The following is a 72,089-nucleotide window of genomic DNA, read 5'->3' on the forward strand; positions in this document are numbered from 1 at the left end:
AAATGGTGGGGAGATGTGTAGCGGGATGAAAGTCCCAGGTCCCAATTGAAGACGTTCCCGCTAGCTTGGCTAACGGGGAGTTCCCCTTTGGCTGACCTGGTAGAGGAACGGTCTTTTGGTGCGAGCCGCGTGGGTTCGACTCCCCACCGTCGTCCCGGCCACGAAGGTCCTGCTGCTTCATAAAGATGACTTACCACCCCCTAATGCAGGGGTGGGCAATCATGTGCCATAAAGGGCCGAGACACTGCAGGTTTTCTGTGCAACCAATCACCTCAGCAGGTGATTTCATTAATGATCATGTGTCTCAGCAGGTGATTTCATTGACAACCAGGTGTTTAGGTTCAGAGCAGAAGCTCATCAACAACCCACCTGCTGAGGTGATTGGTTGCACGGAAAACCTGTAGTGTCTCGGCCCTCGATGCCCACCCCTGCCCTAATGGAATGGCATGACTCAAGAAAGTAATTAGCAACATCCATTGTTCTGTTTTCGCAGCATTCATTCTTGACCCGAAATGCATAAACATACAACAGCAAATGTCAGCTGTCCACAGTTTCACTGTGATTGAAGTTGCACACGCATGCACAGCTGCTGTAAACAGACACTTTCAATTTGACAAACAACAACAGTGGCAGAAGACATTAAAACACTACAAATTTCACTCATGGTACCAACATGAAACTTAAGTCATTCATGGTAACAACAACATAAGACTAAACTAAACTGAATAAACCAATTTAGCTACAAAAACAAATTAATAACCCTGACAACACTAACATAAAACTACATGTAAAACCTCAAAACCCCAAACTCCCATGGTGCATTTTAGCGCAATGTCCATTGTTTATTGTTTAGCTAAAATTGCTCATTTCTCCAAAAATATTTGTCCTATCAGCATTCCATTGTTGCAGCATTCATTCTTGAAATCACATATGCATACCAAATGGCAAATGTCAGCTGTCCCTGGTTTTTGCATGATCAAAGCCATACACAAGTATGCACGCACATAAAATAAAATACATGCACAGAGGTCACTTGGCTATTACAATATAGATTAACCCTGAAAGTGCTATATAAATTATTTTTATTGTTACACTTATGGACACACACATACACATTGACATGCAGCACCTGCACACTGGTGCAATAAACAACTGTATGGTAACACAGCATCTGTTGTAGGATGAAAATGCAGGAGCTCAGAAGAGAATATATTCTCAACAGGTATTGTGCAGTCATTAATCTTCTGTCTCAAGGTCTTTTGGCAGTCTTATTAGTCCCCTTCCGTTGTATTACATCACTGGAAGGGATTTGATGCTAAAAATAGATAATTTTGCTCACAAATCAGTTTTTTTTTTTCATTCAAGATTTGAAGCTAGCTGTTCCTTCAGTCTGCTGTGGCGCCCACTGACTCACTGATCGGGGAACTGATTAAATATATAAATCAATTTTCAGTTGTTACAGCTGAGTCATAGCCAGTCTTAAAGTAACCACCTGCTTTCCACTGCAGTAAGGAGATACATTTCTAAAAAAATAATAATAATACGTGCAACACTTTTAAATTCTTAACATATGTTTTTCTTTAATAATTCCTTTTGGTTGCTGTCTTCAGAGTTTCAGCATCAGAAACATGCATCTGACTATATCTCTAATTGTAAAAAAACACAGACTATATAAATTGGACAGAGCCTGTGTGAAGTCACTCACAGGTTTTGTACAGTGAGGTAAAGAAGTACGAGGTCTGTTAGAAAACTATCCAACCTTTTATTTTTTGCAAAAACCATATGGATTTGAATCACGTGTGATTGCATCAGCCAAGCTTGAACCTTCAAGTGCATGCGTGAGTTTTTTCACGCCTGTCGGTTGCGTCATTCGCCTGTGAGCAGGCTTTGTGTGAGCAGTGGTTCACCCACCTCGTCGGATTTTTATTGCGAATAAAATGTCTGAACGATTTGGAGCTTTGCTGCATCAAATTTTTCCAGAAACTGTGAGAGACCTCCAGGTGGACACCATTCGGAAAATTCAGATGGCTTTCAGGGACGATTTTATGGAGATCACACAGATTAAGGAGTGCTCCAGCCGGTTTAAAGACTGCCCACAGCGGCTGAGAGCGCGGCGCACTCTGAGCAGCAATCGACAGGCTGAAACCCTGCTGAAACAACCAGATCATTTCCAAAGTGAAGGTTTTGTTGATCCGGGACATCGTCTGACTACCACAGCAATGGCAGAAGACGTGGACATCAGCACTTTTTCGGCACATTCCACTGTTACAATTTTTGTCATGGAAAGAGAAGCGGAGGGATGTGCCACAGAGCCGCGAATGGCGCGGACAAAAGCACCTCCGTGTTGGTCTCAGAGGACGGCTTTCAGATGGCTTTCAGACAGCTTTCGGTGGCTTTTCAGTCGTGTGACTATCTGAGAAATTGTGGATGAGCTGGACATGCCAGAACATGTCCTGTGAGGCTTCATCACAGCGTTGCTTTGCGCCATGCGGCTCTGTCCCGACGCGCGAACAACAAGACCAAAAAGCTGTCTAAGGACACCAGGGACAAAATTGTAATCTTGCACAAGGCTGGGATGGGACACAGGACAACAGGCAAGCAACTTGGTGAGAACGCAACAACTGTTGGCATAATTATTAGAAAATGAAAGAAACACAAGATGACTGTCAATCGTGCTCAGTCTGGGGCTCCATGCAAGAGCTCACCTTGTGGGGTAAGGATGATTCTGAGAAAGCCAAGAACGACACAGGAGGACTTGATCAATGAGGGGTGGAAGCCTAATTTTTGGGGGTGCTTTTCTGCAAAGCAGACAGGACAACTGCACAGTACTGAAGGGAGGATGGATGGGGTCATGTATTGTGAAATTTTGGCAAACAACCTCCTTCCCTCAGTAAGAGCATTGAAGATGGGTCGTGGCTGGGTCTTCCAACATGACAATGACCCAAAACACACAGCCATGGCAACTAAAGAGTGACTCCGTAAAAACCAGTTCAAGGTACAAAAGCAGCCTAACAAGTCTCCAGACCTGAACTCAATAGAAAGTCTTTGGAGGAAGCTGAAACTCGAAACCTGAAAGATAAGATCTGTATGGAGTGGACCAAAATTCCTGCTGCAGTGTGCAAACTTGGTGAAGAACTACAGGAAACGTCTGACCTCTGTAACTGCCAACAAAGGTTTTTGTACCAAATATTAAGGTTAGTTTTTCTGTTGTATGAAATACTTGTGTATTTGTGTACCTACAAGTGGTGGCTGGTTCTAAAAACGTTAAAGGGGGGCCCACCTTTGGAAGAAACCAAACAAAAAGCACTTCATATGAGGGCAAGAAAAGAAGAAACTAAAGACAAATCAAAATCACAACACAACCTTCTTTGAATGAATGAATTTTTTAAATGAATTTATTCATTCAGTACACATAATAACAACACAGACAATAACAAAACTCATAAAAAGAACAATGTGCAATGAACCAGTGTGGCTGAAAGGGTGAAGACAGAAGCAAAGCTTGTAAATACCCTCCCCTTACACCATAAAAAATAAAGAATGTATGCATATATAAATATATATACTCAATGACAATACAAAATAGATGTGTACAAACAATACAACTCAGTTGTCAGGATGGGTGACTGCCCGGCACCGAGGGTGGCTCGACCCGCAAAGCAAACTCCCAGACTAGGCTTTCGTGGAAGACAAATCATGGTCTTTATTCCAGGCTTTGGTTCAGTACACATGTGGTCAGTCAGCAAAGCAGAAGTACCAACAGGATTAGGTTGAGACGCAGTCATAAACGAGCAAGGGTCAGAGGCACGAGCAATCACAGACATCTGGGATGAGGCAAGAGCCATGATCAAGGAGTACAGAGCAGGATTCACAACACAGCAAGACAAAAATCGGGACTGTGAACGGGCGATGGAAAGTGTACAGATACAACAATCTGGCAGTGAGCTGTGAGACTGTGAGGGCTTAAATAACAGGTGGTGTAAACGAGGTGTATGTGCAGACTGATTAGGAAACAAGGTACACGTGTGGAGGGAAGATTCTAGAAAGGGGGTGTGGCTAGTGGACAAAGATTAAACACTGTGCAAGATTGGGAGGAAGAGAGTGATGTAAGGAACAAAGATACTAGGGCAGGTGGAGAGAGTGTGAGTGAATCGAAACACAAAGCAGACAGAAACAAGGTGAGAGACAAAGACATGAGGCAGGTGCAATGATGTGAAGTGAGAACATAATCAGATATGAGTGAGGGACTACAGGGAAGTATGAACTGAGAAAAAACAGAGACAGAGGACAGAATAAAATAATACCATTAAGCAGATCCGGACTGAGTATGAACATGAGAATAAATAATAAGAAGAAAATAAATACAATGACAAAACTAGACTGGAACTGACTCATGACTGAAGTATAAAACAGAAGATAACCAGATGACAAAACAAACAACCAAAGAATAACAGATTAACAGAAAGCAAAACCCCATATTAAAGTACAACAGAAAAATGAAAGAAATGAAAACAGCATAATTGAAAACATACCCTGGCAGAACAGAACGATGGCTAAAGTACAAAAGTAACAATGTAGCAAAGTAAAATAGAATCCAGGATAATGAAAACAAACAACTAATAAATCCAAGTCGAAGCTGCCAGTAAGTAAAAGGAAGGGGCAAAATAGTGATTAATGCCTGGATCAGGGCTGGGCATGACATTAGTCAGTGCACCAGAATTTCACAAAACAAACAAACAAGCATCAGTGCACAAACCCAAGCACAAGAATGGTAAACCTAATTATTCAAAATGTAATTATTACCTCCACCAATGAGGTTATGTTTTCGGCCGCGTCCGTTTGTTTGTTGGTTGGTTTGTTAGCAGGATTATTCAAAAGATTCCTCAATGGATTTCAATGAAATTTTTACCAGGGGTGTATCTTGGCCTAACTTCGAAGTCATTAAATTTTGGTAATGATCCGGAACATGATCCGGATCCAGTAATTTTTTTAAGGATTCTTTATCATTGCAGGATAGGGCCAGATTCAACATGTTTGCATCTAACTTCATGAAGACAGGTCACAAAGGCTGAACAAAAATTAAGTTACAACACAACAATAATTTAGCATTTGTTTCTCCTCACTGAATAAAAGTATTAGAAAAAAAAAACTTGTGTAGTTCATGCAGTTTTTCTTTATAAATACATTTGCTGAAGATCTAAGGGTTTAACCCTCTGGGGCCGAATTGTATACGACGGCTGAGCCCAACTTTACTAAATTATAAATAACTTTTTAATGATATGCGATAGAAACATACTTTTTTTGCTGAAAAGTTAACTCCGCGGACTTTAGAGCCACCGCCCACCATCTTTGTACTCCTCATAGAAGCTGTGTGATGACGTGAGCAATGTGAGTGTCCAATCAGAATTGGTTCACTGTCACATGGTTTTCCAAAATCCAATTGTAGGGCAGATTCACGTCATGTGACACACCAAAGATTGTTTTTAGGAGTGATGTGTTACTAGTTTATTATAGTCTGCTGTGTTTTGAATAAATGTGTGGAAAATTATTGTTTTCCGCTTTACTTTTTCCTTTCTTATTTCTGATTGTAAAACATAATTACACATAAAACACAACTATAGCATATATATTTTGAAAGTACAGGTTGTCCTGAAAAAAGGAGACATAAAACTTGATTGTGGGATGCAGGGAGAGCTGTAAACAGCAATAATAAAACATTTATGCTAGGCGAGTGAGCTGTCCAAAAAATGCCCTCAGACTCCAGAGGGTTAACCATTGAATCTGAAACATGATGGTAGATGCATGAAATGACATGGAATAAGTCTCTTTGCCAAAGGGTATTCCATGTGTCATCAGTGACCCTATGGCCTTGGCGGAGGTTTGCGCTCTCCGAGTGCTTCTAGTTCAAAATATAATGGGTAAGGATATTATTTTTGTAAAGCCTTTTATAGCTAACTAAGGTACCAAGTAATCAGGACAATTTTTCCAAATATTAACACCTTTAACAGAAACACAATAACGTTTTACAGTAGTCCGGATTGTTAATTTCTCAAATAATAATGTTCCTCTCAAATTGTAGCTGGAGTTCCTGATTTTAAACAGATCCTGGACATGTTGAGGCAAAAGTTTATTTTTGACTTTATATATAATTTGTATTGTGATCTAAACAAGTCCCAGAATTTTAAAAAATTTTAAACAAGCAAATAATGGATTTGTTGGCGCACAATATGGCTTGTTACTAATAATTCTTATAGCTTTATTTTGCAACAGAAATACTGAATTAGTATTAGATTTATATGTATTTCGCCAAATCTCAACACAATACGTCATATATGGAATGAGCAATGTATGATGCAAAATGGCCAAAGAATGTTGGGAGAGGAAGTCTTGTGCTTTATGCAGAATTGCAATGACTTTTGACATTTTAGATTTAACATAATTAATGTGTTTTCCATCTTAAATTTATCATCAATATAAACACCAAGAAATGTTGTGTCTGTTACAATTTCAATTTTGATATCATGTAATAATAAATTTCTACTTATGTTCCTGGACTTATTAGCAAGTATGATACACTTAGTTTTACCAAAAAGGAGCGATAATTTGTTTGAAACAGACCAATGTTTAAATTTCTGTAACTCATTCTCCATCGTGTCCAGGAGCTGTTCCAAGTGATCCCTACTACAAAACATAGTTGTATCATCAGCAAATAAAATACAACTTACAGACTTGAAAACCAAGCATAAATCATTAATGTACAAAAAACAAAACAAAACAAAACAAAAAACAAACAAACAAAAAAAAAACAGCAATGGCCCAAGGACTGAACCCTGGGGCAACCCACATGTAATCTTCAACAACTTAGAATTTGTCCCAGCAATGTAGACACAATGATGCCAATTGTATAAGTAGCTCGTTATCCAATCATGTGCCAGTCCAATGATACTATTCTTCTGTAATTTGTCCAATAGCAAAGTATGATCTATAGTATCAAATGCTTTCTGTAAATAAAAAAAAAACTCCAGTATATTGCCTATTCTCAATCACATTTGAATTTTGTTCAATGAAATCCATTACAGCCAATGAAGTAGCGCAATTTTTTTTTCTAAAACTGTATTGCTGCTCGGTAAGCATATGATGTTTAGCTAAGAAATGTTTTTTTTTTTCTTCTTTTCCCCTGTCTGCATATATAGTAATGGTAAATGCCACACTGGCAGAACCATTTATGAACATTAATACCCATATATGCAATTTATTCTTGCAAGACAGAAGGTATGTAGTGCGTGAGTGAATGTGGTGTGTGTGTGACCCCCATCCGTCCTTTCTGATCAGCCTACAACAACAACTTCTATCAGGAAGGGCCAACCCCCAAAACAACACAAAGACAGACAAGAACGAGAGACAATTGGTGAAGACAATAACTGTGATTTGAGACACCGAGGAGACGGGGCCCCATGAATAAACAGTGACAGCAACAGTCTGTTGTCTAATTAGTGAGCATCCATACCCTAATCTAGAACACCGTAGTGTTAATCCCCTTAAGAGCACCCAAAAACCGAATTGTGGTGACAGCCACAAACATGCAACCATCAACACATAGAGACCCAGATCACAGCTAAATATCCGATCACTACTGTGGCTGGTGTGTTGGGCCAAGACAAGAGTACAGAACCTTACCATATGACATGGACCACTCCAGCACATCAGAAGCCAAGGCCGTGAGCACCGACGGAAATGAGTCCAGGACCCAGGGCTCCGGGGGAACCAGGAGAAAAGGGGCAGCGGAAGGGTACAGGGGCCAGGACAGGCAGCACATGACATCCAAGCAACATTCAAAAACAAAAGAATCATCCAAAATCAAAATCAAGGAATCTGTAGTTGGAGTCCACAAGCCCTTGAAGTAGCACACTGTACCATCCTTTGCAGTTGTAATAGTCTGTGTGATATGCAGAAGGTGCGATGATCGGTATATGTGTGCCATCTAGGGCACCTCCACACATTGGGAATCCAGACTTTGTTTCACCATTTAATAATGGTCTGCATGTCTGCCTCATTTCTTGATCGTAATTGATTGGTCGTAAAAGTGACCAATCACAGCCTTTGCAGTCTCTGATTTGGGTCTTCGGAGTGAGATTGCATCAGAATTTTGGCTCTCTGTTGGGACTGTTTACACAGAGACTGCTACCTGCTGCTTTGGACTTGAACTAACAGTCTTTTTCAAGACTTTTTTACTTTTTTATCTTTTTACTTTTTTTTTACTTTTACTTTTTTACTGTGCTCCAACGCCTAAGGAAGACCTCTAACGGTCGAAACATCGCGACGGAGCACTTTTATCAGCTAACTTTCATCAGCGTTGGCAAGCTAACTAGCTTGCTAACGCTTTTGTTTTTATTTATTTATTTATTATTTTTTTTTTTTATTTTTTTTATTTATTTATTTTTTTTAGCACTGTTGTCGTGCGTTATCTGTGCTGCTCCACAGCGTGTTTAGTCAATTTTTATTTTATTTTAGCACGGTTGTCGTGCGTTCGCTGTTGTCGTGCGTTGCCTGTGCTGTTTCATGGCCTGTTTGGTGCCTTGATTGGGGCACTCCTTCTGCTGAATCACCTCTAAATTATTTACACATTATTCACTTTGTGTGTTTTTAGGAATCTGCTAGGTTGCGTAGCTACTAGCTCTTAGCCGATTTAGCATGGCGGCTTCTCCTGTCTCTCCCGTACTTTTCTGCTCTGGGTGTGAAATGTTTAGTTATTCCTCAGCCTCCTTTAGCAGTAACGGTACTTGTAATAAGTGCAGCTTATTTGTAGCTTTGGAGGCCAGGCTGGGCGAATTGGAGACTCGGCTCCGCACCGTGGAAAGTTCTACAGCTAGCCAGGCCCCTGTAGTCGGTGCGGACCAAGGTAGCTTAGCCGCCGTTAGTTCCCCCCTGGCGGATCCCGGGCAGTCGGGAAAGCAGGCTGACTGGGTGACTGTGAGGAGGAAGCGTAGCCCTAAACAGAAGCCCCGTGTACACCGTCAACCCGTTCACATCTCTAACCATTTTTCCCCACTCGACGATACACTCGCCGAGGATCAAACTCTGGTTATTGGCGACTCTGTTTTGAGAAATGTGAAGTTAGCGACACCAGCAACCATTGTCAATTGTCTTCCGGGGGCCAGAGCAGGCGACATCGAAGGACATTTGAAATTGCTGGCTAAGGCTAAGCGTAAATTTGGTAAGATTGTAATTCACGTCGGCAGTAATGACACTCGGTTACGCCAATCGGAGGTCACTAAAATTAACATTAAATCGGTGTGTAACTTTGCAAAAACAATGTCGGACTCTGTTGTTTTCTCTGGGCCCCTCCCCAATCAGACCGGGAGTGACATGTTTAGCCGCATGTTCTCCTTGAATTGCTGGCTGTCTGAGTGGTGTCCAAAAAATGAGGTGGGCTTCATTGATAATTGGCAAAGCTTCTGGGGAAAACCTGGTCTTGTTAGGAGAGACAGCATCCATCCCACTTTAGATGGAGTAGCTCTCATTTCTAGAAATCTGGCCAATTTTCTTGGATCCTCCAAACTGTGACTGTCCAGCGTTGGGACCAGGAGGCAGAGCTGTGGTCTTATACACCTCTCTGCAGCTGCTCTCCCCCTGCCATCCCCTCATTACCCCATCCCCGTAGAGACGGTGCCTGCTCCCAGACCACCAATAACCAGCAAAAATCTATTTAAGCATAAAATTCAAAAAGAAAAAATAATATAGCACCTTCAATTGCACCACAGACTAAAACAGTTAAATGTGGTCTATTAAACATTAGGTCTCTCTCTTCTAAGTCCCTGTTGGTAAATGATATAATAATTGATCAACGTATTGATTTATTCTGCCTAACAGAAACCTGGTTACAGCAGGATGAATATGTTAGTTTAAATGAGTCAACACCCCCGAGTCACACTAACTGTCAGAATGCTCGTAGCACGGGCCGTGGTGGAGGATTAGCAGCAATCTTCCATTCCAGCTTATTAATTAATCAAAAACCTAGACAGAGCTTTAATTCATTTGAAAGCTTGTCTCTTAGTCTTGTCCATCCAAATTGGAAGTCCCAAAAACCAGTTTTATTTGTTATTATCTATCGTCCACCTGGTCGTTACTGTGAGTTTCTCTGTGAATTTTCAGACCTTTTGTCTGACTTAGTGCTTAGCTCAGATAAGATAATTATAGTGGGCGATTTTAACATCCACACAGATGCTGAGAATGACAGCCTCAACACTGCATTTAATCTATTATTAGACTCTATCGGCTTTGCTCAAAAAGTAAATGAGTCCACCCACCACTTTAATCATATCTTAGATCTTGTTCTGACTTATGGTATGGAAATAGAAGACTTAACAGTATTCCCTGAAAACTCCCTTCTGTCTGATCATTTTTTAATAACATTTACATTTACCCTGATGGACTACCCTGCAGTGGGGAATAAGTTTCATTACACTAGAAGTCTTTCAGAAAGCGCTGTAACTAGGTTTAAGGATATGATTCCTTTTTTATGTTCTCTAATGTCATATACCAACACAGAGCAGAGTAGCTACCTAAACTCTGTAAGGGAGTTAGAGTATCTCGTCAATAGTTTTACATCCTCTTTGAAGACAACTTTGGATGCTGTAGCTCCTCTGAAAAAGAGAGCTTTAAATCAGAAGTGTCTGACTCCGTGGTATAACTCACAAACTCGTAGCTTAAAGCAGATAACCCGTAAGTTGGAGAGGAAATGGCGTCTCACTAATTTAGAAGATCTTCACTTAGCCTGGAAAAAGAGTTTGTTGCTCTATAAAAAAGCCCTCCGTAAAGCTAGGACATCTTTCTACTCATCACTAATTGAAGAAAATAAGAACAACCCCAGGTTTCTTTTCAGCACTGTAGCCAGGCTGACAAAGAGTCAGAGCTCTATTGAGCTGAGTATTCCATTAACTTTAACTAGTAATGACTTCATGACTTTCTTTGCTAACAAAATTTTGACTATTAGAGAAAAAATTACTCATAAACATCCCAAAGATGTATCGTTATCTTTGGCTGCTTTCAGTGATGCCGGTATTTGGTTAGACTCTTTCTCTCCGATTGTTCTGTCTGAGTTATTTTCATTAGTTACTTCATCCAAACCATCAACATGTTTATTAGACCCCATTCCTGCCACGGCTGCTCAAGGAAGTCCTACCATTATTTAATGCTTCAATCTTAAATATGATCAATCTATCTTTGTTAGTTGGTTATGTACCACAGGCCTTTAAGGTGGCAGTAATTAAACCATTACTTAAAAAGCCATCACTTGACCCAGCTATCTTAGCTAATTATAGGCCAATCTCCAACCTTCCTTTTCTCTCAAAGATTCTTGAGAGGGTAGTTGTAAAACAGCTAACTGATCACCTGCAGAGGAATGGTCTATTTGAAGAGTTTCAGTCAGGTTTTAGAATTCATCATAGTACAGAAACAGCATTAGTGAAGGTTACAAATGATCTTCTTATGGCTTTGGACAGTGGACTTATCTCTGTGCTTGTTCTGTTGGACCTCAGTGCTGCTTTTGATACTGTTGACCATAAAATTTTATTACAGAGATTAGAGCATGTCATAGGTATTAAAGGCACTGCGCTGCGGTGGTTTGAATCATATTTGTCTAATAGATTACAGTTTGTTCATGTAAATGGGGAATCTTCTTCACAGACTAAAGTTAATTATGGAGTTCCACAAGGTTCTGTGCTAGGACCAATTTTATTCACTTTATACATGCTTCCCTTAGGCAGTATTATTAGACGGTATTGCTTAAATTTTCATTGTTACGCAGATGATACCCAGCTTTATCTATCCATGAAGCCAGAGGATACACACCAATTAGCTAAACTGCAGGATTGTCTTACAGACATAAAGACATGGATGACCTCTAATTTCCTGCTTTTAAACTCAGATAAAACTGAAGTTATTGTACTTGGCCCCACAAATCTTAGAAGCATGGTGTCTAACCAGATCGTTACTCTGGATGGCATTTCCCTGATCTCTAGTAATACTGTGAGAAATCTTGGAGTCATTTTTGATCAGGATATGTCATTCAAAGCGCATATTAAACAAATATGTAGGACTGCCTTTTTGCATTTACGCAATATCTCTAAAATCAGAAAGGTCTTGTCTCAGAGTGATGCTGAAAAACTAATTCATGCATTTATTTCCTCTAGGCTGGACTATTGTAATTCATTATTATCAGGTTGTCCTAAAAGTTCCCTAATAAGCCTTCAGTTGGTTCATAATGCTGCAGCTAGAGTACTGACGGGGACTAGCAGGAGAGAGCATATCTCACCCGTGTTGGCCTCTCTTTATTGGCTTCCTGTTAATTCTAGAATAGAATTTAAAATTCTTCTTCTTACTTATAAGGTTTTGAATAATTAGGTCCCATCTTATCTTAGGGACCTCGTAGTACCATATTACCCATTAGAGCGCTTCGCTCTCAGACTTACTTGTAGTTCCTAGGGTTTGTAAGAGTAGAATGGGAGGCAGAGCCTTCAGCTTTCAGGCTCCTCTCCTGTGGAACCAGCTCCCAATTCAGATCAGGGAGACAGATACCCTCTCTACTTTTAAGATTAGGCTTAAAACTTTCCTTTTCGCTAAGGCTTATAGTTAGGGCTGGATCGGGTGACCCTGGACCATCCCTTGGTTATGCTGCTTTAGACGTAGATTGTGGGGGGGTTCCCATGATGCACTGTTTCTTTCTCTTTTTGCTCCGTATGCATCACTCTGCATTTAATCATTAGTGATTGATCTCTGCCCCCCTTCACGGCATATCTTTTTCCTGGTTTTTTCCCTCAGCCCCAACCAGTCTCAGCAGAAGACTGCCCCTCCCTGAGCCTGGTTCTGCTGGAGGTTTCTTCCTGTTAAAAGGGAGTTTTTCCTTCCCACTGTGGCCAAGTGCTTGCTCATAGGGGGTCGTTTTGACCGTTGGGGTTTTTCATAATTATTGTATGGCCTTGCCTTACAATATGGAGCGCCTTGGGGCAACTGTTTGTTGTGATTTGGCGCTATATAAGAAAAAAGTTGATTGATTGATTGATTGACCTTATGACATATTTTTTTCTTAATTTGGTAAAGTGCCCTTCACACCTCCCAAAATATGTCACATGCTGTGCTGACGCCAACTCCAAATAAATTTGCAACATCATGAAATTCAACATTGCTTGCCAGTTTATAAAGTGTAATCCCAACTCTTTTGTCAAGGGGTACAGGATTCTTCATGACAGTGTTTTGTGGGCGTATGAGAGGGGATAGGTCATTGCACAAATGACAAAAAGCTGTTTTTGGCATCCTGAAATTAAGGTACCAGCCATCATCATCAAAATGTTGTACTGCTGTTTCCCAAAAGTTGTTTCTCAACATTCTGGCGGATGCTGGTGGGGCAGGGAATAAGGCACTTGGCTGAGGAAGAATAATTAATAAATTAGTATGTTAAATATAGTCTAATCAGGATGACAATGCACTAAATAAAATAAAAGGGGAGGTGACATTTACTTACCTAAAACAATCAGAAGCTTTGTGCTTCTGACAAGCGTTGTGGACCTTTGAAGTCTTTTCATTGGTCTTCGGCATATGCGTTCATGACTAGTTAAAAAAGACGGACAATTTTGACTGCCCACAAAACCGAGTGCTACTTCAAGCACCTCCATGTTCTTCAAAGTGCGGCAAAGTATTTTAAAACAGGATGTGATGAAATATTACCGACATTTTTACTGAGGGTCGCATTCGCACAGGATTAATATTACCTACGGTATTCTCCTGACCGTTTTACAGAAGGTAAAAGTCGCTGTAAAGTTTACTGACATACTCCGTGTTTTTTACTGTCATGGCGCGTTCGGACGGGACTAAATTCCCTGGTAATAATTACTTTACCCCGCGTCACCACATAAAACTAATACCGTCCGAATAGGGCTTTTGTCAAATGTTCATTTTGACCTTGGTTCCTCTCAACTTTTTTGTTAAATTCTTAAACCTCTTATTCTCAAACCTTTTAATAATAACCGGTTTCAAGTTTTTGTCTTTTCTTGAGACTAAATGGCAGTCTGGAATATCAGTACTATTAATGAGGATGCCCTTGGACAGAAAAAAAAAAAAAATGAATATCCTTTTGCTCCAGGGAGTGAGTTTCTTCCTGCGTGACGTCTATATCCCCAGCACCTCTGCCCACAGCTGCCGCCACAGCATGTCATATCTCCATTTTCATGTGCTGCTCCAGTTCATCTACATGGTTTTCCAGTGTTCTAATTTGAATGTCTTTCTCCTGTAAAATTCTCTTAAGATCACAAACCTTCTTCAATAAACCAAGCAGTTCAATTTGTTTTTTCACCACTCTACTGAGTTCCTCCGACATGAAATTTAAGGAGAGTTTGATCTCATCCAATCTTCACCGCTAATGGCTATTGCTGCCCAACACCAGTAAGAGACACCATTTGAACAGAAATTTTGCCCTCCTTTCTCTCTGGACTGCAATTTTGTCATTGACCCTCTGATTAAAGTCAATCCAGTGCATTGGACTTGTCCTGGTTCATGGTGTTTCTGAGAAGCATTTTGATTCTTTTCAAGGTGGAGAAGCACCTCTTAGCTTCTGCAGTGGTCATGGGTGTGGTGATGAGGATCTTTAGGAGAGTAACAGTCTCTGAAAAGACCTCTCCAAGATCATTTTCCATGAATAACTTGAAAATGTCCACAGCACCACAGCAGGCCTTGAATTCCTCCTTGCTGTAGATCAGACTGAGCTCTGTCTTCAGCTTGCTTCCGTTGAGCATTGGGTAGGCCTTCAACTGGGTGCTGAGGGCATCTTCCAGAAATGTGGTGTGGTACTGTGTGTACGTCTCTCCCTGCATCAAAGTGGCACTGATGAGATGGTTGGTGAAGGAGAATCTTTCCCTTGTGTGCTCTAATATGTTGACTTCCTGTGTAGGCAGGGTTGCACACCGGTTCATAATTTGGGTCACTGTTGGAAAAATTGTACATACATGTTATCATTTATAATGCCTTCTTTACACATAATCGTTTATGGTGCATTGCCTGCAAGTTTCAGTTTCTTACAAACCACTAAAATATTCACTGAAAACTCTCTGTAAAACTGTTTGCATAAACATGATTGTGTGACCTGTCTGCAGAGAGATTCTGCTATTATTTTGCTTATCAGTCAAGCCTTCCTTGAGGAAGTGCCCCCTGCAGAGACAGTGTGCTATTGTTCTTAATGTTTCACCACTTCAGCCATCCCTGAGAGAGTGCTACCTGCAGAGACAGTGTTCTATTGTTCTTAATGAACTCCTGTGTATGTAAGTGAATAAAAAGCTGAGGTGAGGGGGTAGACAGCAGAGAAGGAGAAGATATTGTCAGAGTTCCTGCTGCCGTCTCTCCTCGCGAGAAAGAGTAACAGTGTCTCCTTGGTGTCTTCTTTGTCTAATGGTTTATCTGACTCTGTTATAGGTCTAAACCTGATATTAAATTGGTCCATTCGAGCCGGATGTCAACAAACCTGAGGAGCGTCGACCAGTGAGGATGGACTCTGTAAGACTGTGGCCACGGCTGGGAAAAATCCCAAAAGACCCTTTCCGGGGTGGACTCCTCCCTCACGGGTCGACGATCACCAGGCTGAAGACATCCGAACTTTGCCTTAAAGAGGACAACCAAGAGTGAGTACTGTTTCATCTGTAAAATTACGGGTGACTGAGGGTTACCGCGTAGAAAAAACCTTATAAAGTTCTGGGAACCTCTTATAGGTACTAAAAGCGCTATATAAATTAACTATAGGGTCGGTAAAACCTGCGGTGGGTGGACCGTGAAATTCTGGGAATGGTTAAACCCTCGATATTGTCCACAGGAAATATTGAAAATTAACTGATAACTGTCGGGTCGGTAAAACCTGCAGTGGGCGGACCGTGAAATTCTGGGAATGGTTAAACCCTCAATATTGTCCACAGGAAATATTGAAAATTAACTGGTAACTGTCGGGTCGGTAAAACCTGCGGTGGGCAGACCGTGAAATTCTGGGAATGGTTAAACCCTCAATATTGTCCACTGGAAATATTGAAAATTAACTGGTGTGAATTTTACATGTGAGTGACACCTGATTGGGGACGAGACTGGAAAGAGGCAATAGGCAAGGTTCACGCACCTCCTTGAGGTAGAAGTGGTGACAACTTTTCCGTTTGGCCGTCCATCAATCGTGGAAAAGGACAACAATCTGTTCGTTTAGATCTCCCTAGGAGATAAATCCCCGAACGGCTAAAATGGGGAATTGTTGTTCCTGTTGTGGGTCAAACCAGAAAAATGATGAGTATACCACACATAAAGATTACAAATATATGGAGATAAAACATCCTGGTTCAAGTAAACATTTAAAACTTTGGAAAAAGAAATTCCAATTCACAGGAAAATTGGCGCCCGAACCAACAACCGAATCAATGACAAAGATAAAAGCAAAAGCTGGACAATCAAAGAAAAAACAGAAAAAATTAGGATTAGAAAATGCGGTTACTGATTATCAGTATCAATATCAATAGAATTCATTGAAGTGTTATTATGTAGAATAGTATGCAAGTTTCTTTGGTTATTGTTATGGCCATATGATACCAGGGAAATTGCATGTAAAGTAATAATGTATGTATAGATATAAACTGTTTATGGAGCTCCGAGATTAATTATGAATATATTTGTGGGTCCACTAATAGACATGTATAATAGAATAAGAATATGATAAGCTTTTATTTGTTTGCAGAGATATTAATAAATATAGTCATGATGAAACTACTCATTTCAAACCGGTTTGATAATGATTGATATTGTAGACATATTATATGAATAGTTTCTTTCTTTCTTTTTCTATATATACGTATGTATAAAATATGTGCTGGCCATTTGTGTCTGTTGATGGACCGTGGGGTTAGAAAATTTCTTATGTTTCATATACAAGTAATGAGGACAATAGATAAATAATCAAATATTATGAATAAATGCATGGCTGAATCCCATATTAAAGACATTATTAAATAAGACTGTCAATGGGCAGACAGTTGTCAAAAAATAATATGCTTCTCAACACAACATGTACATGTTTGTGAGAGGAAAATAATTAAGAAATTAAGAAGAACAAATTAAGAAACAGACAATAATGAAAGTAGAAGCTAAATGGAAAAATAAAAATAGATAAATAAAATATGCAATGCAGAAAATAAAGCAAAAACATAAAAAAGACAAGGAGAGGTTTATTATAACAAATAAGAAGATGATAATGAAACACAAACTGCACACAGAGCACACAAAAGACAGCCACAAAATCAACCTCCCCTTGAGGAAACTGGAGGGCCCTATCTGCCCTCAACCATAACTCAAGATACACATATAGCAGACTGCCACAAGGTTATTGTGAAAGTCCTACTGTCTTTTCACAAGCAATGTCCAGTAACCTGGCCAAATTTGTACCACCAAATAATAGTCAAATTCTATTATATGTAGATGATATACTTGTGGCATCAGAAACAGAGCAAGAAAATAAACAGGACATGCTGGAGCTGTTGAAATTTCTAGCAGAAAATGGACAAACTAAGAGTGCTGTAAACAGGAAGTAAATACTTAGGACACAATTTGAGTGCAGGAGGCTGCACCATTCTGGATGAAAGGAAAACAGCTATTTTGCAAGCTCCAAAACCAACCACAAAAAGCAAATGATGTTGTTTTTGGGCCTAACAAATTATTGCCGACAATGGATACCAAATTTTGCTGAAATAACAAGTCCACTAAGCACTATGATTTTTGGAGAAAACATGCCCATGTCAGCAAAACTGACATGGACTCCAGAAGGAGAGCAAGCATTTTGTAACCTAAAAAAGGCCCTAACATCAAGTACAACATTGGCCTTACCAGATTATAACAAACCATTTGTCCAAATGGTGGACTGCAAAGGAGAATTTATGACATCAGCTCTGACACAGCACCATGGAAGCAAATTAAGACCTGTGGCTTTTTACTCCACCAGGTTGAATCCTGTGGCCAGAGCATTGCCCCCATGCGTAAGAGCTGTTGTGGCTGCATCTTTGGCGGTGCAGGCCTCTGCAGGGGTGGTCCTATTTCACACATTAACTCTAAAAGTGCCACATGCTGTGTCAGCCCTGTTACTACAGACTAACATCACTTTCCTGTCTCCAGCCAGACATTTGTCATGTATGACAACATTGCTGTCACATCCACATTTAACAGTGGAAAGATGTACAACGCTAAATCCAGCCACCCTAATCCCCACGGAGGAAGAAGGGGATATACATGACTGCCTGGCTGAAGCTGAGGAAGTACATAAACCAAGAAAAGATTTGACAGATGTGCCAATTCCAAATTCAACAATCATATTTGTAGATGGCTCATGTAGAAAAAAATCCTGATGGTACTAACTCCTCAGGATATGCAATTGTAACCCAAAAAGATGTTCTTAAAGCAGAACAGCTGCCAGACAACATGTCAGCACGAGCAGCTGAATGAATAGCATTGACAGAAGCCTGTAAATTAATGGAGAACAAGAAAGTTACAATTTATACAGACAGCCAATATGCATTCTCAACAGTACATGTTTTTGCACAACACTGGAAAAATAGGGGCATGATAACATCTACTGGGAAACCTGTTCTACACAGAGCTTTATTACTCTCGCTCCTGAAAGCTGTACAGCTCCCGGAGGCGATAGCAATATGCAAATATACCCCACACACAACAAACCAAGACCTTGTCTCGCGTGGCAACCACTTTGCTGATGAAATGGCTAAAAAAGCAGCCCAAGGGGAAGTGGTTACTTTCCAAATAACTGAACAGAAAATAGATAAAGACGTCCTTAGAGACATGCAACAAGGTGCTCCAGAAAGTGAAAAAGCCGTGTGGAAACGAAACGGTGCCACACAGACAGACGATATTTATATGTGACCGTTGCACAAACCAATATTACCAAGAAGTCTATTTAAATGGGCAGCTATATTGAGCCATGGACCTTGCCATGCCTCAACAGGAGGGATGGCACGTCTAGTGGAACAACACTATACAACCTATGGCTTTAATAACTACTCAAAAAACTTTTGTAGAGCATGTTTGATTTGTGCAAAGCATAACTCACAAGGGAATGAAAGACCAAGAAGAGGACAATTCCCTACCCCTTTTCAAACCATACACATGGACTTTATTGAGTTGACACAATGTGAAGGGAAAAAGTACTGTTTAGTGATAATTGATGCATATTCTAAGTGGGTAGAAGTGTTCCTCACCAAACATGCAGATGCACTTACAGTAGCAAAAATTCTATGCAGAGACATCATACCACGACATGGCCTACCAGAAACCATATACAGCGATAATGGTACACACTTTGTAAATCAGATAACACAATATTTAACCCAACACCTGAGAATCAATGCAAAAACACATTGTGCATATCATCCACAAAGTGCAGGACTAGTTGAAAGAACAAATGGCACAATCAAAAGTAAACTGAAAAAATGTATAGAAGAAACAGGAAAAAATTGGGTTTATTGTTTAGATTTGGTGAAATTATATATGCACATAACACCAAGTAGTGAGACAGGCTTAACACCTTTCGAAACACTGTGTGGTAGACCATACAGATTACCAGACCTTCAAACAGTAGCTGGACCAGATGAGGAGGAGCAGGGGCTGGTAGATTATATGAAGCATGTCTTAAAACACAAAGTTTCTGTGTAGGCTCTCAGTTCTCCAGGTGGTTTCCATACTAGAGAAGCTTGAATCTTCGACTGGACTGGGTTGCTTGACGCGAGGACGTTTCGCTTCAAATTGCAGAAGCTTCCTCAGCTAAAATTCTTGCTCTGGAAGTCTGACTTCTGCCTGACTCTTGTAGAGGCAAGTGAACAGAAGCCAACAAAAGCTGGAGTTTTAAACCTAACCAGACCCCTCCTACTGAGAGGCAGACTGCTATAGGCTAGTGACTAAACAATAGCTCTAATTAGTAACTATTGTGCTCTAGTTAGCACTCTCCTAATGACAGGGCAGCTGTCCCTCCTAATGATGGGATGGATGCCTTTCTTGATGGCTCCCTTGATGACTCTCCTGATGACGTGAATGACTCATTACCATGAACAAAAGACTGAAACTCCTTTGACCTGAGTACCCCATTGTAAACAGGGATAAAGCGTGTCTCAGACCCCCTCCCCGGTTAAGGCTGGGTTTCAAACGTTTCACAAAGAATGCCTCCTTGACGCCTCTCTCAAACCATTTCTTCTCTCTGGCTAATATTTTAACTTCCTTGTCCTCAAACGTGTGGTTAGTGTCTTTAAGGTGGAGATGAACTGCAGACTGAGGTCCACTGGCGCCCTCTCTGTGGTGCTGGTATAGTCTTTTGTGTAAAGGTTGCTTCATCTCACCTATGTAGTGTTCATTACAGTTTTCCTGACATCTGATAGAATACACTACATTGCTCTGTTTGTATCTAGGGATCATGTCCTTAGGGTGAACTAATTTCTGTCTCAAGGTGTTAATCGGTTTAAAGTAAACTGGGATTTTGTGCTGTCTGAAGATCCTCTGTAGTTTTTCCCCTACTCCTGCTAAATAAGGGAGAGACACTCCTCTTCTTCTTGTCTCCTGTCTATCTGGTCTCTTTGTTCTCTGGGACTTCTGCACTTTGTCCAGGGACCATCGTGGGTACCCACATACTGTGAGGGCTTTCCGGACACGTTGTTGTTCTTTAGCCCTTCCCTCTGCAGTTGTGGGCACCTGTAGGGCTCTGTGTTGAAGCGTCCTGATCACCCTGAGCTTGTGTTCAAGGGGGTGGTTTGAGCCAAAGAGCAGATATTTGTCAGTGTGAGTTGGTTTTCTATAAACCCCTGTCTGGAGCTGCCTGTTTTCTCCAATCATAACATCACAGTCCAAGAAGGCTAAATGGTTGTTTCTGGCATCCTCACATGTGAACTTGATGTTGGCATCCACCGAGTTGATGTGTTCTGTAAAGTCTTCAACTTCCTGTTGCTTGATTTTAACCCATGTGTCATCAACATATCTGAACCAGTGACTGGGAGAGATGCCCGTGAAAGATGTCAAGTGTCTTCTCCACTCGCTCCATGTACAGATTGGCCACAATGGGGGATACCGGAGACCCCATCGCACAACCATGAATCTGCCTGTAGTAATTCCCCCTAAACAGGAAATATGTGGTGTTGAGACAGATCACCAAGAGTTGGCAGATGTGGTCTGGTGTGACTTTGGTCCTTTCAAGTAGAGACACATCCTCAAGCAGTCTCTGCCTCACAGCTGAGACGGCCTCAGCGGTGGGGATGCAGGTGAACAATGATGTCACATCAAATGACACCATAGTTTCATCTGCCTCCAGCTGTAGGTCCTTGATCTTGTTCACAAAATCTTGTGTGTTCTCCACATGGTGGTCTGAGTTACCCACTAGAGGAGCCAAAATCCACTTGAGGTGCTTGGCCAAATTGTACATGATGGAATCTGTGCTATATACAATAGGCCTGAGTGGCATGTCCTGTTTGTGGATTTTGGGCAGTCCATAGATGCACGGAGTGGCGTCCCCAGGGTACAGTCTGTAGTATGTCTGCCTGTCGATGAGTCCCTCTTTCTCCAGGTTTTGGAGGTAGCTAATGATTTTCTTCTTATAGCCGCTCGTGGGGTCTCTCTTCAGACGTTCATATGTATTGGAGTCACTGAGCAAGTTGTTGATCTTGGCCTCATAGTCCAATGTGTTCAGGACCACTGTGCATCTGCCTTTATCCGCTGGCAGGATAAGGATGCTTTGGTCCTTTTGCAGTGCTGACAAAGCTTTACGTTCTTCTCCTGTGATGTTGGATGGAGGAGGCTTAGCACTGTTCAGCACTGCTGTGACTCTTAGTCGTTCGTAGGTCCCCAGCTTCTCACTCTGACAAACTGTTATGTTTAATGGCTGACTCTACTGCAGTGATGTAATCTACTATCAGTATATGTTTAGGGGTCACTGAGAAATTTAGTCCTTTAGTGAGCACATCCTTTTCTGTCTGTGTAATATTTATTATTTTTTTTATTTTTTTTGTACCGGGCAACATGTTTTCTTCTGTAAAGTTGGACATTTTAATACAGACTTGATTGGGAACCTGCTTGCTTTTAGAACCATCCTCAAGGCCATTTAACGAACTGCAAATTTTCTTGTTCCTGGTGGCCTTCATCTGAGCCTATCAAAGCTTAGCTGTTGGTAATAACAGGTACTGCCATGCTGTAATAACATGTAACACCATGCAATATATATTATAATGTACTTCAGAAAATACACCACTGGTCTGTCTCAGCAAAACACATGACTACGACAGACTGCAGTTACTCCACACTTTTTCCAGTATCACAGGCATTTCTCTACGAAACTTGTGCATTCATATCATGTAATCATCAGAAGAAGTACTGAACATTATCTGTTTCTCCATGCTCTACCTTCACATAATGTGCTGTATAAGGTGTCATTCTCATTATATTTAAATTCTGGGTGTGTTTGTGAAGCAAAGGGCTAGCTACCTGCGACCACATTTGTATCCTGTCGGTGATTCTGTTGTTTTACTGCTGAGAAATAGTGTTTTGTGTGCGTTTATACCCCCATCACACATACGCCAATTTAGGCCAAATGGCGTCAGAACGACACATCCGGCCATAGTCAGGAAGTATTGAGGTGCAGTCTGAAGATGGACGGTGGCAGTCTCTGAGCAGTCTACATAGTTGGTCCCATTCGCTCGGCTGTCCCAAGTGCGTTGCACAGTTCAAAACACTCTTGGCGCTGTCTAGATGGGACGCACATCTGACTGCGGTCTAGGTGCAGTTTGTGCACCATCTGCATATTCTGATGGTGTCATAACAGCATTTGAAATGATCTGATTGTGGGTGATTGAGCTCGGAGATGGACTGGTCACAGCCAAGCCTGCCGACATGTTGTGCCACGTATGTCCACCTCCACTGGACCCCGGCCAGGGAGGCAAAGGAAATGTTGATATGTAATAACATGTATGTGGCACACATTCATCATGGCAGAACAGGCTGTTCAGATCTATCATAGATACACTGTAAGATCCATAGTAGACCTTACAGTACAGATATAATTCCATTCATTCCCATGAGCAACATAAAAAATGGGAAATATTGTGCCCATCATATATCTGTGACACCTCGGGCAGGTGTGCCCCTCACTGTCTCATGCACATTAAAGGGGAACAGAAACGCTTTTTGAGAGTTTGTTTGTGCATTTCTTGGTAAAAATAACTGTTATTCATACACTTGGAGAATGTTTGAGAATGTAGATAATATTATTTGAATCAAATTTGCCGCTAAATTGACATGTAAATCGCCATTGGCTGAAGTCAGGGGAGGGCACTTCCGGTTGACGTGACTGTTTGGGGTCTCCTCTGCTGGGGACAAGTGCAGTTTATTGAGCTCACTCATTGTACACTCAACAAAAATATAAACGCAACACTTTTGGTTTTGCTCCCATTTTGTATGAGGTGAACTCAAAGATCTAAAACTTTTTCCACATACACAATATCACCATTTCCCTCAAATATTGTTCACAAACCAGTCTGAATCTGTGATAGTGAGCACTTCTCCTTTTTTGAGATAATCCATCCCACCTCACAGGTGTGCCATATCAAGATGCTGATTAGACACCATGATTAGTGCACAGGTGTGCCTTAGACTGCCCACAATAAAAGGCCACTCTGAAAGGTCCAGTTTTATCACACAGCACAATGCCACAGATGTCGCAAGATTTGAGGGAGCGTGCAGTTGGCATGCTGACAGCAGGAATGTCAACCAGAGCTGTTGCTCGTGTATTGAATGTTCATTTCTCTACCATAAGCCGTCTCCAAAGGCGTTTCAGAGAATTTGGCTGTACATCCAACCAGCCTCACAACCGCAGACCACGTGTAACCACACCAGCCCAGGACCTCCACATCCAGCATGTTCACCTCCAAGATCGTCTGAGACCAGCCACTCGGACAGCTGCTGAAACAATCGGTTTGCATAACCAAAGAATTTCTGCACAAACTGTCAGAAACCGTCTCAGGGAAGCTCATCTGCATGCTCGTTGTCCTCATCGGGGTCTCGACCTGACTCCAGTTCGTCGTCGTAACCGACTTGAGTGGGCAAATGCTCACATTCGCTGGCGTTTGGCACATTGGAGAGGTGTTCTCTTCACGGATGATGCGAAGGAGATGTGTTGCACTGCATGAGGCAAATGGTGGTCACACCAGATACTGACTGGTATCCCGCCCGAATAAAACAAAACTGCACCTTTCAGAGTGGCCTTTTATTGTGGACAGTCTAAGGCACACCTGTGCACTAATCATGGTGTCTAATCAGCATCTTGGTATGGCACACCTGTGAGGTGGATTATCTCAGCAAAGGAGAAGTGCTCACTATCACAGATTTCGACTGGTTTGTGAACAATATTTGAGGGAAATGGTGATACTGTGTATGTGGAAAAAGTTTTAGATCTTTGAGTTCATCTCATACAAAATGGGAGCAAAACCAAAAGTGTTGCGTTTATATTTTTGTTGAGTATAGTTCTATTTGTCTCATCAAGAAACAGCTTGCGCATGTTGGCAAAGCCACAAACGGAGGAACAAGAGAGACAATATTTCCTTACATAAGTAAGTGGTTTTGGTTATTCTTGTCAATTTGTCCATGACATTTGGTTGATAAACAGGTGTATGTTTCCTGCCCGTGCCTGTGCTGTCCGAGGACACAGACGACACTTACACACACCACTCACACAGAGATGTGCACACACACCACTGACTTCATGAATGAAACTCAGTCAATAAAGCATAATTGCGTAAAAATATTATATATATATATATATATATATATATATATGTTTCGTAATGGTTTTAGGAGCTGCGTTATGCTGAAAACAGCAGCAGTAGCTCAGTTCAGCCCAGCAGCGCAGCTTAACAGCACAGATCTGTGTAACTTTTAACACTAATATTTCAGAATGTGTGGGTGTCACAATAAGTTTAATACTTTCCTGACATGATTTAATGGCTCGATATCCAGGTCATAATGGCATTTTAACACCTATTTTCCGAGTGTTTTTCTGATTGTGTTCAGTCGCGAATCCCCACTGAAAACTTTGTCAATATTTTGCCCAGTTAGGAGGTGTCATGTCACTGTCCATGAAGAGATGTTCGCATTTAGTGGGCAGCATTGGGAGTTGCAGACTCTAGCAGTCATATGTAACCTCTTTGTTGGTGCCTGTGGCAGGGAATCCCAGAACGAGGCTCATCTTCCCCCAACCAGTGACGTCACCCACCTGACCTGCATAAATAGCAGCAGCTGGTTGATGTCAAAGCCTCTCAGACCACGACTAAAACAAGGTTTTCTATAGATGTTTTATGATCTTTAGTTTTTCTCGAACTATCAAAAGAATGCATTTTTTTGTGTTTACTCATGCTATAAATAATCTGTGGGCATTTCTGTTCCCCTTTAATGTGTCATTTCACGTGTCAGAGGCTCACAGCTGAACGGATCTCACCATTGTAATATACTTATTATTACTTGATCACCATCTAACTCTGTAGGAGGTATGACATGGAACTGTTTTGCCAGGCTATGACAACATTATTAAACATGAATCTCACCTCCTGCACGGCCCCAAGAGCGTTTCACAGCAAAAGCGCAGACAGTAGCCAGGGACCACAGACTGTGGTGAAAAGCTTCTCAACTGGCTGCTGTGTGCTGCAAACAACCATGGCATAAATAAATCCCATGTGATAATCCAACCGGACATCATGGTGTACAGAGTTGTGTTGTGCTGAAGTGAACAAAAAAAAAATAATTTCAAGTTCGCTGCATCAGACGAATGGTGTGCACATGGGAAAAGCTTGGCCCACTGCCAGCAACCTGTCAGCAAAGGTGTCCAGTGGATGACAGTGGCATGCACATGCTGGCACATGCAGCAAATGGTGTCCAGTGGCTGACAGCGGCACGCACACGCACCCCGCGCACACGCACAGCAGCTCATTTAGCTGTTATGAACACACACACACTGAGCAATCATTTCAGCACCTGTTCTACATACTCACATGCACGTGAGGTCAGTGAGTGCTGGGAAGGGGAGGACGAGCATAGATGGGATTGCATGAGTCAGTGAGTGACTGCACCGATGCCACCTTGGAACATTTGGCGTGAGTACGTTGGTTGTACTCCGATGTCCAGTACCAGCAGGTCCTGTGCAAAGGGAGGACACAGCGCTGCCTTCCACTCTGGTCCTGTGTTTGCCATCCAGACGTTTGGTCATCAGGCAGTCTTCAGTACCTTTTATGGCCATCTGACAGCAGTCTGTGTCATCTAACTGTTGTCTAAACACGCTTTGGATGTGATCGTGCAGGTGAGGATCAGGTAGTCTGGATGGGACCCGCCCACAGTCTACACGCCTCTCTACCCCTGACTGCGTCCAGATTATGGCCATTTTTGCCGTGTTGGCTTGGTTCCTGCACATTCTTTCTATTTGTTCTGCTCTTGTTTGGCATGCTTGAGAATTGTTTGTTGTAGTTTGTTTATTTGATCATTGTTATTCCTACAATGACCTAAGCAGCGGGTCACCTCTCTGAATCTGGTCTGCTTGAGGTTTATTCCTCAAAAAAGGCCTGAGAGAGTTTTTTCCTTCGCTCTGTTGCTTATGTGCTTGTTCAGGGGGCATGGTAAGGTTAGATCTTAACCTTGTAAGCCACCTTATATTGTGATTTGGTATTGCAAAAGTGAATTGAATTGAATTGATGCTGAACAATGGGCTGTACAGATTCAGTCATATACAGTCAGCTTTTCCTTTCACCTTTGTTTCTGCATGTTTGATTCTGATAGTATCGCTCCATGTTGTTTTTATTCACTTTCTTTCTGTGTCTGTGCACACCTGTTAGCTATTTCAGAAATTACCTCCTTGTGTATTTAAACCCACCTCATGCAAAATGTGCTGACAAGTGAGGAGAGTGTGTGGAGAAGGTGCAGAGAGCATATTAAGGAGCTGGTGAATGAAGAAAATGAGAGGGAGAGAAGGCTGGATTATGTGGAGAAAGTAAATAAGGAATTGTGACATGTTTGTGATAAGAATGATGTGTGGACAACTTTGAAGAGGATAGAGAGTTAAAAGCCAGTGGGTCCAGATGTGATATAGTTAGGCATGGAGATGTTTGGGAGATATGGCAGTGGAATTTTGGAATGGATTGTTTAACACAATCTTGGAAAGTGGGTGGATCCCTGAGGAATGGAGGTGAAATGTATTGGCAGTGATTTTTTTTAAGAATAAGGGTGATGTGCCTCACAGCAGTGGTTGCAGAAGCTAAGATGAAAAAAGAGGTGAAGCTCTGTGAGCAGCAAGTATCACAGGGCTGATGCATACCCTGCATGCTTTACACACCATGATATGAACATACAATTAATATACATATGTCTGAAATTGTTTTTTGTTTGTTTGTTTTTTTTTTTTAATGACTTCTGTCTGAATTACTGAAAATGTTAAAACATATCATACCAATCCATCACAGTTATTTTACTGATATTATTCGTCTTGGCTTCTCGATAGCTTATATATATATATATATATATATATATATATATATATATATATATATATATATATATATATATATATATATAACTCCACAATATAATGATCCATCTGGGCTTCTTGGTTGTTGAGATGTACTACTAATAGTGCAGCAGATAACAACTTGCACGATTCCAAAGGAATAGTTTGCACCATGGGTCATGCTTAGTTATCGTGTTATGGGTTAAGATATGTCACATGTCATAGAATCCAATGGTTGTTGACATTGTTTGACCTTTACATTGCAGACCAAACATTCAATTCAATTTCAATTCAATTTTTTTTTTTTATATAGCGCCAAATCACAACAAACAGTTGCCCCAAGGCGCTTTATATTGTAAGGCAAGGCCATACAATAATTATGTAAAACCCCAACGGTCAAAACGACCCCCTGTGAGCAAGCACTTGGCTACAGTGGGAAGGAAAAACTCCCTTTTAACAGGAAGAAACCTCCAGCAGAACCAGGCTCAGGGAGGGGCAGTCTTCTGCTGGGACTGGTTGGGGCTGAGGGAGAGAACCAGGAAAAAGACATGCTGTGGAGGGGAGCAGAGATCGATCACTAATGATTAAATGCAGAGTGGTGCATACAGAGCAAAAAGAGAAAGAAACAGTGCATCATGGGAACACCCCAGCAGTCTACGTCTATAGCAGCATAACTAAGGGATGGTTCAGGGTCACCTGATCCAGCCCTAACAATAAGCTTTAGCAAAAAGGAAAGTTTTAAGCCTAATCTTAAAAGTAGAGAGGGTGTCTGTCTCCCTGATCTGAATTGGGAGCTGGTTCCACAGGAGAGGAGCCTGAAAGCTGAAGGCTCTGCCTCCCATTCTACTCTTACAAACCCTAGGAACTACAAGTAAGCCTGCAGTCTGAGAGCGAAGCGCTCTATTGGGGTGAAATGGTACTATGAGGTCCCTAAGATAAGATGGGACCTGATTATTCAAAACATTTTAAGTAAGAAGAAGAATTTTAAATTCTATTCTAGAATTAACAGGAAGCCAATGAAGAGAGGCCAATATGGGTGAGATATGCTCTCTCCTTCTAGTCCCCGTTAGTACTCTAGCTGCAGCATTTTGAATTAACTGAAGGCTTTTTAGGGAACTTTTAGGACAACCTGATAATAATGAATTACAATAGTCCAGCCTAGAGGAAATAAATGCATGAATTAGTTTTTCAGCATCACTCTGAGACAAGACCTTTCTAATTTTAGAGATATTGCGTAAATGCAAAAAAGCAGTCCTACATATTTGTTTAATATGCGCTTTGAATGACATATCCTGATCAAAAATGACTCCAAGATTTCTCACAGTATTACTAGAGGTCAGGGTAATGCCATCCAGAGTAAGGATCTGGTTAGACACCATGTTTCTAAGATTTGTGGGGCCAAGTACAATAACTTCAGTTTTATCTGAGTTTAAAAGCAGGAAATTAGAGGTCATCCATGTCTTTATGTCTGTAAGACAATCCTGCAGTTTAGCTAATTGGTGTGTGTCCTCTGGCTTCATGGATAGATAAAGCTCGGTATCATCTGCGTAACAATGAAAATTTAAGCAATACCGTCTAATAATACTGACTAAGGGAAGCATGTATAAAGTGAATAAAATTGGTCCTAGCACAGAACCTTGTGGAACTCCATAATTAACTTTAGTCTGTGAAGAAGATTCCCCATTTACATGAACAAATTGTAATCTATTAGACAAATATGATTCAAACCACCGCAGCACAGTGCCTTTAATACCTATGGCATGCTCTAATCTCTGTAATAAAATTTTATGGTCAACAGTATCAAAAGCAGCACTGAGGTCTAACAGAACAAGCACAGAGATGAGTCCACTGTCTGAGGCCATAAGAAGATCATTTGCAACCTTCACTAATGCTGTTTCTGTACTATGATGAATTCTAAAACCTGACTGAAACTCTTCAAATAGACCATTCCTCTGCAGATGATCAGTTAGCTGTTTTACAACTACCCTTTCAAGAATTTTTGAGAGAAAAGGAAGGTTGGAGATTGGCCTATAATTAGCTAAGATAGCTGGGTCAAGTGATGGCTTTTTAAGTAATGGTTTAATTACTGCCACCTTAAAAGCCTGTGGTACATAGCCAACTAACAAAGATAGATTGATCATATTTAAGATCGAAGCATTAAATAATGGTAGGGCTTCCTTGAGCAGCCTGGTAGGAATGGGGTCTAATAAACATGTTGATGGTTTGGATGAAGTAACTAATGAAAATAACTCAGACAGGACAATCGGAGAGAAAGAGTCTAACCATATACCGTCATCACTGAAAGCAGCCAAAGATAACGATACGTCTTTGGGATGGTTATGAGTAATTTTTTCTCTAATAGTTAAAATTTTGTTAGCAAAGAAAGTCATGAAGTCATTACTAGTTAAAGTTAATGGAATACTCAGCTCAATAGAGCTCTGACTCTTTGTCAGCCTGGCTACAGTGCTGAAAAGAAACCTGGGCTTGTTCTTATTTTCTTCAATTAGTGATGAGTAGAAAGATGTCCTAGCTTTACGGAGGGCTTTTTTATAGAGCAACAGACTCTTTTTCCAGGCTAAGTGAAGATCTTCTAAATTAGTGAGACGCCATTTCCTCTCCAACTTACAGGTTATCTGCTTTAAGCTACGAGTTTGTGAGTTATACCACGGAGTCAGGCACTTCTGATTTAAAGCTCTCTTTTTCAGAGGAGCTACAGCATCCAAAGTTGTCTTCAATGAGGATGTAAAACTATTGACGAGATACTCTATCTCACTTACAGAGTTTAGGTAGCTACTCTGCACTGTGTTGGTATATGGCATTAGAGAACATGAAGAAGGAATCATATCCTTAAACCTAGTTACAGCGCTTTCTGAAAGACTTCTAGTGTAATGAAACTTATTCCCCACTGCTGGGTAGTCCATCAGAGTAAATGTAAATGTTATTAAGAAATGATCAGACAGAAGGGAGTTTTCAGGGAATACTGTTAAGTCTTCTATTTCCATACCATAAGTCAGAACAAGATCTAAGATATGATTAAAGTGGTGGGTGGACTCATTTACATTTTGAGCAAAGCCAATAGAGTCTAATAATAGATTAAATGCAGTGTTGAGGCTGTCATTCTCAGCATCTGTGTGGATGTTAAAATCGCCCACTATAATTATCTTATCTGAGCTAAGCACTAAGTCAGACAAAAGGTCTGAAAATTCACAGAGAAACTCACAGTAACGACCAGGTGGACGATAGATAATAACAAATAAAACTAGTTTTTGGGACTTCCAATTTGGATGGACAAGACTAAGAGTCAAGCTTTCAAATGAATTAAAGCTCTGTCTGGGTTTTTGATTAATTAATACCCGGAATGGAAGATTGCTGCTAATCCTCCGCCTCGGCCCGTGCTACGAGCATTCTGACAGTTAGTGTGACGGGGGTGTTGACTCATTTAAACTAACATATTCATCCTGCTGTAACCAGGTTTCTGTAAGGCAGAATAAATCAATATGTTGATCAATTATTATATCATTTACCAACAGGGACTTAGAAGAGAGAGACCTAATGTTTAATAGACCACATTTAACTGTTTTAGTCTGTGGTGCAGTTGAAGGTGCTATATTATTTTTTCTTTTTGAATTTTTATGCTTAAATAGATTTTTGCTGGTTATTGGTGGTCTGGGAGCAGACACCGTCTCTACGGGGATGGGGTAATGAGGGGATGGCAGGGGGAGAGAAGCTGCAGACACGGTTTGGAGGATTTAAGAAAATTGGCCAGATTTCTAGAAATGAGAGCTGCTCCATCCAAAGTGGGATGGATGCCATCTCTCCTAACAAGACCAGGTTTTCCCCAGAAGCTTTGCCAATTATCTATGAAGCCCACCTCATTTTTTGGACACCACTCAGACAGCCAGCAATTCAAGGAGAACATGCGGCTAAACATGTCACTCCCGGTCCGATTTGGGAGGGGCCCAGAGAAAACTACTAGTCCGACATTGTTTTTGCAAAGTTACACACCGATTCAATGTTAATTTTAGTGACCTCCGATTGGCGTAACCGGGTGTCGTTACTGCCGACGTGAATTACAATCTTACCAAATTTACGCTTAGCCTTAGCCAGCAGTTTCAAATTTCCTTCAATGTCACCTGCTCTGGCCCCCGGAAGACAATTGACTATGGTTGCTGGTGTCGCTAACTTCACATTTCTCAAAACAGTCGCCAATAACCAGAGTTTGTTCCTCGGCGGGTGTGTCGTCGAGTGGGGAAAAACGGTTAGAAATGTGAACGGGTTGGTGGTGTACACGGGGCTTCTGTTTAGAACTACGCTTCCTCCTCACAGTCACCCAGTCGGCCTGCTTTCCCGGCTGCTCGGGATCTGCCAGAGGGAAACTAACGGCGGCTAAGCTACCTTGGTCCGCACCGACTACAGGGGCCTGGCTAGCTGTAGAATTTTCCACGGTGCGGAGCCGAGTCTCCAATTCGCCCAGCCTGGCCTCCAAAGCTATGAAGTCAAAACTGTTCCATTTATTTTTTGTATTAGCTCAACCAATAATTTGCACCATGTTTTACCAAAATTGGAACAACTTTAACTTTCAACCCCTGTACAAACTGAAATCGACTTTTGTCACCATTTTTGCTGTTTTTATCCCATAACTCCAGAACATTCAGTTATAGCCTCCCTATACCTTTTTGGAATCTTGATGCTCAGATAAATAATGTGGTGTAGTTTTCATTATGATGGCTATTTACATCTTTTAATTTTGACTCCTGTTTAATTCTTCAATTGACCCCTACCTGGCTGTCGATTGAAAATTCAAATGGCCAATCATTTTTTTTTTCCAAAAGAGTAAAGTTTAAGGAGTATTTGTCCCAAATGTGTTGCTTCTGTCACCATTTACAGGGTTGTTTCAGTTATCTGCTGTACTATAAGGAGATTTTTGGATCATGTTGTCCTTGAGCTTGATCTTTGACCTTATTACTCAAAGATCTTGTTTTTGTGGGGGGGGGCATGTTTTCCTCGACTTTGGACTTTGAACAAAGTATTCCAAAATCTAGTCACCTCCAGATATCTGTCAAAGTGATATCTCCCTTGCAACCCAAGTTTGAAGAAAACCCTTCCAGCCATTTCTTTATTTACTTTGTCTACAGGCACATGGTCTCACACACACACACACACACACACACACACACACACACACACACACACACACACACACACACACACACACACACGCATGCATGCATGCACACACTCCACTGAAAACAATATCCTACTTGCCTCTTTGTGGACGGGCAGAGTAATGATTGAGAGTGCTGATGGAGAAATGTAGAGAAGACCACCAGGGGCTGCACTAAGTATTTGTGGATTTTACAAAATCTTGTGATGATGTGACAAGAAAAAAGTGAAGAGTAAATTTGAAGACAATTATATGAGGGTGTACAGGATATATTTGAGGACAGTGTGACAGCAGTGAGACCAGCTAAAGGAATGACAAATAGATTCAAGGTGGAGGAAGATTTCATCAAAGGGACCATGCCTGGTCCAAGGCATGAAAAACTAAAACAGAGGCTGACTGGATAACTTTTTGTCAGCTCCGCAATAAATGCACCTTCTTAATTAACAAGGCTAATTCTGAATTTCATTTATCCAAAATCACCCCAAATTTCAAAGATCCCAAGAAGTTCTGGAAGGTTGTAAGATCTGCTTCTGGTGCTACTGTACATCTCCTGGTGAGCTGCCATTTCCTGGTGAAAGATTTTACAGATTTGACTGATAACTGTTCAGTGTTAGATATACTTTAATGAATATTTCATTAAAGCAGGGCATTTGTTTGATTCCCTCAAAAATGATCTTTAAAAAACTGCTCTAAATAGTGAACCAGCTGGAGTAAAATGTCATCCTGTTGATTGTCCATTTCAGTTTAAATCTGTGTGTTTCTGAGGTCTGTAGGGCACTGAAGATGCAAGATTCCAAAAAACTGGTTGGCCCCAATGGTTTGGATCCATTTTTTCTAAAGTTGGCTGCAGATCTGATTGCTGAGCCTCTAACTTCTATTTTTTAACTTGAGCCTAAGCACAAACAAACTCCCTAAACTTTGGAAATCTGCTTTTGTCTTCCCACCGCTAAAAGGAGGTGAACTTTCAAATGTGAATAATTACAGACCTATTTCAAAATTATGCATTTTGGCAAAACTATTTGAAAAGTTGGTCTGTGATCAATTGAAGAACTTCCTAGAATCAAACAATATTTTCAACCCTTTTCAGTCTGGCTTTAGGAAGAACACTAGCACTTTTACTGCTAGACTAAAAGTTTTAAATGATGTGTTTGAGGCATTGGATTCTAAAAACTTTTGTGTTGCACTATTTTTTGATCTTTCGAAAGCCTTTCGTACTGTGGATCACAGTCTCTTGTAAGAAAATCTTTATAAACATGGTGTCTCACACATTCTGTCTCTTAGTTTGCAGACTATTTAGCAAGTAGGATGTAGTGCATTCAGATGGCTGGTGTTAAATCCACCTTCCTTGAGGTCACAAAAGGTGTTCCTCAAGGCTCAGTTTTAGGACCTTATTTGTTCACAATTTATACTACTGACCTGTGTGCAAACCTATAAAACCTTCTATCATCTTTATGCTGATGACACTGTAATCTATTGTTCAAACTCAGTGACACAGGCATTTGAATTATTGCAGTCTGTTTTTGATGTAGTGCAGAACTGTCTGGAGAAATGCAAACTAGTTTTAAATGCAGAAAAATCCAAAATAATGTTTTTTCTCAAAGTCACCTGTTTCCCTGGAGAATATACTATCAATTAAAACTGCTCGAGGTAATATTCTAGAGCTAGACAGCAGTTACAAGTATTTGGGATTAAGTATTGACACAGAGCTTTCTTTTAAAGTTCATCTTAAACATTTGATCTCCAAATTGAGGGTGAAGCTAGGCTTCCTTTATGGAAATAAGTTGTGTTTTTCCTTAAGTGCTTGGATACTCCTGAATAACTTTTACCTTCCTGGCCTTATTGGACTATGGTGATATCATGTATATGTGCGCTTTAACCAGTTGTCTCCAGTCCCTGACCACGCTGTATCATTTTGCCTTGAGATTCATCATTGATTGTAGCCACTCACCCACCACTGCGAGTTGCGAAGCGGCATGCCCTCTCTGACTGTAAGGCGATATACACATTGGATGACTCTGATTTACAAGGCTCTTATTGGACTGTTTCCGACCTATTTATCTAGTTTTCTTCTGAGAACTGAAAGCTATTATGCTCTATGCTCAAATGACGTGTTATGCTTTCATAATTGTGTTCACACTGAAATGGGGAAAGAAAGCTTTTAGTCTTTCTGCGCCCTCTGATTGGAATGTCCTCCAATCCAAATTGAAACTGTCTGGCTTGATTTCTTTAAAAACTTTCCACTCCATTTTAACAGATTGTGAACGGAATTCCTTTGCGTAATGCCAGTGTTTCTAAATTCTAATTTGTTTTATCCTATACATCGTTACAATTTACAATGACCAAATGATTGTATTTTATTTATTAATGTTCTCATGATGATGTTAACCTGTCTGTTATGACATGGGCTGCTGCCTTTCTTGGCCAGGTCACCCTTGTAAAAGAGGTTTTGAACTCATTTGTCTTTTATCAGGTTAAATAAAGGTTAATATTATTATTATTATTATTATTATTATTATTATTATTATTATTATTATTATTATTATTATCAAGGACTGACTTGGAGCACTGTCACATATGCACTTGTGATAGACAGGTTTATGGATGATATCAGACAGGGGTTTTCATGGATTGTGATGTTTGTAGATAACATTGTGATCTGTAGTGAGTGTAGGGAAAAGGTTGAGATGTGCCTGGAGATTATGAGATACGCTCAGGAGAGAAAGGGAATGAAAGTCAATCAGAGCATGACAGAATACATTTGCTTGAATGAAAGAGAGGGTTGTGGAATTGAGCTATTGAAAGAAGTAGAGGTTTTGAAGGCAGATGAGTTTAAATACTTGGCATCAAATCTTAAAAGTAAAGGCCCCCTGACACTGAGCATGTCTTTGATTCACGCAGTAGCATGCACGTTGTCATGATGATCCCACCAACTGTGTTCCTAGCTGGACGCTGTTCTTTGTTGTATTGCCTGCCGCACATTCTGCGCTGGACGCTGTGTATATGAAATAATTATTTTGTGTCTGCATCATTTTCTCTGCAAACTGGCTGTTGAAAATGGCTGTAATCACTTCCTAAATCACAGAGGACCGCTTGAGCTTCAGCCATTCGCGTGCGTGCGCATGCACCTAACAAGCTGCACTTTGAGGCATCTAAAAAGGTAATTATTTGTCATGTTTACATTGTCATGGCTTGGTGAAACAGTTGTGTGTCCTTTCCTTCTTGTGCGCAGCTGTTAAAGTATGTTTATAACAGATTTAACTTCTTGTTATAATCATTCAGATGAGCTGCCCTCTGATGCGGTCCGCTGACGTCACCACTCACTCTGTTCACTTCTTTACTCCACTTGCGAGCTGCACATCATGTTGGCGATTAGATGGCGCCAAGTAGCACGACATTTATGGGCCTTTCACACTGGACACATCGGAAGTGTCAGAGGCGTCACAAATCAGTCTAAAAGGCATTATTTTCAATGAGATGCGTTGCTTTTTAGAGGCGTCAGAAGCGTTATGTCAAAAGACTAGCTAAAGTGACGCTTCTGACGGGAGTGCGCATTGCCGCTTGTCGGCAGGCTGAAGCGGTCAAAGTTCAACCCAATCCAACTTTCGCCGCTCTGAGCTGTGACGTAGCTTCGCGCTGTCCAGTAGGAATGACGCGTCGGGCTAAAACACAGAAGACGAGTGGCAGAAACCACTGATCTCTACAAAATAGATCAGTGCAGAAGCCACTGATCTCTACAATACAGAAACGTGTCACAGGACTGCTCATTTATGGAGCACTTTTCTGAAGAAAAATCCTTGCGAATGTTTTTTTTTTAACCTCAAAATTTCTAATAAAAAAGTTTAGAACAATTAAAATAGCTAAATAAATAAAAGGTTCTTTAGAACCTTTCTTCATCTGTAAATTAAAACCACCTGTAACCTTGGACATTTATTTCTAGACAAATAAAATAACATGGAAATTTGTACATTTTTAAAAGTCTGGTACGTTATTCATATCTCATTTCAACCAGAAAAACAAGACACTGTAAATAAATACAAATGTTTATTATAAATGCAACAGGAGATATTTTAAGAATGACTGCAGTGTGATTGTAAAGTAGGAATTCTGTGACATAAACCTCATGATGATTTTTTTTAAATTGAGTCATTTCACCTTGTAATTACATCAAAATTTGTGATTGCCTTTTTTTTTGGCTCCATTCTTATCTCAACCCACAAAGACTGCCCCTCCCTGAGCCTGGTTCTGCTGGAGGTTTCTTCCTGTTAAAAGGGAGTTTTTCCTTCCCACTGTAGCCAAGTGCTTGCTCACAGGGGGTCGTTTTGACCGTTGGGGTTTTACATCATTATTGTATGGCCTTGCCTTACAATATAAAGCGCCTTGGGGCAACTGTTTGTTGTGATTTGGCGCTATATAAAAAAAAAATTGATTGATTGATTGATTGAAGGACAACAAACTGACAGACTTACACATGGACCAAAGCATGCTCCAGCTCCTCTTATCACTCTCTGCCCCTCCCTCCCTGCGGCAGGCCTCGTCCTCTCTCAAGCTTGTCTGGCGGCGCGACTTATAGTTGCAGCGGCCATTGATACATTCATTTATTGTTAAAATATGAAATGAAACAGCTTTTTAAAAAAATAATAAAATAGTTGCTGTTTAAAGAGCTTTTTATTTAGAAACAGGTGATGTTATGCTGGATTCTTGGGACCAGATGAAGGTCTCTTCTGCAGCTTTGACCTCTGGTGTTGTTGAAGACACTTTTCTCCTATTTTGAAGAGCAGAGATGTTTTCTTCCAACTGGACTTCATGGTGTTCAGCTCATCGATGGAAGTTTTTGAAGCGCATCTGTATTTAGGTTGTCTGCACATCAAATGTTCCTGATTGGGACAAATAAAAAAATATTTCTTAAAATATAAACAAACATTACAGTTTATATATATATATATATATATATATATATATATATATATAAACAGAAAGAAAACTACGGAAAAAAAAATGCCTGAAAAAACAAAGTTATTTAAAGTTGAGCTTTTATGGTCTCCAAAAAAAGCTGTAGCTTTATTTGGTAAAAAAACAACCAAAAAAAACAAAAAAAAACCCAAAACGTAGCCACAATCTCCAGCTCCCTTGCCGCTTCCAAAGTGAAGCATCTGATGTCACGACGTGTTGGGAAGCCTTGACACATTGGGCTGACGCTTCCGGTGTGAAAGCCCCATTATGTGTGAAAGATTTTTTTGAACATTTCAAAATTCTCTGTGCACAATAGCACGCACCGGCGCCCTTCTTGCGTCCTGTCTGCACCCTTTAAAGATGAGTTTACTCTCCAGCACGACACAGGTCATGCTAGTGCGTGAGTCAAAGACGCTCGTGTCAGGGGGCCTTAAAGGAGAATGAGGTAGAGTGGTGAAGAAGAGAGTTCAGGTGGTTTGGAGTGGGTAGGCTTTGTTGTATGGCTTGAAGGCTATGGCGCTGATCCAAAGACAGTCCTGGAGGTGGAAGAGTTGAATTTCCTGGGGTTTTTTTTGGGAGTGATGAAGATTAACAGAGTTAGTGAAGAACATGTTAAGGAAACAGCATAGGTTGAAGAGTTTGACTGAGGGCTGTTTTGACAGTCATAAAACAGTGAAGTGATGCTCTGGGTATCACCATATTATCTGTGTTTACTTTGTTGTTTTCCTGTCCAACCCATAAATGGGTAAAAAGGAGGAGCATGTGTAAGATCCTGTGTAACCTGAGCAGGACACAGGAAGCCTGAACATATCCATCTCAGAGATACTGAACAAGCTAAAGGTAACAGGCTAACTTTGATCTGGGTGTTTTATTAAAATACATTTTTGGGGCTTGGGTAGTGGTTTTTATGATGGGCGTCTTGGGTGTGGGTATTAAAAATTATGACTATATTATTTCCTTATGCTTTACCTAGACCTCACATCATCAAGCTACTGATAACTGCTAAAAATTCTAACACCACTAACATACAAAATTAAATAACATGAAAATTTAATTCACCAGAAAACTGGAGCACACACTTTTTAGATAATCCACTAGGACAGTTAAATGCACAAGTCAAATTATTACGGATATTTGAAATAAAATTCTGAGAAAGGGCAGTTCTAAAGCTGCCATGACCGACACAAAATCAATGAGACGTCGCCAGGTATGGCGGAGTCGGGGCCCCACCTTGGAGCCAGGCCTGGGGTTGGGGCTCGCGTGCGAGTGCCTGGTGGTCGGGCTTTAGCCCACGGGGTCCGGCCAGGCTCCGCCCGAAAGAGCGATGTGGGCCCGTCCTCCTGTGGGTTCACCACCTGCAGAGGGGGCCATGGGGGTCGGGTGCAGAGAGGACTGGGTGGCAGTTGAGGACGGGTGGCCCGGCAGCCCGGTCTGCGCTCACAGCCTCTGAGTGTTGGGACGTGGAATGTCATGTCACTGGGGGGAAAGAGCCTGAGCTTGTGCGAGAGGTTGAGAGGTACCGACTAGAGATAGTCGGGCTCACCTCCACGCACAGCTTGGGCTCTGGTACCCAACTCCTGGAGAGGGGCTGGACGCTTCACTTTCTGGCGTTGCTCACGGGGAGAGGCGGCGAGCTGGGGTAGCATTGCTTATTGCTCCCCATTTCAGTCGCCAGGTGTTGGAGTTCACCCCGATGAACGAGAGGGTCATGTCCCTATGCCTTCAGGTTGGGGACAGGTCTCTCACTGTTGTCTCAGCCTATGGGCCGAGCGGCAGTGCAGAGTACCCAACCTTCTTGGAGTCCCTGGGAGGGGTACTAGATAATGCTCCGACTGGAGACTCCATTGTTCTCCTGGGGGACTTCAACGCCCATGTGGGCAGCAACAGTGAGACCTGGAGGGGGGTGATTGGGAAGCACGGCCTCCCCGATCTGATCCTGAGTGGTGTTCAGTTGTTGGACTTCTTTGCTAGCCACAGTTTGTCCATCACGAACACCATGTTCGAGCACAAGGGTGTCCATAAGTGCACGTGGCACCAGGACACCCTGAGCCAGAGGTTCATGATCAACTTTGTAGTCATATTATCTGACCTTCGGCCACATGTCTGGGACACTTGGGTAAAGAGAAGGGCTGAACTGTCGACAGATCACCACCTGGTGGTGAGTTGGATCCGCTGGGAGGGCAGGAAGCCAGTCAGACCTGGCATGCCCAAACTTGTCATGAGGGTGTGCAGGGAACAACTGGTGGAACCCTCTGTCACCGAGGTCTTCAACTCCCACCTCCAGGAGAGCTTCTCCCAGATCCTGGGGGAGGTTGGAGACATGGAGTCCGAGGGGACCATGTTCTCCACCTCCATTGTCGATGCAGCCACCGCAGCTGTGGTCGCAAGGTCTCTGGTGCCTGTCGCGGCAGCAATCCCTGAACCAGGTGGTGGACGTCGGAAGTAAGGGATGCCATCAAGATGAAGAAGGAGTCCTACTTGTCTTTGTTGGTAAGTGGGAACATGGAGGCAGCTGACAGGTACTGGCAGGCCAAGCGTGCTGCAGCCTGTGCAGTCGCAAAGGCAAAAACTTGGGTCTGGGAGGAGTTCGGAGAGTCTATGGAGGAGGACTATCGGTCAGCCTCGAAGAAATTCTGGCAAATGGTCCCACGCCTCAGGAGGTGGAAGCAGTCTCTGGATGTTGTGGGACTGTCCTGGTTGACATGTCTCTGCAACATTGCGTGGTGGTCGGGGACAGTGCACCTGGATTGGCAGACTGGGGTGGTGTTCCCTCTGTTTAAGAAGGGGGACCGGAGGGTATGTTCCAACTACAGGGGGATCACACTCCTCAGCCTCCCCGGTAAGGTCTATTCCAGAGTACTGGAGAGGAGAATTCGACTGATAGTGGAACCTCAGATTCAGGAGGAGCAGTGTGGTTTTCATCCTGGTCACGGCACACTAGACCAGCTCTACACCCTCCATCGGGTGCTCGAGGGTTCATGGGAGTTCGCCCAACCAGTCCACATGTGGATTGTGGATCTGGAGAAGGCGTTTGACCATGTCCCTCGAGGCTCCCTGTGGGGGGTGCTGTGGGAGTACAGGGTCTGGGGTCCTTTGCTAAGGACTATCTGGTCCCTGTATGACCACAGCAGGAGCTTAGGTCGCATTGCCCGTAGTAAGTCAAACCTGTTTCCAGTGCACGTTGGCCTCCACCAGGGCTGCCCTTTGTCACCGGTTCTGTTCATTACTTTTATAGACAGAATTTCTAGGTGCAGCCAGGGTGTAGAGAGGGTCCGGTTTGGGAACCACATAATCTCATCTCTGCTGTTTGCGGATGATGTGGTCCTGTTGGCTTCATCAAACCAGGACCTCCAATTTGCACTGGGACAGTTTGCAGCCGAGTGTGAAGCATCCGGGATGAGGATCAGCACCTCCAAATCCCAGGCCATGGTTCTTGACCGGAAAAAGGTGCCTTGCCCTCGTCAGGTTGGTGGAGTGTCCTTGCCTCAAGTGGAGGAGTTTAAGTATCTCGGGGTCTTGTTCACAAGTGAGGGATGGATGGAGCATGAGATCAACAGACGGATTCGTGCAGCATCTGCAGGGATGTGGTATCTGTATTGGACCGTCTTGGTGAAGAGAGAGCTGAGCAGGGGGGCAAAGCTCTCGATTTACCAATCGATCTACGTTCTGACCCTCACCTATGGCCATGAGATTTGGCTCATGACCGAAAGAACAAGATCGCGAGTACAGGCATCCGAGATGAGTTTCCTCCACAGGGTGGCTGGGCGGTCCCTTAGAGATAGGGTGAGGAGCTGCTGCTCCTCCATGTCGAAAGGAGCCAGCTGAGGTGGCTCAGGCATCTTTTCGGGATGCCCCCTGGATGCCTCGCTGGAGAGGTGTTCCGGGCACGTCCCATCGGGAGCAGGCCCCAGGAAAGACACACTGGAGGGACTACGTTTCTCAGCAGGCTTGGGAATAACTTGGGGTTCCCCCCGAGTAGCTGGGGGAGGTGTGTGTGGATCGGGAGGTCTGGGCAGCTTTGCTTGAGCTGCTGCCCCCGTGACCCGACTTTGGATAAGCAGAAGAAAATGGATGGATGAATGGATGCTGAGAAAGGAGGGACATGTTCCTCCACATCAGCTACCAGCCAAGTGCTATTGGCCCATGCTTGCAGGGCTAATGGCTCAGCTCAGTGGCACACACTACCTGTCACTCAAATTGACCATACCCCAAATTATGTATAAACTTATGGCTTAATCCTTTTCAGCCCAGGCAAAATTTTATATATATATATATATATATATATATATATATTTTTTTTTTTTAACACATTTTACAAACTAATAAGGTACTCTATGGCTGCTGGGATAGGCTCCAGTCCCCTGCGACCCTTAATTGGACTAAGCGGTACAATATGACTGAATGAATGAATAATAAGGTATTAAAAAATCACCCAATGGTACACTTTTCATGGCGACATGTAGCTACAGAGATCAATACCATGTTTTATTTATTTGTTTGTTTTTTAAAACAGGCTACAAACATGTTTCTGATCTCAACGTGGACATTTCAACAGGGGCATCTATGGAAATGTGTTTGCTTTTGGAGCCAGGCTATAGCAGCTCTTGTAACTTTTTCCTCTTCTGGGTAGGCTTCATTTTTTTTATGGAGCGAGGTTGGGGTTTGGTGCACAGGAGGATACTGAGCATAGAACCCACAACATCAGAGGAACAGGAGGACCAAACTAGAGGCTTATGGATGTGGTGAAGGTGATCATGCAAGTTGTTGGTGTGATAGAAGATGCAGAGGACAGGGTGAGATGGCGCCGGATGATCTATTGTGACAATCCTTATCAAGTGCAGCTGAAAAAAAGAAGAATTTCTTAAGAAATATTGTCACAATAAAAATAATGCTCTGCATCCATTTTTGATAATTACAGGATGTCAAGAAAAGCCTAAATTGCAGACTGATTGCAAAGTCAGTCATGCATTTTAATTCCCGCAAACCTCTTTGGAAACAAAGCCTGTGTACTAACGAGGTGGAACTTCTGTTTGAACAAATCTGATTATGTTCATTGTGGTTTTTGAAGGTTAGCCACAAAAAACAAACAGCTGAGTTACAGCTTCATAAGCAGCTTCAAAAAATTATTGTATTTTCCCAATCTTGCCTTTAGCACTTTTGCACCAAAAGTACAGCTTGGGGTACAGCTTATTGTCAGGAGTATTTAACAATTATTTAACAGCATCCAAGTTTACCTTTAGATTTGGGTCAGGGTTTAGAGTTAGTCACAAAAACAAATCATAGTGGATATTTTGAATTCCTGTCATTTGGATATCTGTGCTTTAGAATAATATTTCAATCTTACTGAATAACTTGTTGATTCCGCTGGACACAATTTTTAAAAAATATGATGTTATCTTCCCTCCACTCATGGAAACTCTTTCAGTCATTCCTCACATTTTGGAGGGCAGTTGATTTTTGATTTGCAGATCAAGCCCAAAAAACACGACATCCAGAAGACTCAAAGCGCTGTTCGAACCACTTCAAATATATAGAGAAAACACATTTCTGACAGATGATTTGCGTTAATTATTTTGACAAGCAGTCATGGAGGCCACAAGCTTAAAACAGAAGAATTTCCAAGCAAACAGGTTTTGTTTATTTATTTTACAGTGACAGGACAATAAAACAGGCTGCAATAGTTGTGTGAGTTCTTTGTGTTACTGGAGACATCTCTTATCATAAATGTCCATGATTTGGGGTAATTCAGTACCAGTGATGCACAGGGCTACTTTCACCACCATCGATTGCTTTTTTCTCTGAGACAGAAGAGCTGCCATACTGCAGATTTATGCTGATATCCTTAGTAATGTAGCAGCAGAAATTCAACAGGATAAGTGGTGAAAGGCTGGCAATTTTCAGTGTACTGAAGAAGTGCAGACACTGTTCTGCATTCCGTATCAGTGCAGATGAATTCACAGACAAAGACATGTAAAGCTGGAAACCTGTGGGTGTAGATCACCGCATGGTGGAATTTTGGACCCAGTTTCACTCTGAAAAACATGCCAAATCAAAATAAATAAATCAATGCCATGCATTTCAACATTTTTCCCACCGCCATATGTAAGTAATAGAGTTCAAACTGTATATTGTAGCAGCATGACCTTCAAGAAAGATACTGTATTCACCATTATTGTTAACACTGAGTATTAAGCAATGCCTTAAAAAACAATACAGGCTTTACACAAAATTATAAATGATGCACAATAACATTACAATTGACCTGATACTACACTGAAAAAAGAGAATACTTGAACAAACTTAAATGAATTATTTCAATTTGTAATGTCTAAATGAATGTATGTTGTTTGAACTTATGTTTGTGAGTTAGATTTGATCTAACTTATTAACTTAAGTTCAAACAACTTAATTCATTTAGATGTTACCAATTGAAGTGACTTTTTAAGTTGGTTATTTTTTCAGTGTACACTGCCTATCAGCCAAAACCTGCAATACCTCAGGCAGCTATTCAAATGTTCAATTTTATTTAAATATTATTATGCACAGGTTACACTGGGCAGGATGATACCATGGACTGTCTATATAATGGACAAAGCCTGCGTGACAGACCCAGATATGAAGCCCATGTATGAGCATCGCCATGTTGGTAGCAACAGCAGCACTGGCTCTGGTTATGCCACGATGAACTCATTAATGCATAAAGAGGTGGCATGTGGGTAACTCAGTGTGTGACGATAAAGCATGAAAAATGTCCCTCTCTGTGAGTCTGAACCAGCAAATCTAACAGAACCATCAAAGCTAATCTCAGTTCGGGTGCTTCTTAAATCAATTCGGGTGCTTCTTTTTATTTTGTGTGTTTTTTAAAGAGCTGACGTAACATGTGAATTTCTCCACTGTGAGATCAATAAAGTCTTATCTTATCTTATCTAACAACAACATAGAACTGTTGTCCACAATTTGTCATAATGGTTCCAAACAGTATAGTTTGGACTATCTATGAGTGACTGTTTCAGAGTGGTCAGGAAAAGCTCCCTCTGGCATTTATTTATTAAAAAATTTTTTAAGTACAGTAAGAAACCTCAAAGAAACCAGACTCAGTGGCGTGACTACAACCCCTGGCAATAATTATGGAATCACCAGCCTCGGAGGATGTTCATTCAGTTGTTTCATTTTGTAGAAAAAAAAAGCAGATCACAGACATGACACAAAACTAAAGTCATTTCAAATGGCAACTTTCTGGCTTTAAGAAACACTATAAGAAATCAGGAAAATAAAATTGTGGCAGTCAGTAACGGTTACTTTTTTAGACCAAGCAGAGGGAAAAAAATATGGACTCACTCAATTCTGAGGAATAAATTATGGAATCACCCTGTAAATTTTCATCCCCAAAACTAACACCTGCATCAGATCAGATCTGCTCATTAGTCTGCATCTAAAAAGGAGTGATCACTCCTTGGAGAGCTGTTGCACCAAGTGGACTGACATGAATCATGGCTCCAACACGAGAGATGTCAATTGAAACAAAGGAGAGGATTATCAAACTCTTAAAAGAGGGTAAATCATCACGCAATGTTGCAAAAGATGTTCGTTGTTCACAGTCAGCTGTGTCTAAACTCTGGACCAAATACAAACAACATGGGAAGGTCGTTAAAGGCAAACATACTGGTAGACCAAGGAAGACATCAAAGCGTCAAGACAGAAAACTTAAAGCAATATGTCTCAAAAATTGAAAATGCACAACAAAACAAATGAGGAATGAATGGGAGGATACTGGAGTCAACGTCTGTGACCGAACTGTAAGAAACTGCCTAAATGAAATTGGATTTACATACAGAAAAGCTAAACGAAAGCCATCATTAACACCTAAACAGAAAAAAACAAGGTTACAATGGGCTAAGGAAAAGCAATCATGGACTGTGGATGACTGGATGAAAGTCATATTCAGTGATGAATCTCAAATCTGCATTGGGCAAGGTGATGATGCTGGAACTTTTGTTTGGTGCCGTTCCAATGAGATTTATAAAGATGACTGCCTGAAGAGAACATGTACATTTCCACAGTCATTAATGATATGGGGCTGCATGTCAGGTAAAGGCACTGGGGAGATGGCTGCCATTACATCATCAATAAATGCACAAGTTTACATTGATATTTTGGACACTTTTCTTATCCCATCAATTGAAAGGATGTTTGGGGATGATGAAATCATTTTTCAAGATGATAATGCATCTTGCCATAGAGCAAAAACTGTGAAAACATTCCTTGCATTAAGACACATAGGGTCAATGTCATGGCCTGCAAATAGTCCGGATCTTAATCCAATTGAAAATCTTTGGTGGAAGTTGAAGAAAATGGTCCATGACAAGGCTCCAACCTGCAAAGCTGATCTGGCAACAGCAATCAGAGAAAGTTGGAGCCAGATTGATGAAGAGTACTGTTTGTCACTCATTAAGTCCATGCCTCAGAGACTGCAAGCTGTTATAAAAGCCAGAGGTGGTGCAACAAAATACTAGTGATGTGTTGGAGCATTCTTTTGTTTTTCATGATTCCTTAATTTTTTCCTCACAATTGAGTGATTCCATATTTTTTTTCCCTCTGCTTGGTCTAAAAAAGTAACCGTTACTGACTGCCACAATTTTTTTCCTAATTTCTTATAGTGTTTCTTAAAGCCAGAAAGTTGCCATTTGAAATGACTTTAGTTTTGTGTCATGTCTGTGATCTGTTTTTTTTCTACAAAATTAAACAACTGAATGAACATCCTCCGAGGCCGGTGATTCCATAATTTTTGCCAGGGGTTGTAACTGCTGTGACCATACTACTAATGACACAATGGCAAATAACAAAGCATAACAAGCAAATATCAAAATTGCAAGACAATTTTGATGGCTGATTAAACATCCTGATTGCTCATAAAACATCCAAAGTTTCCAAACAATTAGGAGGTATTGCCAAATGTAGGGAGTACAATGGCAAGTCAGTGCTCCATTCTGTTTCTCATAAAGTCTTCAAAGGATTCAAGGATTCAAAAGGAGTTTATTGTCATATGCACATAGGAACATGTTCCCTGCACAATGAAATGTGTTTACTGCATTTTTACCCATCCTAGTTGCCAGTTAGGAGCAGAGATCGCCTTTTTTGGCGCCCGGGGACCCAGCTCCAGATGTATATCTCTGCCCTAGGTCACGAGCAGGGCTGAGCAAACCTTGACCGGCCTCATGACACACTTAACAAACAACGACACACATAAGCTGGTCCGGTACATGAACACATATAAATGCACACACAAGGAAAGAATTGGGAAAAGAAACACCTCCATTGCTGCTGTGTTGAACTCACACAGCACCACAGGAGAGCAAAAAAACCCCATAGCACAGAAAAACAGTCATAACAAAAAACAAATCACAACAGACGACAGACGACAGCCGAGACTTGGACTTGGACTTTGTCTGACTTGCTCCAGTAAATATCTCTTGGAGGCAACCAGGCATCATCAACACACTCTGGTTTTCCAATCAGCCTCTTAACTCAGATCTCTCACATTATTGCTTGCCTGTGCAATATTACCTTCATCTTCTGTAATCATGGTTGCCAGTATGTTATGTGATGTCCACATGTGCAGTGAACACAGAAATAATGGAGGTGATATAATGAAGGATTTTTTTTTTTTTTTTCTTATTTATCTGTTGGAATATTTTTAAGATCAAATAAAAAGCTTTGAGACATGGAAATGAACAATACATGGAATTAATGAAAAACAAAATTATGTTCAACTACAAAATTGATTGACTGCAATCATAGAGTGCAAGCTGGTTTTCCCTTTACTTCCAAATGAAAGCTCAAACAAAGAAACATTGAGAATTGTTGAGCACTAATGCTGACAATAAATTATTAACTATTAACTATCATCGACCATTCATGGAACTGCAAGATTTTTCACTGCCGCATTTCCAAGGTTGGGTAGGATTACTTTGAAAGAATACATGTGGATTACATGTATGTATGTACATAGATTTGGATTACTTGTAATCTGATTACTGTTGGATTACATTTCAAGTAATCCTACCCAACCCTGCGCATTTCCCTCATTTAAGAGGACCAGAAGTTGGGGCTTGGCTGAAAGACAGTACAGAGAGTCAGTACAGAGAACAGACCAGCACAAGAACAGCATTTATGCACGAAGGGCCTTATGTACAAAGACTTGCGTGGATTTCCTTCTGAAACATCTTCCTTCTGCTGAAACCCAGAAACTGTCATAAGCACAAAAATATCCAGATGTATCAAAGTGTGTGTATGCATGGATCCCTTGCTTGCCTCTACTGGTGGTTGGCTCTCACTGCGGTATTGTATCACTTCCTGTTCCGGAGCACAGCGGTGTTTTTCTGTATCTGTTAGCTGTTTAATCTGTGCAGTTAGATTGATCTAGTTATCTAGATTACGATTTGTTTCCCAGTGTAATCTTTACGTGCCTTCTTTAAGCACTCCTTCTGCTGAATCACCTCTAAATTATTTACACATTATTCACTTTGCGTGTTTTTAGGAATCCGCTAGCTTAGCATAGCTACTAGCTCTTAGCCGATTAAGCATGGCGGTTTCTCCTGTCTCTCCCGCACTTTTCTGCTCTGGGTGTGAAATGTTTAGTTATTCCTCGGCCTCCTTTAGCAGTAACGGTACTTGTAATAAGTGTAGCTTATTCGTAGCTTTGGAGGCCAGGCTGGGCGAATTGGAGACTCGGCTCCGCACCGTGGAAAATTCTACAGCTAGCCAGGCCCCTGTAGTCGGTGCGGACCAAGGTAGCTTAGCCGCCGTTAGTTACCCCCTGGCAGATCCCGAGCAGCCGGGAAAGCAGGCTGACTGGGTGACTGTGAGGAGGAAGCGTAGCCCTAAACAGAAGCCCCGTGTACACCGCCAACCCGTTCACATCTCTAACCGTTTTTCCCCACTCGACGACACACCCGCCGAGGATCAAACTCTGGTTATTGGCGACTCTGTTTTGCGAAATGTGAAGTTAGCGACACCAGCAACCATAGTCAATTGTCTTCCGGGGGCCAGAGCAGGCGACATTGAAGGAAATTTGAAACTGCTGGCTAAGGCTAAGCGTAAATTTGGTAAGATTGTAATTCACGTCGGCAGTAATGACACCCGGTTACGCCAATCTAAAATTAACATTAAATCGGTGTGTAACTTTGCAAAAACAATGTCGGACTCTGTAGTTTTCTCTGGGCCCCTCCCCAATCAGACCGGGAGTGACATGTTTAGCCGCATGTTCTCCTTGAATTGCTGGCTGTCTGAGTGGTGTCCAAAAAATGAGGTGGGCTTCATAGATAATTGGCAAAGCTTCTGGGGAAAACCTGGTCTTGTTAGGAGAGACGGCATCCATCCCACTTTGGATGGAGCAGCTCTCATTTCTAGAAATCTGGCCAATTTTCTTAAATCCTCCAAACCGTGACTATCCAGGGTTGGGACCAGGAAGCAGAGTTGTAGTCTTACACACCTCTCTGCAGCTTCTCTCCCCCTGCCATCCCCTCATTACCCCATCCCCGTAGAGACGGTGCCTGCTCCCAGACTACCAATAACCAGCAAAAATCTATTTAAGCATAAAAATTCAAAAAGAAAAAATAATATAGCACCTTCAACTGCACCACAGAGTAAAACAGTTAAATGTGGTCTATTAAACATTAGGTCTCTCTCTTCTAAGTCCCTGTTGGTAAATGATATAATAATTGATCAACATATTGATTTATTCTGCCTTACAGAAACCTGGTTACAGCAGGATGAATATGTTAGTTTAAATGAGTCAACACCCCCGAGTCACACTAACTGTCAGAATGCTCGTAGCATGGGCCGGGGCGGAGGATTAGCAGCAATCTTCCATTCCAGCTTATTAATTAATCAAAAACCCAGACAGAGCTTTAATTCATTTGAAAGCTTGACTCTTAGTCTTGTCCATCCAAATTGGAAGTCCCAAAAACCAGTTTTATTTGTTATTATCTATCGTCCACCTGGTCGTTACTATGAGTTTCTCTGTGAATTTTCAGACCTTTTGTCTGACTTAGTGCTTAGGTCAGATAAGATAATTATAGTGGGTGATTTTAACATCCACACAGATGCTGAGAATGACAGCCTCAACACTGCATTTAATCTATTATTAGACTCTGTTGGCTTTGCTCAAAAAGTAAATGAGTCCACCCACCACTTTAATCATATCTTAGATCTTGTTCTGACTTATGGTATGGAAATAGAAGACTTAACAGTATTCCCTGAAAACTCCCTTCTGTCTGATCATTTCTTAATAACATTTACATTTACTCTGATGGACTACCCAGCAGTGGGGAATAAGTTTCATTACACTAGAAGTCTTTCAGAAAGCGCTGTAACTAGGTTTAAGGATATGATTCCTTCTTTATGTTCTCTAATGCCATATACCAACACAGTGCAGAGTAGCTACCTAAACTCTGTAAGTGAGATAGAGTATCTCGTCAATAGTTTTACATCCTCATTGAAGACAACTTTGGATGCTGTAGCTCCTCTAAAAAAGAGAGCTTTAAATCAGAAGTGCCTGACTCCGTGGTATAACTCACAAACTCGTAGCTTAAAGCAGATAACCCGTAAGTTGGAGAGGAAATGGTGTCTCACTAATTTAGAAGATCTTCACTTAGCCTGGAAAAAGAGTCTGTTGCTCTATAAAAAAGCCCTCCGTAAAGCTAGGACATCTTTCTACTCATCACCAATTGAAGAAAATAAGAACAACCCCAGGTTTCTTTTCAGCACTGTAGCCAGGCTGACAAAGAGTCAGAGCTCTATTGAGCTGAGTATTCCATTAACTTTAACTAGTAATGACTTCATGACTTTCTTTGCTAACAAAATTTTAACTATTAGAGAAAAAATTACTCATAACCATCCCAAAGACGTATCGTTATCTTTGGCTGCTTTCAGTGATGCCTGTATTTGGTTAGACTCTTTCTCTCCGATTGTTCTGTCTGAGTTATTTTCATTAGTTACTTCATCCAAACCATCAACATGTTTATTAGACCCCATTCCTACCAGGCTGCTCAAGGAAGCCCTACCATTATTTAATGCTTCGATCTTAAATATGATCAATCTATCTTTGTTAGTTGGCTATGTACCACAGGCTTTTAAGGTGGCAGTAATTAAACCATTACTTAAAAAGCCATCACTTGACCCAGCTATCTTAGCTAATTATAGGCCAATCTCCAACCTTCCTTTTCTCTCAAAAATTCTTGAAAGGGTAGTTGTAAAACAGCTAACTGATCATCTGCAGAGGAATGGTCTATTTGAAGAGTTTCAGTCAGGTTTTAGAATTCATCATAGTACAGAAACAGCATTAGTGAAGGTTACAAATGATCTTCTTATGGCCTCGGACAGTGGACTCATCTCTGTGCTTGTTCTGTTAGACCTCAGTGCTGCTTTTGATACTGTTGACCATAAAATTTTATTACAGAGATTAGAGCATGCCGCGGTGGTTTGAATCATATTTGTCTAATAGATTACAATTTGTTCATGTAAATGGGGAATCTTCTTCACAGACTAAAGTTAATTATGGAGTTCCACAAGGTTCTGTGCTAGGACCAATTTTATTCACTTTATACATGCTTCCCTTAGTCAGTATTATTAGACGGTATTGCTTAAATTTTCATTGTTACGCAGATGATACCCAGCTTTATCTATCCATGAAGCCAGAGGACACACACCAATTAGCTAAACTGCAGGATTGTCTTACAGACATAAAGACATGGATGACCTCTAATTTCCTGCTTTTAAACTCAGATAAAACTGAAGTTATTGTACTTGGCCCCACAAATCTTAGAAACATGGTGTCTAACCAGATCCTTACTCTGGATGGCATTACCCTGACCTCTAGTAATACTGTGAGAAATCTTGGAGTCATTTTTGATCAGGATATGTCATTCAAAGCGCATATTAAACAAATATGTAGGACTGCTTTTTTGCATTTACGCAATATCTCTAAAATTAGAAAGGTCTTGTCTCAGAGTGATGCTGAAAAACTAATTCATGCATTTATTTCCTCTAGGCTGGACTATTGTAATTCATTATTATCAGGTTGTCCTAAAAGTTCCCTAAAAAGCCTTCAGTTAATTCAAAATGCTGCAGCTAGAGTACTAACGGGGACTAGAAGGAGAGAGCATATCTCACCCATATTGGCCTCTCTTCATTGGCTTCCTGTTAATTCTAGAATAGAATTTAAAATTCTTCTTCTTACTTATAAGGTTTTGAATAATCAGGTCCCATCTTATCTTAGGGACCTCGTAGTACCATATCACCCCAATAGAGCGCTTCGCTCTCAGACTGCAGGCTTACTTGTAGTTCCTAGGGTTTGTAAGAGTAGAATGGGAGGCAGAGCCTTCAGCTTTCAGGCTCCTCTCCTGTGGAACCAGCTCCCAATTCAGATCAGGGAGACAGACACCCTCTCTACTTTTAAGATTAGGCTTAAAACTTTCCTTTTTGCTAAAGCTTATAGTTAGGGCTGGATCAGGTGACCCTGAACCATCCCTTAGTTATGCTGCTATAGACGTAGACTGCTGGGGGGTTCCCATGATGCACTGTTTCTTTCTCTTTTTGCTCTGTATGCACCACTCTGCATTTAATCATTAGTGATCGATCTCTGCTCCCCTCCACAGCATGTCTTTTCCTGGTTCTCTCCCTCAGCCCCAACCAGTCCCAGCAGAAGACTGCCCCTCCCTGAGCCTGGTTCTGCTGGAGGTTTCTTCCTGTTAAAAGGGAGTTTTTCCTTCCCACTGTAGCCAAGTGCTTGCTCACAGGGGGTCGTTTTGACCGTTGGGGTTTTACATAATTATTGTATGGCCTTGCCTTACAATATAAAGTGCCTTGGGGCAACTGTTTGTTGTGATTTGGCGCTATATAAAAAAATTGATTGATTGATTGATCCAATCATGTTCCATTGTACATCCCAATCAATATGGAATTGAGGACACAGCAGACATACCAATGTCCTCCCATTCCATGCCTCTATTTAAATATGCAAATTCATGTAAATAAAGTCCTGGGAGCTGGGATCCCCCACTCCATCAGATCAGTCAACATGAACACAGAAAAATCATTATACCAAGTGTGAGCTACAAATGATGGAAATAAAGTGGAGACACGCAGGGATAGTTTATTTGGTACGTTCTCAAATAGAAAAAAACATACACTGAAGTAAAAAAATGAGGTGGGCCGTGATGGATAGTGACATCCACAAATTTACACATGAGACTGACAAGTACTGAACACAGGGAGACAATTGGGGGCTTGTTAAGAAGCTCCGCAGCTCTAATTTCACAATAAATAAAAAAACATTAATAACATGCCCAAATATGCCCATGCTGGTTTTCATTCGTAACAATTACATGAATAAACTATTTCCTCAGTAAGCAGCAACCCACTGTACAAGTTGCCAGCCTCTAGCCTGTTCCCAACACAATGCATTTGCACATCACATATGATCTGAAAATTGATGGAGTGAAAATGTTTCCTATTAACAAAAACAAATTCATCATGTGATGGCACCTTTATAGCAATGTGTGTGCAGTCAATAGCTTTGAATACATTAGGACAACCGGCTCTCCTTGCAAATTGAGCTTTAATATTGGAATGTGATGTACCTGGATAACATCTGGATGATTGCGTCCCACACAGCTGGCATGGCTCGGCTCAAGGTTGACTGGCACACTCCTGACCAATTGGCCAGCTCCCTCTGGAATGCCCCTGTTGTCCAGGAAGCCCAGCATGGTCAGCACCTGTGTGTGCACACACAAACCCTGGCTCCTCGCCATATTGTGCTCTAGGGCTGGCCACAGTTCTGCGCACAACTCCAGTACCATGGGTGCAATTTGGTGGGGGATAGGGGGACATGTCCCCCCCACCTTTTCAACTAGGGGGGACAGAATATGGTATGCCCCCCCACCTTCTGACATATATGTGTGTACTTGAAACATGCTATGCCAGTCTTATGTGCAAAACCATGTCAGAATAGTATCTTTGTTTCTGCAAGTTTGTATTTTTAGCAGCATTGACTTGTTTACAACACCTGTTTCTTGTTTGTCACATTCGGAATTTTCTGGGACCGCATTTGCCCAGATTTGAAACCAAAAATAGTTGTCTCTAGGGACTAGTGTCTACACATAAGTATCAATGGACCATATGCTAATTTACTAAATTCTGAAAGTTAGAAAAGGAAATCAGAAAAGCTATCTGGGACCTCAGAAAGCCCATCTACAATTATTGCTTGATCTCCAAAATCAGTCTATGCAAGCAAAATTATGTTCAGTATGAGTGTTGTCATTAGTGCCACTTTGAAAATTAAATTCATGATAAGTAAATTATCCTAAACTTATGATCTGTTGTTTTTCAAACTTATGCAAACTTTTCTTAAGAAAAAATACAGTATGCAATAGTTAATTATTAAGAGCCTGTTCTTTCATATTTATGAATACATTTTACCACATTGCAGTTGTTTTTTTTTTTTTTGTTTTGTTTTTTATGAAAACTCAACCTATTGTTCTTTTTGAGTTCTACACATGTGGTGATACCTTATTTACACTAGGATGTTAATAAAATCAGTGCTGGCTATTCTCAGAATAAATTGCATAAGTCAAATGGTGTCCACTTTATGGTCTTCTCAAAACATTAAAATTACTGTTCTGGATGCTCAGAATGCATCTGAGCTTATCTAGAAACCGTTGGCTTATGGGGGCCTAAAGCGGCCCCCAGACCCCCGGCCTATGGGCTTCAGCCCTGCGGGCCTCGCACTTTGTCTCCCCCAATTTCTAGTTCTAAATTGCGCCCTTGCCAGTAACACTGGCCTAGGCAATCGAAATTGGCTTATGAGCCAAATATCGTCATCAATTATGGTCAATATAAAGTTTCCAATTCACCTAACCTGTCTTTAGATGTGGGAGGAAGCTGAAGCACCCAAAGGGAACCCACACAAACACTGAGAGAACATGTAAACTCCACACAGAAAGGGTGGGAAATAATCCCACAACCTTCTTGCTTGCTTGTGAGGCATCACTGTTAACCACTAAGTCTCTATGCCGCCTTAATCTCAATATCCTTAACCAATTTTGAGTGCCGTATGACCTATTGGGACTGTGACTCCCAAACTGGAAGAATTGCTCCTGCAGATTCCAGATCTGAGCTCTATTTCCAGCCCTAGGAAGACTTCAGATATTGCGCAGGACTCCCAGTCCTCTCATAGAGGACTCAAATTTGAGGGAGATCCTCACCACCACCATCCCAGAAAGGGGGGTGGGGGGGGACTTTAGGCTTACTTTCCTTTTTTTTTTCATTATTAATTTTTTATTGTTTCATAAATTCTAAAAAAAAATAAAAATACAAATGACAGGGCTTAGCACATTACAGAGCTGTAGATTGCATTCCTTAAACACACTAGAACCGAGCTCAGGACTCTCAGACACTCCAGATGACCTATGGATGGGCACTGTGGTGATCTGAAAGGAAGCAAAAACACCATCAAAGATTAGTTCCCACAAGCTTTGACTTCGCCTCTGAACTTACTGGATCCCACGGGCCTTCTGTAAGTGTTTGGTTAAGTACTCACTGAGAGGGAAAATATTAAAAACAAACAAATAAAAAACTAAACTACAAAAATATTTGTGTGTCTTCTGTTTGCATGCATGAACCACATACAGTATCAAACACTGTGAAAGGATGAGTGAGAGAGACTGGCTGCAATGGTAAATGTCAAAACCAGTGTAACAAATGTTATAAAATCTGTTTATACACAGGCTGACATTCATTGGTAAGTTGAACAAGTAAACAGGAGTTGTTTCATGTATGTCATTTAAAACACTTTCTGCCAAAGTAGACATGGAAGAGCCTTATGACAAATCAATCAATCAATCAATCAATCAATTTTTTTTATATAGCGCCAAATCACAACAAACAGTTGCCCCAAGGCGCTTTATATTGTAAGGCAAGGCCATACAATAATTATGTAAAACCCCAACGGTCAAAACGACCCCCTGTGAGCAAGCACTTGGCTACAGTGGGAAGGAAAAACTCCCTTTTAACAGGAAGAAACCTCCAGCAGAACCAGGCTCAGGGAGGGGCAGTCTTCTGCTGGGACTGGTTGGGGCTGAGGGAGAGAACCAGGAAAAAGACATGCTGTGGAGGGGAGCAGAGATCGATCACTAATGATTAAATGCAGAGTGGTGCATACAGAGCAAAAGGAGAAAGAAACAGTGCATCATGGGAACCCCCCAGCAGTCTACGTCTATAGCAGCATAACTAAGGGATGGTTTAGGGTCACCTGATCCAGCCCTAACTATAAGCTTTAGCAAAAAGGAAAGTTTTAAGCCTAATCTTAAAAGTAGAGAGGGTGTCTGTCTCCCTGATCTGAATTGGGAGCTGGTTCCACAGGAGAGGAGCCTGAAAGCTGAAGGCTCTGCCTCCCATTCTACTCTTACAAACCCTAGGAACTACAAGTAAGCCTGCAGTCTGAGAGCGAAGTGCTCTATTGGGGTGATATGGTACTACGAGGTCCCTAAGATAAGATGGGACCTGATTATTCAAAACCTTATAAGTAAGAAGAAGAATTTTAAATTCTATTCTAGAATTAACAGGAAGCCAATGAAGAGAGGCCAATATGGGTGAGATATGCTCTCTCCTTCTAGTCCCCGTCAGTACTCTAGCTGCAGCATTTTGAATTAACTGAAGGCTTTTTAGGGAACTTTTAGGACAACCTGATAATAATGAACTACAATAGTCCAGCCTAGAGGAAATAAATGCATGAACAAATGGATGATGCAGTGTTTGAAGGGCACAGATTCACTTTGCCCGTCTTCACGCTTAACAGATCACAGTGAATCACATAAATCACATCATAAATTCAAAACAAGAATGGACTTTTTATTTTATTAAAAGTAGAATGCCTGCTTGGTGAAAAATATCACTATATTAACACATACTGCTTTTGTTTTACTTTTTGTTTTGTTTACTTTTTGTTTTCCACATTTAATATTTCACAGTACCTCAAGATAGAAAATAGAAAGAAAGCATATTCATCATATAGCTTACTCAAGAAAAAGACATCCAGCATTAAGTAAATAATGGATGTAAATGTGATTCCATCTTATTCAGACTGTTCACCTGCACTTAACAACTCATCCATGAACATTACACACTGGTTTCTGTGTGCTCAGTGATGGGAATATAAATTCACACTGTAGCTCTGAGTCAGTAACTTAACCTTTTCTGTTCACACAGTGACGTCGGTCTTTACAAAAGGTTCAGTCTTTTTAAAACCAGACAGAGTTTACAAGACGTCAAACCAAATGAATCGTGATCAATGTGACATATTGAATCTGCTCTATACAAATGCAAATCTCTCAAGAATACAATATCGTGCTATGCTGTAGTGGGAAAATGCTGCTGATATCCACAGAGGGTTCTCTTATCAGAAAGGAGAGTTCATGCACTAAATAATTCATTCAAGTTTCACAGTGCCTGATTTGAACCTTGAGAAATCCACTTGACAAAAACGATCATATAATTTAAATTGCAGCATTGAGCTGAGTTGGATTAATCAAAATTTGGTTTTAAATTGTAAATGGGACATAAGTGTTTAACAGTGTATATGGGTTGTTAAGCCAACTCGAACATTGCAATGATTTGATCAAAGTTGTATTGCGATGGCTATTTGTTAGTCTTAAACATTGAAATGTGACAACCGACCAAAATGCATTATGAATGTAATTGAAACGCTGTAATGGCTTTGTTTTATAGTTTTAAAACACTTTCATTATGGATAGCCAACCTGATATGAATGTCGATCTATTTCAGCTGTCATAGCAGCCAGGTACCTAAAAACAAACAAAAACTAAAAATAAAACAAACAAAAAGAAAAGCTGAGGTAGAAACACACAGAAAGTGCAATGGATCCAATGTCGCAATTTAAGAGTGTGCTTGAATTAAGGAGCAATCATGTTATAAGGCATGTATTTAATTAATTTAATTTAATTTATTTTATTCATACAGCGCCAAATCACAACAAAACTGCCACAACGCACTTCACACAAGTGAGGTCTAACCTTACCAACCCCTAGAGCCAGCATACAGGTGACAGTGATAAGGAAATACTTCCGGTGAAGATATTGAGGAAGAACCTCAAGCAGACCAGACTCAAAGGGGTGACCCACTGCTTTGGCTGTTCTAACATTTACAAGGTTTTGAAAAGTTTTACAAAGCTGAAGAAACAGAAAATAGAAAATCAAACAACATACAGTAGTGTTCAGAATAATAGTAGTGCTATGTGACTAAAAAGATTAATCCAGGTTTTGAGTATATTTCTTATTGTTACATGGGAAACAAGGTACCAGTAGATTCAGTAGATTCTCACAAATCCAACAAGACCAAGCATTCACGATATGCACACTCTTAAGGCTATGAAATCGGGCTATTAGTAAAAAAAAGTAGAAAAGGGGGTGTTCACAATAATAGTAGTGTGGCATTCAGTCAGTGGGTTTATCAGTTTTGTTGAACAAACAGGTGTGAATCAGGTGTCCCCTATTTAAGGATGAAGCCAGCACCTGTTGAACATGCTTTTCTCTTTGAAAGCCTGAGGAAAATGGGACGTTCAAGACATTGTTCAGAAGAACGGATGAAAATGGAAAACAACCATCAAAATGGATAGAAGAATAACCAGAATGGCAAAGGCTCACCCATTGATCAGCTCCAGGATGATTAAAGACAGTGTGGAGTTACCTGTAAGTGCTGTGACAGTTAGAAGACGCCTGTGTGAAGCTAATTTATTTGCAAGAATCCCCCACAAAGTCCCTCTGTTAAATAAAAGACGTGCAGAAGAGGTTACAATTTGCCAAAGAACACATCAACTAGCCTAAAGAGAAATGGAGGAATATTTTATGGACTGATGAGAGTAAAATTGTTCTTTTTGGGTCCAAGGGCCGCAGACAGTTTGTGAGACAACCCCCAAACTCTGAATTCAAGCCACACTTCACAGTGAAGACAGTGAAGCATGGTGGTGCAAGCATCATGGTATGGACATATTTCTCCTACTATGGTGTTGGGCCTATATATTGCATACCAGGTATCATGGATCAGTTTGGATATGTCAAAATATTTGAAGAGGTCATGTTGCCTTATGCTGAAGAGGACATGCCCTTGAAATGGGTGTTTCAACAAGACAATGACCCCAAGCACACTAGTAAACGAGAAAAATCTTAGTTTCAAACCAACAAAATTAATGGCTCGCAGATGTGAAGAAATCATGAAAAACTGTGGTTATACAACTAAACACTAGTTTAGTGATTCACGGGATTGCTAAAAAAGCAGTTTGAACATAGTTTTGAGTTTGTAGCATCAACAGCAGATGCTACTATTATTGTGAACACCCCCCTTTCTACTTTTTTTTTTACTATTAGCTCAATTTCATAGCCTTAAGAGTGTGCATATCATGAATGCTTGGTCTTGTTGGATTTGTGAGAATCTACTGAATCTACTGGTACCTTGTTTCCCATGAAAACTACTGTAGTACAACTAATATAAGGATGATGAGAAGTCCACATAGGCAGGGGTTGTCCATGCCGTCAGTAGACCTGTCCCTGCAACATGGTCACTTTCACATGAAGACTGCAGCATGCAGCACCTGCCTCAGGTCTTCCACCTCACAGTCCTTCCTTGAGTTCGGATCTGTCCATCGTATGTACCTCGGACAGAGAGAAAAAGCAGAAAAAGTTGGCTGGAAAAACTTATCAGCAGTAAATCACCAGGAAAACAGAGACATTACTAAGGTGACTGGCAGCTGACAGCCCTACGTTTCAGTCACAGACCCAAAATTTAGATGAAGTTGAGGCCGAGACCTGTTCTGTTCTAAATTACTTTGAAAAGATAGGAAGTCTAGTACCATCTATGCTAGTATGCTAGCCATACAAGAGGGAGAATAGATGTGTCTTAAGTCTGGACTTGAAAGTCTCCACAGAATCTGACTGTTTTACTGTTGCCGTGTGTGATGTGATAAGGCTGCAGCTGTGAGGCTTCACAGAGTGATAAAATCACCGTTTCATGGAATGAAATGATGCTTTCATCAGTTTGCTATGGGTGGTGTATGAAGCGATGATGGTACTGTTCCAGCCCATGAAACGGTTGTCCTGGTCGAGCTGTACCGCTGGACGCCTGGCCGACTGTGTGGGGTGATTGTGCTGTTTCAATACATGAAACAGGTGATGTAAGCGGGATGTGAGATGATGACTGTGGCATTGTAAAGCTGTTGAAAGCTGGCCGTTGCAGCCATGCTGAGGAAAGACTGCCCACTGCATGTGGGGAAAGTGCCGCTTCAGTTCGTGAAACGGCTGCCGTTGGTCTGTGCCAATGGAAGGCTGTGTGTGGAGAAAGTGCCGGAGGTGAAGAGGTCAGCGCTTGTCGCCACAGGAGTCTGTTGAGGGCGCAGGGACGCAGCTGTCTTGAAGAGCATCGCGGAGCAGGCGTCGTATCTGTGTTGCAGTGATAACATATGTCGCTGTCCTGTAGATCGTTGCGGATCAGTCATGCATCCATGCAGCGGAGACAAAGAAGCCTGGTTCCCTGTGAAAACATTGCGGGGCAGCCTGGGCACTGCTGTGGCCGCTGTGATTGAAGTGAGCTCAGCGAGTGCCAATCTAAGCTGGGCCGCATCTACTTTTTCTGCGGCTGTGATGTGCTGATCCACTGTGTGACTGGCGATGAGCTGCTGGACCCAGTTGTGAGGCTCCGCCAGCTGTGTGATTAATGGCTGCTGTGATTGACGTGAGCTTCAGCTGTCTGCCTAACCTATAAAACTATTCACAGACTGGCACCTCCCTACTTAGTTGACCTAATCAAACCCTACGTACTGGCCCGGGCTCTGCGTTATCTGGGTACAGGACTACTTTGTGTCCCTAGGGTGAATAAAAAGTCTGTTGGGTACAGAGCCTTCTCTTATCGTGCACCTGTTTTGTGGAATGATCTCTCTGTGTCAATAAAACAGTCAAATTCTGTTGAGACTTCCAAGTCTACACTTAAGACACATCTATTCTCCCTCTCATATGGCAATCATACTGGCATAGTATGATACGATGCTTCCTATCATTTTAAAGTCATTTTATTAGCAACGGAACAGGTCTTGGCATCAACTTTATCTAAATTTTGGGTCTCTGAGTGAAGTTTAGGGCTAGTGGTCGGCGATCACCATAGTAATTTCTCTGTGTTCTTGTTGATTTATTGGTAGTGAATTATACCTTTAGAGTAGTTTTTCCAGCTGACTGATTCTGCTGTTTTTCATTCTGCTCAGGCGCTACTGATGTGTGAGGCGAGGTGGAGGAGATGTGCGGGTGTGGGATCGTGTGAGTGGCGAAGAGACCAGTGGCATCACCTCCACCTGCTGGGCGCTGGCGATTCAAAGCGTGCAGCTGAGGATGACCACTCCATTGCCGTCCGGTCCCCATTGTGGGTTTTAAGGGGTGAAGCCACGACCGAAGTGTCGGCTGTCAGTTGATGAAACAGGCTCCGCGATCACCGGCATCATGTCTGTTTGCCCTTCAAAAACGTTGAGTGGATATCGGGGGTCACCAATGAAGAGGTTCACGGCTCATGTCATGGAACACTGGTCTGGCAGTTGTGGGTCGCCAGTGTGGAGCTTTGCAGCCAAGCTCCTGGTGAACGGCAGCATGCCATTCAGCAAGACCTCGACATATGTCAGTGCTGTCGAAGACGTGCATGAGAGAAAAGTGAGTGAGCTTAGAAGTAAATAGCCTTCTTTATTCATCAGATATACAGCATTTATACAAGTTGGTGAACAATGAAGCAGGACTGCTTTGTTTACGTGAACAAAAGAAGGACAGTGAGACTCGGCCATCAGGCTTTGATCTGTGCCATTGATCATTTGTATATGATCGAGAACAGGTGGTCGCTGCCACCTGTGGTTTGTGGGTGACATGAAAGAAACCTTTAATGTCTGGATCTGGATCAAATACGCCTTGCATCTCAGTGTGTCAACACCCAGTTGGACATGAAAAGGCATTAAAATACATAAAGCAGGAGTTCTGTCAGCAGACATTAATTTGGACTGGATATGTTGTAGGCAGAAACCACAGTGAAACCACATATGACTTTGTGCTTGGTTACTGAAAAGTGCTTATGGTGAATTTGTGTGTTAAATGGTGTAGTTTGGCTGCTACAGGCATTTATTTATTTATTTATTTATCTGTCTGTTAGCAGGATTAGTCAAAACTACTCCACGGATTTTGATGAAATTATCACAATAGATAATTATTAGGCCATGGAAGACTCCATTATATTTTGGAGGAGATCCAGATCCACATTCTGGATCTAAATTTCACTTTATATAGGCTTTGAAGGATTATATCAAAACTACTTCACGGATTCTCACTAAATTTGCACTCCGGATAGATATTAGGGTTGGACGACTCCACTGAATTTTGGAGGTGATCCGGAGCCAGATTGGCGGATGTCAGAAATCTTGGATTGCTCTTGTTGATGATGGGACTGCTAATGGAAGTAGCACAAAGGATTCAAGTGTACAGCACCATACCATCTGCTCAGATTCAAACTGATAGGGGAAAATTCACCATATGGATACTGAACCAAAATATACTGCCAAGGAAACCCAAGAACTTCTCAAGGCAAAGAAATTAAATATTCTTCAGTGGCCATTCACCAGACCTCAACCCAATAGAGCATGCATTTCCACTAGTGAAGACAAAAGTGAAGGCAGAAAGACCCACAAACGAGAAGCTTTGAAAGATGTTGCAGTAAAGGTGTGGCGAAGCGTCTCAAGGACATACACTTGAATGTTACAAAGATTGTCTGTTGACTTCAATTTACTGATAATGCAACATTTCCTACTAATGGTAAGTCTTTGAGCCATCCATTTTCTATACCTGCTTACTCCAAATAAGGAGTAAATAAGGATAAGGATTTTCTATACCCGCTTACTCCACAATAAGGAGTAAATAAGGATAAGGATTTTCTATACCCGCTTAGATTCTCTTCCGCTCTTGTCTGCTGACAATTTCCTGTTTCACTGTGACTGAGAAGTCGGCACTTCCTGTTTGAGTGTGAGCTTGCCACTGAGTTCTTGCAAGATTCCTTGGGATTTTTATTTTATTGGGATTTTTATTTTATTTTTTAGCACTGTTGCCGTGCGTTACCTGTGCTGCTCCACAGCGTGTCTGGTGGATTTTTATTTTATTTTATTTTTTAGCACCGTTGCCGTGCGTTACCTGTGCTGCTCCATGGCCTGTCTGGTGGATTTTTATTTTATTTTTTAGCACCGTTGCCGTGTGTTACCTGTGCTGCTCCATGGCCTGTCTGGTGGATTTTTATTTTATTTTTTAGCACCGTTGCCGTGCGTTACCTGTGCTGCTCCATGGCCTGTCTGGTGGATTTTTATTTTATTTTTTAGCACTGTTGCCGTGCGTTACCTGTGCTGCTCCACAGCCTGTCTGGTGGATTTTTATTTTATTTTATTTTTTAGCACTGTTGCCGTGCGTTACCTGTGCTGCTTCATAGCCTGTCTGGTGCCTTAACTAAAGCACTCCTTCTGCTGAATCACCTCTAAATTATTTACACATTATTCACTTTGCGTGTTTTTAGGAATCCGCTAGGTTAGCGTAGCTACTAGCTCTTAGCCGATTTAGCATGGCGGCTTCTCCTGTCTCTCCCGCACTTTTCTGCTCTGGGTGTGAAATGTTTAGTTATTCCTCGGCCTCCTTTAGCAGTAACGGTACTTGTAATAAGTGTAGCTTATTCGTAGCTTTGGAGGCCAGGCTGGGCGAATTGGAGACTCGGCTCCGCACCGTGGAAAATTCTACAGCTAGCCAGGCCCCTGTAGTTGGTGCGGACCAAGGTAGCTTAGCCGACGTTAGTTCCCCCCTGGCAGATCCCGAGCAGTCGGGAAAGCAGGCTGACTGGGTGACTGTGAGGAGGAAGCGTAGCCCTAAACAGAAGCCCCGTGTACACCGTCAACCCGCTCACATCTCTAACCGTTTTTCCCCACTCGACGATACACCCGCCGAGGATCAAACTCTGGTTATTGGCGACTCTGTTTTGAGAAATGTGAAGTTAGCGACACCAGCAACCATAGTCAATTGTCTTCCGGGGGCCAGAGCAGGCGACATTGAAGGAAATTTGAAACTGCTGGCTAAGGCTAAGCGTAAATTTGGTAAGATTGTAATTCACGTCGGCAGTAATGACACTCGGTTACGCCAATCGGAGGTCACTAAAATTAACATTAAATCGGTGTGTAACTTTGCAAAAACAATGTCGGACTCTGTAGTTTTCTCTGGGCCCCTCCCCAATCGGACCAGGACTGACATGTTTAGCCGCATGTTCTCCTTGAATTGCTGGCTGTCTGAGTGGTGTCCAAAAAATGAGGTGGGCTTCATAGATAATTGGCAAAGCTTCTGGGGAAAACCTGGTCTTGTTAGGAGAGACGGCATCCATCCCACTTTGGATGGAGCAGCTCTCATTTCTAGAAATCTGGCCAATTTTCTTAAATCCTCCAAACTGTGACTATCCAGGGTTGGGACCAGGAAGCAGAGTTGTAGTCTTACACACCTCTCTGCAGCTTCTCTCCCCCTGACATCCCCTCATTACCCCATCCCCGTAGAGACGGTGCCTGCTCCCAGACCACCAATAACCAGCAAAAATCTATTTAAGCATAAAAATTCAAAAAGAAAAAATAATATAGCACCTTCAACTGCACCACAGACTAAAACTGTTAAATGTGGTCTATTAAACATTAGGTCTCTCTCTTCTAAGTCCCTGTTGGTAAATGATATAATAATTGATCAACATATTGATTTATTCTGCCTAACAGAAACCTGGTTACAGCAGGATGAATATGTTAGTTTAAATGAGTCAACACCCCCGAGTCACACTAACTGTCAGAATGCTCGTAGCACGGGCCGGGGCGGAGGATTAGCAGCAATCTTCCATTCCAGCTTATTAATTAATCAAAAACTCAGACAGAGCTTTAATTAATTTGAAAGCTTGTCTCTTAGTCTTGTCCATCCTAATTGGAAGTCCCAAAAACCAGTTTTATTTGTTATTATCTATCGTCCACCTGGTCGTTACTGTGAGTTTCTCTGTGAATTTTCAGACCTTTTGTCTGACTTAGTGCTTAGCTCAGATAAGATAATTATAGTGGGCGATTTTAACATCCACACAGATGCTGAGAATGACAGCCTCAACACTGCATTTAATCTATTATTAGACTCTATTGGCTTTGCTCAAAAAGTAAATGAGTCCACCCACCACTTTAATCATATCTTAGATCTTGTTCTGACTTATGGTATGGAAATAGAAGACTTAACAGTATTCCCTGAAAACTCCCTTCTGTCTGATCATTTCTTAATAACATTTACATTTACTCTGATGGACTACCCAGCAGTGGGGAATAAGTTTCATTACACTAGAAGTCTTTCAGAAAGTGCTGTAACTAGGTTTAAGGATATGATTCCTTCTTTATGTTCTCTAATGCCATATACCAACACAGTGCAGAGTAGCTACCTAAACTCTGTAAGGGAGATAGAGTATCTCGTCAATAGTTTTACATCCTCATTGAAGACAACTTTGGATGCTGTAGCTCCTCTGAAAAAGAGAGCTTTAAATCAGAAGTGTCTGACTCCATGGTATAACTCACAAACTCGTAGCTTAAAGCAGATAACCCGTAAGTTGGAGAGGAAATGGCGTCTCACTAATTTAGAAGATCTTCACTTATCCTGGAAAAAGAGTCTGTTGCTCTATAAAAAAAAGCCCTCCGTAAAGCTAGGACATCTTTCTACTCATCACTAATTGAAGAAAATAAGAACAACCCCAGGTTTCTTTTCAGCACTGTAGCCAGGCTGACAAAGAGTCAGAGCTCTATTGAGCTGAATATTCCATTAACTTTAACTAGTAATGACTTCATGACTTTCTTTGCTAACAAAATTTTAACTATTAGAGAAAAAATTACTCATAACCATCCCAAAGACGTATCGTTATCTTTGGCTGCTTTCAGTGATGCCGGTATTTGGTTAGACTCTTTCTCTCCGATTGTTCTGTCTGAGTTATTTTCATTAGTTACTTCATCCAAACCATCAACATGTTTATTAGACCCCATTCCTACCAGGCTGCTCAAGGAAGCCCTACCATTATTTAATGCTTCGATCTTAAATATGATCAATCTATCTTTGTTAGTTGGCTATGTACCACAGGCTTTTAAGGTGGCAGTAATTAAACCATTACGTAAAAAGCCATCACTTGACCCAGCTATCTTAGCTAATTATAGGCCAATCTCCAACCTTCCTTTTCTCTCAAAAATTCTTGAAAGGGTAGTTGTAAAACAGCTAACTGATCATCTGCAGAGGAATGGTCTATTTGAAGAGTTTCAGACAGGTTTTAGAATTCATCATAGTACAGAAACAGCATTAGTGAAGGTTACAAATGATCTTCTTATGGCCTCGGACAGTGGACTCATCTCTGTGCTTGTTCTGTTAGACCTCAGTGCTGCTTTTGATACTGTTGACCATAAAATTTTATTACAGAGATTAGAGCATGCCATAGGTATTAAAGGCACTGCGCTGCGGTGGTTTGAATCATATTTGTCTAATAGATTACAATTTGTTCATGTAAATGGGGAATCTTCTTCACAGACTAAAGTTAATTATGGAGTTCCACAAGGTTCTGTGCTAGGACCAATTTTATTCACTTTATACATGCTTCCCTTAGGCAGTATTATTAGACGGTATTGCTTAAATTTTCATTGTTACACAGATGATACCCAGCTTTATCTATCCATGAAGCCAGAGGACACACACCAATTAGCTAAACTGCAGGATTGTCTTACAGACATAAAGACATGGATGACCTCTAATATCCTGCTTTTAAACTCAGATAAATCTGAAGTTATTGTACTTGGCCCCACAAATCTTAGAAATATGGTGTCTAACCAGATCCTTACTCTGGATGGCATTACCCTGACCTCTAGTGGTACTGTGAGAAATCTTGGAGTCATTTTTGATCAGGATATGTCATTCAAAGCGCATATTAAACAAATATGTAGGACTGCTTTTTTGCATTTACGCAATATCTCTAAAATCAGAAAGGTCTTGTCTCAGAGTGATGCTGAAAAACTAATTCATGCATTTATTTCCTCTAGGCTGGACTATTGTAATTCATTATTATCAGGTTGTCCTAAAAGTTCCCTAAAAAGCCTTCAGTTAATTCAAAATGCTGCAGCTAGAGTACTGACGGGGACTAGAAGGAGAGAGCATATCTCACCCATATTGGCCTCTCTTCATTGGCTTCCTGTTAATTCTAGAATAGAATTTAAAATTCTTCTTCTTACTTATAAGGTTTTGAATAATCAGGTCCCATCTTATCTTAGGGACCTCGTAGTACCATATCACCCCAATAGAGCGCTTCGCTCTCAGACTGCAGGCTTACTTGTAGTTCCTAGGGTTTGTAAGAGTAGAATGGGAGGCAGAGCCTTCAGCTTTCAGGCTCCTCTCCTGTGGAACCAGCTCCCAATTCAGATCAGGGAGACAGACACCCTCTCTACTTTTAAGATTAGGCTTAAAACTTTCCTTTTTGCTAAAGCTTATTGTTAGGGCTGGATCAGGTGACCCTGAACCATCCCTTAGTTATGCTGCTATAGACGTAGACTGCTGGGGGGTTCCCATGATGCACTGTTTCTTTCTCTTTTTGCTCTGTATGCACCACTCTGCATTTAATCATTAGTGATCGATCTCTGCTCCCCTCCACAGCATGTCTTTTTCCTGGCTCTCTCCCTCAGCCCCAACCAGTCCCAGCAGAAGACTGCCCCTCCCTGAGCCTGGTTCTGCTGGAGGTTTCTTCCTGTTAAAAGGGAGTTTTTCCTTCCCACTGTAGCCAAGTGCTTGCTCACAGGGGGTCGTTTTGACCGTTGGGGTTTTACATAATTATTGTATGGCCTTGCCTTACAATATAAAGCGCCTTGGGGCAACTGTTTGTTGTGATTTGGCGCTATATAAAAAAAATTGATTGATTGATTGATTGATTACTCCACAATAAGGAGTAAATAAGGATAAGGATTTTCTATACCCGCTTACCCCACAATAAGGAGTAAATAAGGATAAGGATTTTCTATACCCGCTTACTCCAAATAAGGAGTAAATAAGGATAAGGATTTTCTATACCCGCTTACCCCACAATAAGGAGTAAATAAGGATAAGGATTTTCTATACCCGCTTACTCCAAATAAGGGTCATGGCGGGTGCTGGAGCACATCCAGCAGTTGCAGGATGTGAGGTGGAGTACACCTTGGACAGGATGCCAGTCTGTCGCAGTGCCACAGTATAGACAGGCAAACACATTCACACCTGCACACACACCTACTACAGACAACTTAAAGCTTACGCTTCACCTAAACTGCATGTCTTTGGGTGTGGGAGGAAGCCAGATCACCAGGAGGGAACCTACACAAACTTGGATAGATCATGCAAACTCCACACAGGGTGGGAATCTATCCCATGACCTTCTTGCTGAGAGACAACAGTGCTAACCACTAAGCCATGGTGCTGCCCTTATCTCTGCAGTGACATTTGCATTTCTGGATCCTAGGTCTTTGAAGTTAAGGAACTCCTCTGAAGAGCTTATGGAGTCATGAATCAAAAGTGTTCGGTGATGCTGTTATCTTTACTGGAAAACAAAGATCCACTCAGCCGTTAAATACTGCAAAAACAATTATATAACAGCTGATTGGATCCTTGTCATTTGATTCGTGCTTTGTATGTCATGTGACATGGATTATTCATCCCATTTGTGTTGCATTGCATTTAGAGTGCAATTTGGTTTCATTTACAGTGCAAATTTGGATTCATACATTTGGTATCATTGGACTCTTCACATACACATGCACACACATCTACACACACACCTACATGCACATACACATGCATGTGTGCGCACATACATGCGTGAACACATGCACATGCACACACATACACATGCACACAACACGCACACACACACACACACAAAACAAATCCACTGCTCTGTAAGCTATCTGACGTGATTTTTTTTTCACTGCAATGAGGAAATACACAGTCTTTTGTTTTTTTTTGGAGTACACACATGCACAAGCGCCTTCCTGCTTTTGTGAACACGCACACGATCACCCAAGCTGGGCAGTGCTTAGCTTTAAAACAAACATGGCGGAGTTTGTTTTGCTGACAGATGACGATTTGATGCACGGCATGGCGGACTTCATTGTCAGAATTATTTTTGGACTCCTGTTTAAAATTTGTGTTGGATTGTTGATGTCAAAGCTGCAGTGACACACCCAAGCTGGATTAATTTCTGACATTATTTTTATTTATTTATTTATTTATTTTTGCGGCACTGAGGAGGTACCAAAATGTAAGTTCCTTTTCTATTGTTTGTAAATCAATATAATCTAAAATGACAATGATGTTATGTGTCGGACGCAGCTCGGAGAACCGACCAGCGTTTGAAGGACCCAGTATGAAATAAGCAGAGCACGGTACAAAGGCTAACTGAATTTAATACATAACAGTGATACAAAAATAACAGAAAGTGCAGTCTGGCGTGGTGCGCTCCCAGCAGCGCTAACAGTCCGGAGCCAGAAGCTGTTCGGACCCAAGGACCCCGCCGACACCCCCCAGGTGGCCGCAACAAACCGAGTCTGTGAAAGAAGGAACCATTTATGTGAGTCCACACTCTACACACAGAGAGAACACTTAAAGGTGTACAAACAGCAAACACTTCCTGGCTTGATTACTATCACTTCCCAACCTGCAGGCATGGAACATCCAGTTCACAAAACTCCACTGCAGTGGAAACCGATACATGACTAACATACAGCTCAATATAATAAAGGTGTGAGGGACACCACATTTACTGACTGTATAAATGTTAGTCACAAAATCTAACGTACCTCAGGAAGTGTGCTGACGAGCGTGAGACCTCACCCCCTCCTCTTTCACAGACCGTGCATCAAACCCTGGACGTTCTCTGCGTCCACTGATGATGAGATGGCTCCCGAGACGACGATCTCACCCGTCTGGTCACAAGGTCGAGTCTCTGGCAAATACACACTGTATACTCCAGTCTTAAATGCCACCATGTTCCAATCCATATAGATGCACCTCAGCTGTGAGTCCTGACGAGCCGCAGGTGATCAGGGTGAGGTCCTGATAACCTCAGCAACACAGCCACTCAGTCCCAAATGCAAGCCACCTGGAAGGAAAAACAAAAGACAGAAACAAAAAGGCAGCCAGGCCCCCCAGCCATACAACAAATGATCTATTTTAGCCATTATATAAAACAAATAATGAATGTTTTAACATTCTTTCAATGGAACAAATATTTTATTCGGTGAAAACTGGAACCAACCATTCAACTCTTCTTCACCTCATTGAATGGAATAAAATATTCATACCATTGAACTCATAAACATTCATTATTTGTATACTATTGCACGGTCAATGAAACACAACGGCAAATGGCATGAATAATCCATGTCAGATGACATAACAGCTACCAATCAAATGACAAAGATCCACTCAGCCATTACATAAACATGCATATGTAGCCATATACAAATTATGTTAGCTAACTTGGTTCCTAAAAACCTGTTAGTGTGTGAACACAGCATATCATTTGGCATGCAGTCTAATTTATAATGGGATAGGACTCATTGTCGTATGCAGGAGTTGTAGTGCCATTCTTGCAGCTTCATTAAATATGCACAGTGTTTAAAAGGAATGGATTTTTTTCATCGTGGAGGACTAGGTGATGATGAAGTCTGCAGTAAAAAACAAAATTGCCACCTGACCCCTATTACTGAGAAGGCAGCTGATAGAAGGCAGCATCATAGCTACTCCATCTGACCACAGAAACGAAATATGATTTTCAGAGTGTGGAGCTTTGAGAGGTGGTGAGAATACCATTCAGCCACCAACCCTCAAAAAAGAGAATTATCTAGAGACTGGAGGAACACCTACTGTCCTGGATGCAGGTTAACGTCATGACCAGGATAAAAAAAAACACATCTCAATCCAAAGCATTGCACAGTCCATACTAAAAATAATTCCATTATCCTGCCTGGTGTCATTCACCTGGCAATCACCATGCAGAGGCAACATACTCATGACTTTATCACAATTTTCACCTGTGCCACTTGCAAATATATGACATTGTAAAAACTCAAAATGTTTTTTCAGTGCACTTTCAAGACTGTATTTTTAATGCACTGATTCTCTGGGGAAAAACTCAGATTTGGTCCCCACTCTGTACATCACTCATAGGTTTGCTATGATATCAAGCACCAATTTGGCAACACTGCAAATTATTAGGATATCCCAGACGGGAGCCTGATCAGTTGAATCAAATGATTTGTGTAAATCAACATAAACTACAAAAAAAAAAAAAAAAAAAAAAAAAAGCCTTGCCAATATTTACTTGTGTTCAGTGTGGTACTTGCAGAGGTAGGATGAAGTCTGTCATGGGTCAGGTTTGCTCCAGTTCTGTTTTTCTATTGTGTTATAGTCATTTCAAAGTATTTTTGGTATTTCTTGTCTTGCACATTATTTTGTGGAGTGCTTTTATTTTGACAAGTCTCCTCTGATAGTTTGACTTCAGGATTGTTAGCCTCTGCATTGTCTGTCTGGGCACTTCCGAGTATAATTGCTCCTCGTTCTTTAAAAACACTGTGTGGATATCTCCTCGTCGCCAGATTTGCCTACTGATTTTTTTTGTTTGTTTTTTTTTTTTTTGCTGTGGTTACAGTGTTGCTGATCTCACTTTACTGATGCTACCTGCATTTGGTATTCCAGCCTTTCACCAGCCCACAGAGAACATAATGAATAGGCTGAGTCTCAGGAGGCCACTGTGCTCATTGAGACCTTCAAGGCAATTCCTTTGACTTCATGCTTGGTTTGTGCTCTGACATGCACTGTCAACTGTGAGACCTTACATGTAGACAGGTGTGTGCCTTTCCAAGTCATGTCCAATTAACTGAATTACCCCAGGTGGACTCCAATTAAGCTGTAGAAACATCTCAAGGATGATCAGTGGAAACAGGAGCTCAATTTTGAGTTTCATGGGAAAGGTGGTAAATTTGTGAAAATCTAAAAAAAAAAAACAAACAAACAAAAAAAACTTTTTCACGTTGTTATTACAATGTAATTTTGTGTTGATTTTTTTTTTGGGGGGGGGGGGGGGGGGGGGGGGGGGGGAAATTTCATCCATTTTGGAACAGGCTGTAACATAACAAAATGTGACAAAAGTGAAACACTGTGAATACGGTCCGGATGCACTGTATGCTCATTGATAGGGTGGCATATGACA

General features: G+C 41.4%; 2 long non-coding RNA genes across 2 annotated transcripts in view; both read left to right on the forward strand.

Annotated features, from left to right (window-relative positions):
- The first annotated feature begins 13,866 nt into the window (after positions 1-13,866).
- On the forward strand, positions 13,867-39,763 carry LOC117526095. Its single transcript, XR_004565213.1, has 4 exons — positions 13,867-13,937; positions 29,077-29,092; positions 29,253-29,255; positions 39,753-39,763. It is a non-coding gene; the product is annotated as an uncharacterized LOC117526095 (long non-coding RNA).
- A 20,474-nt stretch (positions 39,764-60,237) lies between these two features.
- Positions 60,238-72,089, forward strand: part of LOC117527047 — a 16,602-nt gene continuing 4,750 nt past the window's right edge. The window contains exon 1 of the long non-coding RNA XR_004565418.1: positions 60,238-60,355. This is a non-coding gene — a long non-coding RNA (uncharacterized LOC117527047). The remainder of the gene's footprint in view (positions 60,356-72,089) is intronic.

The sequence above is a fragment of the Thalassophryne amazonica genome, chromosome 15 (assembly GCF_902500255.1).
Source record: "Thalassophryne amazonica chromosome 15, fThaAma1.1, whole genome shotgun sequence".
Taxonomy (NCBI): Eukaryota; Metazoa; Chordata; class Actinopteri; order Batrachoidiformes; family Batrachoididae; genus Thalassophryne; species Thalassophryne amazonica.